This window comes from Salvelinus sp. IW2-2015, linkage group LG23, assembly GCF_002910315.2.
Source record: "Salvelinus sp. IW2-2015 linkage group LG23, ASM291031v2, whole genome shotgun sequence".
In the NCBI taxonomy this organism is placed as follows: domain Eukaryota; kingdom Metazoa; phylum Chordata; class Actinopteri; order Salmoniformes; family Salmonidae; genus Salvelinus; species Salvelinus sp. IW2-2015.
This window is the reverse complement of record NC_036863.1, coordinates 46,210,802-46,281,643: the sequence shown is the minus strand read 5'-3', so window position 1 is coordinate 46,281,643 and position 70,842 is coordinate 46,210,802. Positions and strand designations below refer to the sequence as shown.

The following is a 70,842-nucleotide window of genomic DNA, read 5'->3' as shown; positions in this document are numbered from 1 at the left end:
GAGAGAGAGAGAGAGAGAGAGAGAGAGAGAGAGAGAGAGAGAGAGAGAGAGAGAGAGAGAGAGACTACAGTATTATATAGCGGACAGAGTCGAGTGCATTTTGGAGCATCAGAGAATATGGCCAGCAGGCCATGTGGTCTGATTCCTCTCTGGTTTGGCCTCATGCTATGTGTTGTGGGGGGTTAACCTCTAGCTGATTTGGGGGGGAAGAGGGGCTCCTTCCATCAGATATACGGGTCTTATTCAGCTGACTGTGTGCGTGCGTGCGTGCATGTATATCTGTGGAGTGTATTCGTTTGAATTTGTGTACCTTTGTCTGTGTCCATGTGTATGAGTTCAGGTCAGGGCTGTGGATGTATATCTAGGCCCTATGTGTGCTCCAGAGTTTTCAGATCCAGTGGTATGAGTGTTAATTAGAGCGCTAGTTCAGCCCAGAGCTGTTATCAGTGGAGAGGACTGACAGCTTAGGTATGTTTGTCCTAGGTTGATGGCCCCATGGGGCCACAGTCTGACTACACTAATCTCATGTGTAGCCCTGCTCCATGGAGCTGCGATGGCCGCCAGCTGCCCCTGGGGGAATACAGCCTGGCTCTCTCTGCTCTCTGCTGTCCCTGCTAAGGCTGAGCTGACAGGAAAAGCCAGCCACCATCACCCATTGGCCCATCTCCCTCTGACACATCATGCCATAAAGGCCATCCCTGATGAGGTTATCGGGCGGTTTCTCCAGCGCACACACACACACACACACACACACACACACACACACACACACACACACACACACACACACCCTTCATCTCCACTCTTCCCCTCCCTCCCTCATCATATTTATCTCCAGAGATGTCCCCTAATCTGTCAATCAAACTGAACCATAGTGGTCTGTTACGTAACAGCCTCCAGTGCAGAGACCACGAGATACAACATTAATACCACTCACAACTGATGCTAATCATTAGCCATTTATTAAACCCACTCTGGGCGTTTTGGATGTATTTATTTTCGGGAAGCTTTTAAAACCAAAATTACATTTGGAATGTATATAAGTGGAAATAGTCAGTTTGGCTGTGTAGAGCTCGAAAGCCCAATTTATAGTCCACAGTCACAGAGCCGTGATAGTCTGCCGGACCGTTTTGACATATGTAGCTGGTATATATGTCTGCTGATAGTAGTTTTCCCTGAGTAATTGTGTGTGCTGTCCGCTGCCATAGAAAGCATGACTGTGAGGTGTTTCCCAATTATCATCGTCAAAGGATTACTTCTAGGATGACTTCAAATTAGACAGCATGTTAATGTTCCTCGTTAGTTCATTTATTAATTAACAAAGTCTTGTCATTAGAGGGATTCTCTCTTTCAAATCCAACATAATCCCTTTACGGCCTCTGACAGGAAACCAAAAAGCCTAAATGTCTCAGGGTGCTGTGAGCGACGCCAATTATGCACATGTTGGTATTACAGAAATGCATCTTTTATTTTTCATTTGGTCCCAGAGGAAGAGGATTTGTTATTTTTTTTTTACATTTCATTCAGTTTTGATCTCATAAACCTAGACTGGGGGACAGAATGCAAGAATAAGTGTTGATGTTGTTGTTTGTGCTGCTGCTGCGATGACTGCCTCATTTAAACCAAGGAGCACTCATGGTATAGCAACCACACACAAAAAAACAATATGAGGATAATTATCCACTACTAAATGACACGCCCTTAAAGGGATACTTTGTCTACTTCTCCAGAGTCAGATGAACTCGTGGATACCATCGTTATGTCTCTGCGTTCAGTTTGAAGGAAGTCGCTAACTAGTGTAGACTTCCAGTAGTTGCGCTAACACTAGTTAGCGTTGCGCTAACACTAGTTAGGAAGTCTAACTTCCTTCATACTGCGTGCAGAGACATACAAATGGTTTCCACAAGTTCAGAAGTTTCCCTTTTAAGAAGAGGAATAAATAGCTCTGCTGTATAGTGATTCATTTCAAAACAACACTGCATACTGTAACAGTCCAACAGATAACAATGACGTAACCATAGTCATAATTCATTCAAAACAACACTGCATGTGGCTACTGTTACAGTCCAATGCATAAGAATGGGACTGTCATTTTAGTCATAGTTCATTCAAAATTAAACTAATAACGTTGCAGACCAGTAGGTGAGGAAACAATCATTTAGGGCAGCAGAGTAAACACATATTATTCACAACAGCACCAAGATTCATGAATAGCGCCACCATTACTTGGAAGTGAGTGAGCGGATGCCTCCCCTGTGTCACAGCACTTTAGTGGATATACTGTTTATACCTTGTACTGGGGGTATTTTGAAATACCAACAGTATGATTTTCAATACTGTTAAAAAGAAGGAAAAAATATTTTGTCATTTTGGGGGGGTTGGGGGCTCCCTCGCCTCACGGAGGCTGCGGGGGTGCATTCGACCCCACTGCTTATAACTAACTAGAAGTTAAGTATAACTATGAGATATCTAAGATGTGTTCTAAATTATATCCAGCTCAGGGCTCCAGCTATGCATTTGGTTTGCTAACATGCTGACCACACCGCTCGCGTCGTGTGCGCAAAATAAATCTACATATACATGTTATTCAATCATTGCACCCACACTGCTCGTGTGCGTAAACGAGCGTCTGTGTAGCCAGGTGCTAAAATAGAACTTGGTTCTATTTGTGAGGCTTGACGCGTGGCAAGTCCCGCCTCTCACATCTACTCATTGGTTTTTAGGAGCGTATACAGTTGAAGTCGGAAGTTTACATACACTTAGGTTGGAGTCATTAAAACTTTAAAAGTCGGTTAGGACATCTACTTTGTGCATGACACAAGTCATTTTTCCAACAATTGTTTACAGACAGATTATTTCACTTATAATTCACTGTATCACAATTCCAATGGGTCAGAAGTTTACATACACTAAGTTGACTGTGCCTTTAAACAGCTTGGAAAATGCCAAACAATGATGTCATGGCTTTAGAAGCTTCTGATAGGCTAATTGACATCATTTGAGTCAATTGGGGGTGTACCTGTGGATGTATTTCAAGGCCTACCTTCAAACTCAGAACCAAATTGACATTATGGGAAAATCAAAGGAAATCAGCCAAGACCTCAGAAAAAGAATTGTAGACCTCTACAATTCTGTTTCATCCTTGGGAGCAATTTCAAAATGCCTGAAGGTACCATGTTCATCTCTACAAACAATAGTACACAAGTATAAACACCATGGGACCACGCAGCCGTCATACCGCTCAGGAAGGAGACGCGTTCTGTCTCCGAGAGATTAACTTACTTTGGTGCGAAAAGTGCAAATCAATCCCAGAACAACAGCAAAAGGACCTTGTGAAGATAACCCGAAAGGCCGCTCAGCAATGAAGAAGCCACTGCTCCAAAACCGCCATAAAAAAAGCCAGACTACGGTTTGCAACTGCACATGGGGACAAAGATCGTACTCTTTGGAGAAATGTCCTCTGGTCTGATGAAACAAAAATATAACTATTTGGCCATAATGAGCATAGTTATGTTTGGAGGAAAAAGGGGGAGGCTTGCAAGCCGAGAACACCATCCCAACCGTGAAGCACAGGGGTAGCAGTATCATGTTGTAGTGGTGCTTTGCTGCAGGAGGAACTGGTGCACTTCACAAAATAGATAGCATCATGAGGAAGGAAAATTATGTGGATATATTGAAGCAACATCTCAAGACATCAGTCAGGAAGTTAAAGCTTGGTCGCAAATGGGTCTTCCAAAGTTGTGGCAAAATGGCTTAAGGACAACAAAGTCAAGGTATTGGAGTGGCCATCACAAAGAAAATTTGTGGGCAGAACTGAAAAAGCATGTGCGAGCAAGGAGGCCTACAAACCTGACTCAGTTGCACCAGCTCTGTCAGGAGGAGTGAGACAATTCACCCAACTTATTGTGGGAAGCTTGTGGAAGGCTACCCGAAACGTTTGACCCAAGTTAAATTTAACAATTTAAAGGCAATGCTACCAAATACGAATTGAGTGTATGTAAACTTCTGACCCACTGGGAATGTGATGAAAGAAATAAAAGCAGAAATAGATCATTCTCTCTATTATTATTCTGACATTTCACATTCTTAAAAGAATGTGGTGGTCCTAACTGACCTAAGACAGGGAATTGTTTCTAGGATTACATGTCAGGAACTGTGAAAAACTGAGTTTAAATGTATTTGGCTAAGGTGTATGTAATCTTCTGACTTCAACTGTACTCACGTGGGTGATTGAAAGATGAACAGAGGTCCAGTTGGTAGTGGTAATGCACCTTAAAGTTGGTTGCCAACCACCATATAAAGTCCAAAGAAGAAGAAGATGAAGAAGCCTGAAGGAGGAGAGATTACTAGAAACAAACTTGGTTTATCCTTTTATCTGTGGATTAGTTGTCAGAGTAGAGAACCTTGTGCATTTCAGGTAAAATAACAACCCAATGTTTATACCCCATGACAAATTAGCTAGCAACAGCAAGCTCGCTAGCTAAATTGCCATAAATGTTTCATGCTTTTCGAGCTGTCCCCAAATTAATACAGTTAGTTCAGAGTATGTTTTGATATTTCAACCTGCGTGTCCTGATCGTGTCTGGTGTGGGTGGACAAAATCAACATGCACGCGTGCGGTCTGGTCAGCATGTAAGTGGCTAGATGTCAAGATCAAGCTTCTTGCTTATAAATATATATTTTCTTTTGAAATAGCACCCCTTGTGTGCACATTCGGTAATACAGTATACACTGGGATGGTACAGAAACGGCAGTGGTGTAAAGTACTTAAGTAAAAATACTTGAAAGTACTACTTCAGTAGTTTTTTGGGGTACCTGTACTTTACTATCTATATTTTTGACTACTTTTACTTTTACTTCAGTACATTCCTAAAGAAAATAATGTACTTTTTACTCCATACATTTCCCTTGACACCCAAAGTACTCGTTACATTTTGAATGCTTAGCAGGACAGGAAAATGATCCAATTCACGCACTTATCAACAGAACATCCCTGGTCATCCCTACTGCCTCTGATCTGGCGGACTCACTAAACACACATGCTTTGTTTGTAAATGATGTTGGAGTGGGCCTCTGGCTATCTGTAAAGTAAATAAATAAGAAATTGGTGCCGTCTGGTTTGAATTTGAAATCATTTATACTTTTACTTTTGAGTATATTTTAGTAATTACATTTAGTTTTGATACTTAAGTATATTTTAAACCAAATACTTTTAGAATTGTACTCAAGTGGAATTTTACTGGGTGACTGAGAAACGGTATGATAATCTGGATACCACTCAACCCTAACATATTTCATCGCTGACATGATGTTTTGTGCTGTGTATGCTCCAGAGTGTGTGTGTATTGTGTGCGTTCCAAAGCTTGTGAGTATGTGCGTGTGTGTGTGCTTGACCCCGTGCTGTGGCTTGTCATCCACCTGGATCAGAGTGTGACAGCAGTATGAGACACAGGTCACCCTAGGGGTAAGGGTTTTACCCCGCTATCCCTTGCTCACTGTCTTTTATTAATCCCTGCACAGAGCTGTCACTACAGAGGGCAACCCCCCGACACACACACACACACACACATATGCAGGAACATACACACACATGCAGGATCGCACGCACACACGCACAAACACACACACACGTGACACACACACTTTAATGGCTCCTCGGGACATCAGTTATAGATGCAGAGAGAGAGAGAGACATAGAGAAACTTCTGTTACATTAGATAAGGGTCATAAAAACAGTAATAACAAGATACAACTCAGCCACACAGGATAACCCTGCGTATGCCAGTCTGTTCACATTCCCATCATGTAGGCCTAATTCCCTACAACCCACTGGGAATTACGTAACAGGACAAGAAGTCCTGTTGTTTTTTCTGGGAATGACAGTCAATGTTAAAACTGGGTAACACTTTACTGTAGGTGTCCTTATGCATGCATTCAGTAAGCCATTATTGCATCTATACACCACATGACATTTGTCATAAGTAGTTTGAAATAGTTATGAGTCACTGTATGGGATGTTATTAAACCGTTTATAATGGGTGTTCAAAATGGCTTTTCATCCTATTGTCACATGCTCTCATGTCAACTGTTAATGACACAATGGCTATTATTTTAGTCTACTTGGAGAATATTGTCTTCTTCTTGAACTGCACCGTTGGTTAAGGGCTTGTAAGTAAGCATTTCACGGTAAAGTCGACACTTATTGTATTCGGCGCATGTGACATAATATTTGATTTGATATTACACAGACTGTATGACAACTTATGTCATATGTTATTACATGCTGCATAAGAGTCTTACATACCAGGTGTTATAACATGGTCTTATGTTATTTACCAACCTCTGTGTCACATTATTACATTGAATGGAATGATGGGCGTCATAACCATGTCATATGCACTTATAGAGTGTGCACAGACACCTTTAGTAGAGTGACAATCATTTGATGAATTATAAAATGGTTATGAATGTGCTTATACCACAGGATTAGCTGAGAGTATCACAAAACTTTGCCATTCACAGTATCTCCAAGAAACATGGGCAAATGGGAGCACAGATGTACTTAGGATTTGTATTGATTTAAGGACACACAATACCAACAACTTGCTAAGAAAACACATAATAAAAAATAAAAAACGAAACAGACAACAAAATCAATATTGATGGGGCACAACAAGATTTGTGACAGCTGTGAAAAAGGAAAGATATGCAGTAACAATGACAGACAGCTATGTTATGAAATCAGGTAAAAATAGCTAGTTGATGTTGCAAATGCAACATTTCATTGGCCCACTGATGAATCTGCTTTGCGCTAGCTAGCTAACTTCAGTAGCAACAGGTAGAATTAAAAAAACATACTCAGTAGCGTATTAAAGGTCCAATCCGCTTTTATTTCAATATAAAATCATTTCTGGGTAATAATTATGTACCTTTTTAATATAAGGGTCAAAAAGAGCAATTTCTCAAGCAAGAATTTTGCTAGGACTGTCTGGGAGTGGTCTGAGTGGGGAGGGAAAAACTGAAAACTACAGTAGTTATTATTGGCAGGACAGAGAGATTTGGAACTCTCTTTCTTTTCTGGTATATTAACAAATGTACCACCTGGTGATGTCACCAGGTAGACCAAAACTCCATCCCACCAAAATAGGGTTGAAATTTCACGGAGGGCTTTTCAAACAGCTCTTACACTAAAAGGGCATTATTTACTAAAAGTATTATCCAACCTCATAGTGTGGAAATATATATAAAACACAGGAAAATCACGTTTGTGACTGCACTGGGCCTTAGTTCTGATCGATAAGTGGTTTTTGAGGTCAGTTCTGTTTCAGTTCAATTATTAAAAAATACTGTTTGCGATTTCGGTATTTCGATGTTGACATTGGTCAATTAGTTGTTTTAAAAATAGGAAAATAACCAAAATGTCAGTTAATTGCTCAGTACTACTGGGCCTATAACATCCTCTTTCACTTGCACTTTAAATGCAATTACCTTTTCATCTTAAAGCTGCAATATGTAACTTTTTGGGGCAACCTGACCAGATTCACATAGAGATATGAATAATAGATCTGTCATCTCATTGAACGCAAGGCTAAGAAGTGGTAAAGGGGGATACCTAGTCAGGAACAGTGGGTTAACTGCCTTGCTCAGGGGCAGAACAGCAGATTTTTAACTTGTCAGCTCAGGGATTCGATCCAGCAACCTTCTGGTTACTGGGCCAACGCTCTTACCCGCCAGGCTACCTGCCGTCCCTGTTCTATGTGCGCAACTTCTATGCTTCCCGTTCTTAAATTTTGTTTTTGCATCTTTTACTTTCGGTTTTGTACACCAGCTTCAGAAAGCTGAAAATAAAATATTTTTCACATCGGTTTGGATGGTAGAATGATTCTCTACACTATACTTACTTGTTTTGTCACATAAACTGAAATTAGGCAAACTATTCGAATTTTAGCAACCAGGAAATGGCGGAGCGATTTGTGCATAGTCCACCTTTTAATACATGTTATTTAACTCAAACTAACTAATGTTATTATTATCCATGTTATTTGCTTTAGCTAGCTAGGTTTTCTACATGATGATCTGACATCTCTTCTCTTCTACCATCTTATATTAATCAGAACCCTTCTTCCATTTCAGCGATATGATTCACTGGCACAAGAACTCTCAATAAAGTTTCATTTGATCTCAAAACTGTTAAAGACATTTCAGCTATATGATTTGCTGAAGCAAATAGACAGTTTGCCGATCCAATGAAAAGTTATTGCGCGCTCTTGTGTCAGCGAATCATATCGCTGCAATCAGAAGAAGAAAGGTGGGACTTACCAACATAACAACAACACAGAAGCGAAAGGTTCACGTCATTGCAAACCAATAGCACATGGATAATGTTATTTAGATTGAGTTAAACAATGTGATGTGATATGCTGCAAAGTAAGCTTTATAATTCAGAATTCCTCCTTTAGGTAGCAAACTAGCTAGCTATGCATCGATGGGGGCGCTGCTTGTGCTGTCATGCCACTATGGTGTGAATGGCTAGCTAATTACTCTCAAGTATACCGTCAAACAAAACACATTGTTTGGACTGTGTAGAGCAGGGCTCTCCAACCCAGTTCCTAGTTACCTAACTAACTAGCTAGCTAATTAGATAACTACCTACCCATTTTTTTGTATAATATAGCTGCTGTCTTTGTTACTGTAGCATGCACATCTTACTTTTTTCACAGCTGTCACAAATCCTGTTGTGCCCCAGCAACGTTGATTTAGTAGTGTAAACTTATTTTTTGCTTCCATTTCGTTTCAACATGTTTGTATTTTTTTGGCAACTTGTTGGTATTATAATGTGTAATTTTTCTAATAAAACAAATCGTACATCTGTGCTCCAATTTCCCCATGTTTCTTGGTGATCATTTGAATGGTAAGGTTTTGTGATACTTTCAACTCATCCCGTGGTATAACTGTTTTATAACATCTGAAATTAATGTCACTTTACTTCAGGTGTCTGTGCACTTTAAAAGGGCATATGACATGGTTGTAGAGCCCATCATTCCATTCATTGTAATAATGTGACACAGGTTAGTGAGTCACCATGTCATAACATCTGCTATGTACTCTTATGTAGCATGTAATAACATGTGACATAAGTTGTAATGCAGACTGTATGATAGTACTTGTAATTAGCCGTTGACATTAGAGCATATGAACAGACATTTTTAACACACATTATAACCGGTTTTATAACATCTAATGCCAAACTACTTATGACAGCTGATGACAGCTGTTATGTGTTTTATAGATGTTATAAAGGCTTTATGAATCCAATGCATGCATAATGGCACCTACAGTAAAGTCTTTCCGAAAACTCAAGTAGGGAGAGAGAGAAGAATAAGTGCTAATAGAATGTGGGTGTATAACGTAGGGCACGATGCTATAGTCCTCTTTTATCAAGCGTGAAAAGAACGTCCTTCCCTCCTTTTACCCCCTCACGCTTGCTGACATTTCTGGTATTTTCTTCTCCCTTGCTGTGTACTGTACTTAGATGCATTATTTGACAGAAATAACAGCATTACCCTTCTGATAAAAGCTTTCTTTTCTTGATATTTATATATTGAGTTGTGGTTCTTGTTGCTAGGCTGATTCCAGTGTTGGGGCAGAAAAGCCTCCAGTCAGTCAGTGTAAAGATATCGCAGTCGGTGACATTTCACAGGTGCTGGTCTTGACATCATTGACAGGATGTGCGAGCAGATTTGACTGGCTGAATACAGGAGCGCTCCGCAGAAAGTGTAACCAAATTTGACATTTCTGATAAAACACGGTCTCTCCCCAATCCATTGTCACCCCAACCCATTTTTCTCTCACTCTCTTTCTCTCTCCCTGCATTTCTTTCTCTTTCCATTTCTATCCATAATTGTCTCTTTATCCACATCTCTCTCTCTCCTCCTTCTACACCCATCCCCCTCTCCCTCCTCTCTCTTTCCCCCTCTCCTCTTTCTCCAATCTTTCTCTCCATGCTGCATCAGACACTAATCCCATCATCTGGGATCCCCTCTGAGCGTATTCTCCCATCACCAGTGTTAATAACCGTACTGCACCCACACATCCCCTCTTAGTGGACCCACTATGTGTAGATAGGGAGGATAAAGCAAGTATAAAATGTGTGAGTGAAAAATAAAGACGGAGAGTGTGAGAAATAGAGAGAGAGCGAGTGAGACAGAGGAGGATATAAACAGAACGAGAGTCATAGGAATTATATGAAAGTCTCTCAGGGGAGATAGTCTGTGTTGGATGACTCTTATTTCTATCACGGAGCATCACTAAAGGATGTGACTACAGGAACATTTTTAACAACGTGTCAGATGGCTATTTATATCAACGTTTGAATCCAGGTTGTTCAGAGGGAAAGGCAGGGTGTCATTCTGTCTTCCTGTCTCCGCCTACTATAAAACAGCTAACCGAGGGCAAAGGTTAGCTCCCACATTTTAGTGACCCTGAAAAATAGAGCAGGTGTCTTTCTAATTTAATCTAATTTTGGCACAGTGTCGGTACCTTTTTAAAGGAACTCAGGGTTGTTCCAGAGCCTCTGAAGCCCATATCGCCACCCTATATACCTTGTTGATGTTCTCTTTGTTTGGTAAGCGTGATTTTAACAGCAACACGGACAGATTTATGAACATGCTACACTGCTGAGTAAGCATTCAGGGGGGAAAGGGAAGTGTGGAAGAGAGGAACAAATCTATTCGACGACAACATGGAGGAAGCTGTGTTCTTCTGTGATGTGGCTCGGAGTGAATCTGAGTGGTTTTCCTCTGTGTATAAAATGTTTTATTTTTCTTTTAAAAAATTTTTTTGTAGCATAACATGACACAGCGCATAACAACATAAAAAATAAGATATGTTGTATTGTCAGAAACAGTACACTGGATAGGTGCAGTGAAAGGTGTTTCACAGGGTCATCCATACTATTAGCGTACCCCCGAGTAAATGATGGTTAAGGCACATTGAAGCCCAAAACGTCATGCTATCTCCAGGTCCGTGTTCCGTTATGAAGCAACATCTCTGTATAGATAGATCTGTATATCTTTCCTTAACCCCGTACTGCTCTCTTCGCTCTGCAGTATTACTGGCTGTTCGTCCTGTCCCGAGGCCTGGTGGGGATAGGTGAATCCAGCTACTCCTCCATCTCTCCTACAATCATCGGAGACCTCTTCACCAATAATAGCCGAACCATGATGCTCTCTGTCTTCTACCTGGCTATCCCCCTGGGAAGGTAAGTGGTCCCTTAGAACAACCCCCCCACCCCCCACCCCCAAACATAAGATTATGGTCACAATATGGTGATAATAACATCTCTATGGCCTCACCTGTCACAGGAAATGGAGGTGAATGTTGATAGTGATGATGATAGTGATGATGGTCTGTCTTTGAAATAAATATTTTCTATTCAATGTAGAATATGTCAGTTGGGCATTGTCTTTTCCCCCTTCTTTGAATTGCAATGCATGCTGAATATCAATCGCTGAGATCTCTGAGACAGACAGTCAGCTCGCAGACATTTAGGGGAGAGGAATCGAGGAGAGGAAGGCATGGCGAATAGAATTCGACGGAAAGTTTATCAGTGAAATCGTCCTTTCTCTCTGAAGGTCAGCAGACATCCCCATCTAGCCAGTCTGCCTCTTTGTGTCTGTCTCTACCCGCCCAGACAGACACAAAACCCACCCAGGCAAACAAGGGAAGAAATAGAAGAGAGCGATTTAAATAAAGAAGAGATTATGAAATAGCTGAGAGACGTTCTCAGAGGGAGTCTTTTTTTTTTTTTTTTTTTAGATAGTAAGGGGTATTAAGCACAAAGCTCTGGCCTTTTCAGTTCATTCAGTTGGAAAAACGGAGAGAAGGAAGAAAACAAACAAAGCAGCAGATTTTTTTTTTTTTTTTTTTAGATAGTAAGGGGTATTAAGCACAAAGCTCTGGCCTTTTCAGTTCATTCAGTTGGAAAAACGGAGAGAAGGAAGAAAACAAACAAAGCAGCAGAGTGCTAAATAATCTCTGGCCTTTTCAGTCCCGGTCGGCGAAAGGAAGGATGGATGGATGTGGTGCAGAGCAGAGCGGCACCCAGAGTTTAGGCTTATTTACTGTGGAGAGTCCCCACAGTGCACTGCTTCAGAACCTCTGCTGGAGATGCGGCTGAATGATGCGGCAGCACACTGTTTTGTTCCCATCTCACACAGAAGCAGCTACAGTCAGACACACAGAGAGACGCTATGTGAATGAGAAACACACTGCAGTCTCACAGAGTCGCACAGAGCCAGGCCATTGCTAGGCTATCTCTGGCTGCAGTCCTTTCAATCATTTTACTTTTGGCCACCTGAAGCATTACCTACATCGCCCTATTAGTGCATTTTAAGATAGATACGAATGTAGCTAACATAATAACACTGCTATATAATGTTCGGTTTGTTCTGCATCAACATTTCATAGGAAAAGTTCCCAGTTGCTGAACTTGCTCTGTCATTGAAGTGCTTGAAAGAGAAACCAGCAAATACCAGCAACACTATCAGCCTTTTATTATGGAAATGCCAATATAACATTACATGCAGTCAACTAATAGTATCGATGGCAGATTGAATGCAGTTGGAGAGACAGACAGGAAAGAACATAAATGTTTCCCCTGAGGAGTTCTGGTATGCTGAGCCTTTTGATATCGCTCGGCAACAGAAACAATAGGAGGTGAAAGAGTCGGGCCTCAGTGAAGAGCCCCCAAACATCCTATAGCACTCTCCCCCTGATTGTTTATCTTTACCAGGGTTGTTGTGACCGTTTCCAGGAAGTGACCTCAGGGTTTACAGGAAATGGGTTCACCCCTCAGTAAAACCCCTCAAGTTAACCATAATAGCCTAATCTATAAACTTGGCCTATGAAGAGTATAGGGATGCGTCCCAAATGGCACCCTATTCCCTATATAGTGCACTACTTTTGACCAGAGCATAGGGTGCCATTAGTGACGAAACCTGGGTGTCCTACCCTACCTCGCCAGAGCTAGAGGGGTGATAGTATTTTTCATGCCTGTATGAGTTTTAGTGGTGGTGTTCAATTTTCCAAACACTCTCTGGGTGGACTCTGATAAAAAATGATCTAGCTAGCAGTCACTCAGTGGAAATAAAATGTACTGCCTGAGCCTGCTCCACTGTTATTTCTGGAGCACTAATCAGTTTAGCACAACAATGTAGACTGTTTCCCCCCCTAGTCCCCGTCCTGTGCCTCTGTGTGCGTGTATGCGCGCACCTATGTTTGCGTGAGTCTGCACTCCCTCCAGACAGAGAGGACCATTGAATCTCTCATAACCTTTTGAAAGCCTAATATGCTGATAAGAACCCCATTGTATGGCCCTGTTGGCTGCTCCAGACCATCCATCAATCTATCCCTCCTAATGGTCTTAATCGTCAACACACAGTCTCCTGTCCGGCCCATGGTCCTGTGGTACACTACAGACAGACAGGCTGGCCCGGCTGGCCCAAGGAGCTCTGGGAACACAGGAAGTAGAAAGTGTGCGTGACATGGAATGTTGGGTCGGGGAGAAACGCCCAAGTCAAGGAGCCTGATACAGTAGAAAGATGGCGCATGCCCAATTCTGGTTTTATGGGACGAGCGGGGTACCAACATGTCCGGACCAGTATAAACTTAGACTTCCTACACTTCCAATAAGACAGCAATAGGTGGACCACTGTTCAAACATATTTGATATTGATATCAGATATTGACAACAAGGGGACATCCTTATTTCATCAGTAACTCTTCATCCTTAGGCCTAAATTTACTTTTTTTTCAAAGCTGGAGAAATGGGGACAAAATGGTCTAACATGGACATCTGAAGGGGTCATCCACTTCAGCTAATCAGGATCCTATTGGCTGTTTTATCAGATAATCTCCCCATCTAAACCTGTCAATCAGAACAGCCCTGTCTGGCCCTCATTGATTATCTTCCCTCTCTATACCCTCTGGGCTTTATTTTATCAAACCTAACGCAATGGTAAATCTAAGCGCTGACAGAAATGCTATAGGTTTTGTTGGTGTAACAGAAATATTTTAGCTATTTTCACAGCCGTTATTATGAGCGCAAAAGCTGGCGGTGGCGTGAAAGGGCTGGGTTTTGATGAATAAGCAAGTTGTAGTTGTGACGAGGGCTTGGCCACTAACTACCCAATCAATGCATATAGCCTACAATATAATAACAGGAGATGGCTAAAATAATGTACAGCATACATAGATAACATGACGATGTCCGCTCACTGTTTTGCTGCTGCCAAACTTGATCTTTTAAGATTTATTTCAAAGCGGTCTCACAAGCCAAGCCCTTTATCTGTTATGTCCGTCGTTAGAATGAGGAGACCAAGGCGCAGCGTTGTAAGCCTACATCTTACTTTATTTAGATGAACACCAAAAAAATAAACGAACGTAACGTTCTGCAGGCTACACAGTAACTGTACAAAAAACAAGATCCCACATACTCAGGTGGAAAACAGGCTGCCTAAGTAGGATCCCCAATCAGAGACAACGATAGACAGCTGCGTCTGATTGGGAACCATACCCGGCCAACAAAGAAATAGAACACATAGATTTGCCCACCCAAGTCACACCCTGACCTAACCAAAGGTCAGGGCGTGACATTATCGATAGTCTTGACTACTTTGCAAATGCATTGGGCTTGACAGAAAAACACTGCAATTGAGAGGAGGGGACGCTGTGCTTGATTTTCTTTATCAAATGAAACGAACATAGGTTATTTTAATGTTTCTAAATTTCTAAATAGGTTTACGGGCACATCTCTCTTGTTTGACATTGGATTGGCTGCGCTTCCGTTTCCATCCGATAACCAACCGTGTTACCACTAAAACCAAATTTCGGGTGGTCATAAATATCCCAACCAGCGCATACAGAAATGTGCACCTCAGATATTTGTCACCCCTCCCACCTCAGCGCAAGCAAGCTCTTATAAAAAACAAGTCAATTACCAATCCTGGTGCTAGGGTTTGACAATAGAAGAGCGCCAGCTTTAACAGGTCGAAATTGCAAACAAGCGTGCTTTTGACAATTGCGCTGGTTTAACGGCAGCTGAAAATTGAGCCCTCTTGTCTTTGTCCTTGAAATACGGCGATGTTATCTGCTACTGAAGGGATTAGTTTGGCGCGTGTGTGCGCGCACGTATCTGCTATTGAAGAGTTTAGCTCGGAGTAGAGGGGGTTTGATGTAATCTAATCTGATCTAGGGTCAATTCCTTCAGAACAACATGTGGTTATGGTTAATGTTCTACTGTGGAACGGATAGAACAGGCAGAACACCTCCTGTCTGATGACATGTGTTGATCAAGTCAATGAAGTACATTCTTCAGGTGGGATCACACATTCTGGTGAGGTGCTGACTAATGAAAGATGCATTCGGTCAGACAACTTCACTTAACTGTCATTGTATTGACGTGTACTGTATGTTAAAGAAGCACGCCCTTCTTTGAAAAACACACCTAGAATAATGACCGATGCAGAAACCAGCCTGGGCTCTGATGAGCATTTATAAATAGAGTGACAGAGGTGTGACTGGGTGAATAATAGCATGTCGTTAGTATTACCTGTCTGTGTGTTGTGTAGTAGTGACAAACGTCAGAGACACAAGGCATCATGAGAAATGGGCTGCTTGTTATCCCGACGGGAATTGTAAACACACAACCGTACGCACTCACACACACACACAGTGACAGATTGATAGACAAGCAGCTACTGGAGCTTCGATCAGTGACGGCATCATATCCCGTCCACATCAAGGACCCAAACCCAATCTAACACGACACACTCATTAAGCCTCTTAACAGAGAATGAACGTGATATACAGAGGCTGAGAGTGAAACAAAAGACAATAGAGCTTTAGGTCACTTAGTGACAGTATCCAGCAGTCTGATTCTGAATCATCAGTTCTGAATGTATTCATATCACAAGAAGAATGTTTCCTTTCCACCCAGTACGTGAGTGTGTCTCACGTGGAAGACAAATGCAGACATCCTGATGACTCAGAGGTGAGGACAGACATCCTAACAGAGGTGTCCTAGAGGGACCATAGACAGTTCAGACATACCAGCAGAGTACAACTCTCTACACAGATGGGTTGCCTCCCGCAAATGTACCAATGTTCTTGGCTTACACGTCTGTATGTAAACAACGTCAGTTTGGCGTAGAGGAAAAGGGATTGGGAGTTGGGATATCCAGCTTCCCTACACCACTGCGTAAACATCCCCCGCACATTTTAAGCCCCTCCTACCCAAACCTGTAATTTGTCGGGGGAGTTGTCTGTCTGGAGAGGACCGTCCCCATTACATTTTTTTTCGACGTTAGCAAGAGTGTCCGTCATTAATCCCAGACGTAGTCACTGCTGTTGCCTAGGTCTAGATTTTTGAGACTACTTCCCCACTGCTGACGTCTCGGAGAGAGAGACGGAGTCAGACAGAGAAAGAGAATCAGACAGAGAGACAGTCATACACACTATGGAAAACAATGTGGTTGCTTCAACGTACAATTGTAAGGCAAAAAGCTGCAATAGAGTTGTGAGTTTGCTCAACAAAAATGTTGTGTTAAAATTGTGTTGTGCAAACTCACAATCCTATTGCAGCTGGTTGCCCTATATTGAATCAACATACAGTACCAGTCAAAAGTTTGGACACACCTACTCATTCAAGGGTTTTTCTTTGTTTACTATTTTCTCCATTGTAGAATAATAGTGAAGACATCAAAACTAGGAAATAACACATATGGAATCATGTAGTAACCCAAAAAGTTTTAAACAAATCAAAATATGTTTTAGATTCTTCAAAGTAGCCACCCTTTGACTTGAAAGCTTTAAATACTCAGGTCATCTGATGCAGCACTCCATCACTCTCCTTCTTGGTCCGATAGCCATTGCACAGCCTGGAGGTGTGTTGGGTCATTGTACTGTTGAAAAACAAATGATAGTCCCGCTAAGCGCACACCTGATGGGATGGCGTATCGCTGCAGAATGCTGTGGTAGCCATGCTGGTTAAGTGTGCCTAGAATTCTAAATAAATCACTGGCAGTTTCACTAGCAAAGCACCCCCAAACCATGCTTCACGGTGGGAACCACACATGTGGAGATCATCTGTTCACCTACTCAGCATCTCACAAAGACACGGCAATTGGATCCAAAAATCTAAAATTTGGACTCATCAGACCAAAAGACAGATTTCCACCAGATGTCCACTAATGTCCCTCGTGTTTCTTGGCCAAAGCAAGTCTCTTCTTCTTATTGGTGTCCTTTTGTAGTGGTTTCTTTGCAGCAATTCGACCATGAAGGCCTGATTCACGTAGTCGGCTCTGAACAGTTGATGTTGAGATGTATCTGTTACTTGAACTCTGTGAAGCATTTATTCTGGCTGCAATTTCTGATGCTGGTAACTCTGATGAACTTATACTCTGCAGCAGAGGTAACTCTGGGTCTTCCTTTCCGGTGTCGGTCCTCATGAAAGCCAGTTTCTTCATAGTGCTTGATGGTTTTTGCTACTGCACTTGAAGAAACGTTCAAAGTTCTTGAAATTTTCAGCATTGACTGACCTTCATGTCTTAAAGTAATGATGGACTGTCGTTTCTCTTTGCTTATTTGAGCTGTTCTTGCCATAATATGGACTTGGTCTTTTACCAAATAGGGCTATCTTCTGTATACCACCCCTACCTTGTCACAACACAACTGATTGGCTCAAATGCATTAAGAAGGAAAGAAATTCAACAAATGAACTCTTAACAAGGCACACTTGTTAATTGAAATGCATTCCAGGTGACTACCTCATGAAGCTGGTTGAGAGAATGCCAAGAGTTTGCGAAGCTGTCATCAAGGCAAAGGGTGGCTACTTTGAAGAATCTCAAATATTAAATATATTTTGATTTGTTTAACACTTTTTTGGTTACTACATGATTCCATATGTAATATTTCATAGTTTCAATGTTTTTTTTATTTATTTATTTAACCTTTATTTAACCAGGTAGGCAAATTGAGAACACGTTCTCATTTACAATTGCGGACCTGGCCAAGATAAAGCAAAGCAGTTCGACACATACAACAACACATAGTTACACATGGAGTAAAACAAACATATAGTCAATAATACAGTGAAAAAAAAAATAAGTCTATATACAATGTGAGCAAGTGAGGTGAGATAAGGGAGGTGAAGGCAAACAAATATATGTATAAATAAATAAAATAAATAAAAATATAAAAGGCCATGGAGGTGAAGTGAATACAAACAGCAAGTAAAATAAAACTAAAAAAAAAACCTGGAATGGTTGGTTTGCAGCGGAAGAAAGTGCAAAGTAGAGACAGAAAATAATGGGGTGCAAAGGAGCAAAATAAAGTAATAAAATAAATACAGTAGGTAAAGAGGTAGTTGTTTGGGCTAAATTGTAGATGGGTTATGTACAGGTGCAGTAATCTATGAGCTGCTCTGACAGCTGGTGCTTAAAGCTAGTGAGGGAGATAGGTGTTTCCAATTTCAGAGATTTTTGTAGTTCGTTCAGTCATTGGCAGCAGAGAACTGGAAGGAGAGGCGTCCAAAGGAAGAATTGGTTTTGGGGTGACTAGAGAGATATACCTGCTGGAGCGCGTGCTACAGATAGTGCTGCTATGGTGACCAGCGAGCAGAGATAAGGGGGGACTTTACCTAGCAGGGTCTTGTAGATGACCTGGAACCAGTGGGTTTGGCGACGAGTATGAAGCGAGGCCAGCCAACGAGAGTGTACAGGTCGCAGTGGTGGGTAGTATATGGGGCTTTGGTGACAAAACGGATGGACTGTGATAGACTGCATCCAATTTATTGAGTAGGGTTTTGGAGGCTATTTTGTAAATGACATCACCGAAGTCGAGGATTGGTAGGATGGTCAGTTTTACAAGGGTATGTTTGGCAGCATGAGTAAAGGATGCTTTGTTGCGGAATAGGAAGCCAATTCTAGATTTGACTTTGGATTGGAGATGTTTGATGTGAGTCTGGAATGTATTCATTATTATTCTACAGTGTAGAAAATAGTACAAATAAAGAAAAACCCTTGAATGAGTAGGTGTGTCCAAACTTTTGACTGGTACTGTACATATATATTTTTTTACAGTGCAGAGAGACATAGGCAGAAGGTCAGACACTTCCCCACTCAGACAGCCTCTCACCAAGTCATGGAGCTGAGGTCATCATCCCAACATGGGGGCTTGTTAATAATTTACCTCCGGCAAGTCAACAGACAGCAGCCAAAACAGATAACAATGCCAGGAAAAGTAGGGAAAAAAGTGTATCAGGAAGAGTACGTTGTATGACATTTCATCATTGGTATTAATCCATTATCTTTGAATGTGTGTGTGTGTGCTCTGTTCCTTCTGAAACTCATTCCTATTTGAATTCTCTCTCTCTCTCTCTCGCTCTCTCTGTGTGTCTGGCCATCCAACATCCAACCTGCTCTGCTATCAAGTGCGAGGGCTATCTATCTGTCTACCTTAGTGGGTCATTCTGGAGTAAATCGTGAATTCCTATGACTCTACTCAGCCTTTTTGTTAGAGAGCGTGATCAGAAATCGATGAAAGAAAAGGTCTATTGAATGCTATAGTGTAGATTGTGGTTTGTTTTATTGGATTGTTCTTATTCTTTTTCCAGGCAGAGATGTCTAACCTATTGTCTCCTCTTTGTTTCCTCCAGCGGGCTAGGCTACATCCTGGGCTCCAGTGCAAAGGAGGCTGCAGGAGACTGGCACTGGGCATTGAGGGTAAGACCACCATCATCACCTCATCCTTGCATACTGACCACACCGCTCGCGTTGCAAAATAAATGTACACATACATGTTATTCAATCATTGCACCGCTCACGTGCGTCAACGAGCGTCTGCGTATACAGGCGCTAAAATAGAACTTGGTTCTATTTGTGATGCTTGACGTGCTGCAAGTCCCGCCTCGCCCATCTCCTCATTGGTTTTTAGGAGCATATACCCACGTGGGTGATTGAAAGATGAACTGAGGTCCACACTCCAGTCCAGTTGGTAGTGGTAATGCACCTTAAAGTTGGTTGCCAACCGCCATATAAAGTCCGAAGAAGAAGAAGAAGCCTGAAGGAGAAGAGATTACTAGAAACAAACTCAGTTTACCCTTTTATCTATGGATTGATTGTCAGAGTAGAGGACCTTGTGCATTTCAGGTAAAATAACAACCCAATGTTTATATCCCAGGACAAATTAGCTTGTAACAGCAAGCTAGCTAGCTGAATTGCCATACATGTTTAGTGCTTTTCGACCTGTCCCCAAATGAATATAGTTGGTTCAGAGTTCGTTTTGATATTTCAACCTGCGTGTCCTGATTGCGTCTGGTGTGGAGGGACAAAATCAACATGCGCGCGATGGCACACGCGGACGCAAGTTCTCCCCCGCCACACACTAGATGGGGGTTTGCAGTATGGGGCAGGGTAAGAGCATCATCATCATGACATTATCCCTCATCATCCTCCTTATTGTCGTCATCATCATCATCGTCATGTCCTCTCCTGATGCACACACTTCTGCAGGGAGCCTATAGTATAGGGCAGGGGTGAGGGGGTTTACTAGTGACATCAGAGAAGGGGGGCTTAAGGAAATGCACATACACTCGTGCACATACTGTATACACACCCACTCACTCACACAAACACATCATGCCTCTGTTTATCTGCCTTGGCCACCTTGGTTACTCCTGATAAGGCATCGCTTGACTTAATGAAACCCTGAATGGATGAGTGAAAGATGACGACCAACGCTGACACTAGAAAATGAGAGGGTTGATTTTTATGGTAGTTCAAGGTTATTGTGTCCCAAATGGCAACCTCGTCCCTATTTAGTGCACTACTTTTGACCAGGTTCCATATGGTTTTGGTCAAAAGTAGTGCACTTAATGGGGAAAAAGGTGCCATTCGGGACAAAACCCCAAAGCTTATAGAAGCTCCTGACCCTGATCTCAGTGGCTGAAAACACGTTAATGTTCCATTACCCTCTGGGTCCCAGGGGTCCTTCCTACCAGTGACATATGAAATCCCACTCTAATGACATAACAGGGTCTCTCTAACCTGGCCACAGTCTCTTTCTTAGTGGGTTCTTTGTAGGGAGGAGGTGCATTGGGGGAGGTTTGGCCTGCCACAAAGAGACACTTGTTTCAGGTATTTGGCCCACCGAATACCCTATGGAACTCCAATAATAGCAAACTGTATACTGTTAAATCAAAAGCTCATTTTAGCAACATGAGGTAATTCATCMGACTAAATTAGTTGGATTTAACTGGAATTATGTACCTTAATGAGCCATGTCATAAAGAGGAAATGATTTTTCCCGCTTGGCATACATATGCATATTATGTATTTAACCAGGGAAGATCTCTTGTCATGGCGCTTCTTTATTGCTACTTCACCACCATTGAAACACTAGGGGCCTCTGTTAAGGTGGCGCTAGTGTCAAACACATGTCCCTTAGCAATTTCGACTTGTAAGAGCCAGCGCTCTGCTTTTCTCCTGTCTTATATCAGCTCGCTTGTGCTGAGGGAGGTGTGGAAGTATTCGAGGTGTGTCCTTAAAACGTGTGCCAATGTGCCAATTTCAAGCAGTGCTACTGGTGATATTTAAGACTCGCCAAATGCTGGTTTTCGCGGTAACGCAATTGGTTATGGTATACGTTTTGCCAGCTGAGGCGCAGTAGCCTAATCAGTAGCCTACAACCAATGTTTTATCGTTTTTATCTCAATATCAAATCATCTCTGGGTAACAATTAAGTACCTTACTGTGATCGTTTTCAATTGTGATGATCAAAAATAGCTTCTTAGCAAAGAGCAATTTCTCAAGCAAGAATTTTAGTAGGACTGTCTGGGCGTGGTCTGAGTGAAAATGGGAAAACGCAAAAATTGCTGTTATTGGCAGAGAGGTTTGGAACTCTCTTTCTTATTGGTCTATTAAGTATTTTACCGCATGGGTATGTCAACATGGAAGGCCAAAACTCCCTCCCACCAAAACAGGCAGAAATTTCAGGCGGTCTTTTCAAACAGCTCTTACACTAAAAGGGTATTATCATCGTTCACAATTTCACATTATTATTCTAACCTTACAGTGTGGAAAAGTATATAAAACACAGGACAATCTATAACATAAATATCATGAGCAGCAAAGCAGTCAACAGACATTCCCATTTTTATATATATATATTGGATGTTATTTTTGGCCACACAGCGTCTATGAAAAGTTTGGACTCATTAGGCCTATGTGCGATGCCCATTGAATGAAAGGTGTCAGTGACCTGTAGGAAGTCTGTTTAGGAACATCAAGTTATTACAATAGCCTGCTTATTATTTTTCCTTTATCATAAAAAAACAAAATGCATCTTCAACTTTCATCTGTTGGACCGAACTGTCAAATCACAGGAATTCCGCATTGCTGTCCTTGGTGCTGAATCCGCTTGTAGCCTAAGCTATTTGCCTGTTCGTTTGTTTACCTTTCACGTGATAAAGGCACTAACCAGGCCATATCAAGGTGATGGTAGGATAATCTTATTATAACGTTTGTGCAATGTCCAATTGGCAAGGACTCGAACATGCAGTTCGTTTTTCGAAATGCGAATGCAATGTGTGTAGATGAATATTGTTGTTGAAGCCAATAAAAAAAGACCTAAATTGGCTACATGTTTGTTATAGCTAGGCATATTGTAGGGTTAGTGTATACTAATAAACTATCTTCAATGTATAGAACAAACAACCATGCCTCATGCTGAAGAGCCCTTAGGCCTACGTGTGCACACATTGCCTTATGCTCATGAAACGAGAAATGCAATTTATGATACTGTGGTTGTGACCCAATCCTATTTAGAAATGTTCTTGTTTGTTTAAAAAAACAGATTGATCGTTTTTTGTTGGATCTTTACCCAGTTACTGTGAACAGTTTGGATGTGCGTAAAACCTTACATAGTCTAAGTTGCCTTGTCTGTATTATATTCCCACGGGGAGCAATTATAGTGCCTGTAACTATATTTAGACATATATTTATCCTATTTAAAACAAGTTGTTGTTTAGTTTTTACTAGAATTTAATTCAAATGATACACTTACATCTTTTTAGGCCTCATCAATAGCCTAATGAATTTAATCTTGCTATGTTTGGCGTGTCCATGTCCAGACTGCAATTTACAGTAGGCCTAGCCCGTATATCAGTGTGAATGCTACAGCCTACAGTGCCATTCAGTAAGTATTCAGACCCCTTGACTTTTTCCACATTTTGTTACGTTACAGCCTTATTCTAAAATTGATTAAAATCATTTTATTCCTCATCAATCTACACACAATACCCCATATGACAAAGCAAAAATAGGTTTTTAGAAATGTTTGTAAATTTATTCAATAAAAAACTGAAATATCACATTTATATAAGTATTCAAACCCTTTACACAGTACTTTGTTGAAACACCTTTGGCAGCGATTACAGCCTCGTCTTCTTGAGTATGACGCTACAAACTTGGCACACCTGTATTTGGGGAGTTTCTCCCGTTCTTCTCTACAGATCCTCTCAAGGTCTATCAGGTTGGATGGGGAGCGTTGTTGCACAGCTATTTTCAGGTCTCTCCAGAGATGTTCTATCGGGTTCAAGTCCGGGCTCTGGCTGGGCCACTCAAGGACATTCAGAGACTTGTCGCAAAGCCACTTCTGTGTTGTCTTGGCTGTGTCCTTAAGTCCGTTGTCCTGTTGGAAGGTGAACCTTCGCCCCAGTCTGAGGTACTGAGAGCTCTAGAGCAGGTTTTCATCATTCATCTCTGTACTTTGCTCCGTTCATCTTTCCCTCGATCCTGACTAGTCTCCCAGTCCCTGTCGCTGAAACAGCATGATGCTGCCACCACCATGCTTCACCATAGGGATGGTGCCAGGTTTCCACCAGACGTGACACTTGGCATTCAGGCCAGATAGTTCAATCTTGGTTTCATCAGACCAGTGAATCTTGTTTCTCATGGTCTGAGTGTCCTTTAGGTGCCTTTTGGCAAACTCCAAGCGGGCTGTCATGTGCCTTTTACTGAGGAGTGGCTTCTGTCCCGCCACTCTACCATAAAGACCTGATTGGTGGAGTGATGCAGAGATGGTTGTCCTTCTGGAAAGTTCTCCCATCTCCACAGAGGAACGCTGGAGCTCTGTCAGAGTGACCATCGGGTTCTTGGTCCCCTCCCTGACCAAGGCCCTTTTCCCTCGATTGCTCAGTTTGGCCGGGCAGCTAGCTCTAGGAGGAGTCTCGGTGGTTCCAAACTTCTTCCATTTAAGAATGATAAAAGCCACTGTGTTCTTGGGGGACCGTCAATTCTGCAGACATTTTTTTGTACCCTTCCCCAGATCTGTGCCTCGACACAATCCTGTCTCGGAGCTCTACGGACAATTCCTTTGACCTCATGTCTTGGTTTTTGCTCTGACATGTACTGACATGGACCTTATATAGACAGGTGTGTGCCTGGTTGTCCAATCAATTGAATTTACCACAGGTGGACTCCAATCAAGTTGTAGAAACATCTCAAGGATGATCAATGGAAACAGCATTCACCTGAGCTCAATTTCGAGTCTCATAGCAAAAGGTATGAATACATATGTTTTTTATATTTCATACATTTGCGAACATTTCTAAAAACCTGTTTTCGCTTTGTCATTATGGGGTATCGTTTGTAGATTGATGAGGGAAAAAAATCAATTTATCCATTTTAGAATAAGGCTGTAACGTAACAAAATGTGGGAAAAGTCAAGGGGTCTGAATACTTTCTGAATGCACTGCACTGTGTGTTTAACAATGTATTTCCATATTGAAGCAATGCAATTAGATCAATGTGGACTGAAAACATATCATATTTAGCTAATATGGGGCAGGCTATTTAGCGAACTAGACTATAATCTGTAGCTGGAGGACCCCTGCTCTCTCCAGGAGTGTTAACTATAAAACAAGTTTGTCTAGTACTGTCTTTTGCTAGCTAGGGCCATCTACTTTCTTGACTTTTCCTACTAGCACTGACTTTGCCGATAACTTCTTGATTGAGGGAGAATAGACTTACTTGCGGTATGTGGTTGTCTCACCTAGCTGTCTTAAGATTCATTCACTAACTATCTCGCGATGGATAAGAGCATCTGCTAAATTACTAAAATGTCAAATGTAAAAATGCTATAATAGGCTAACATTCGAATTGGAGTTGATGACAATGCAGTACATAAAAGACTGTGAATACACAACTTGAAGCAACCACATATTTAGCCATGGAGCACGTGCTGATTGGCCAGTGAGGGGCCTCGACACACCCACAACTTGTTTATTCATCAACACCCAGCCCTTTCGTGCCACCGCCAGCTACTGCGCCCATAATTCTGTTTCTGAATAGCTACAATATTTCTGACACACCCCCAAACCCTATAATACTACCGCCAGCGCTAAGGTTTACTATTGTGTTAGGTTCGTTCGAGCCCTAGAACTCCTATTCCCATAATTGGATTGCATAGTTCAATTGAAACACTTTAGGACTCTTACCATAACATTTTAACAGTCAGATAGCACAGTTAACAGATCCTACAACAGCCCATACCAGTAGTCCTGGAGGAGGCCTCTGCCATGAGTCTGACCAGTTAAAGTCCTTACGTGACAGCTCCTCCTCACATTAACATTTATAGGTCGCCTGACATTGAAAACAATCACCAAGGACCGAATGTTACGTGGAAAAATTTAAGGAGGGCATTTACCATCCCTTCCAGAACACCAACATATAAAATATTGTTTGACATGACAGCTCTATTGCCTTGGGTAAACGGGAAATCCATTTGTCCCGTTGCTTTGAGGGAGTAGGAACATGTCTGGAAAACTAAGTGTCGTGGGGATGGAGGGACATGAGGATTGTTCCAGTCGAAGTTGTCACGCTGACCCTCCAATAAAGAGAGAGAGAGAGAGAGAGAGAAAAAAAATGATTAATCACCTCCAGTCGTCCATTGCTCGGACAGAGAAAAACAACAAACACATGAAAAGCCTTTCTTACCAGAAGCCATATCCTGCTTTGAGGAAAAAACACTTTGCACCGCTTTCCGCTTGTTTTCCACTCCCCGGAGCTGCTCAGGACTGGCTGCCTTCCTGGAGGTGTGGAGGGAGGGATGGATGGAGGGGGACATAGAGAAGGTAGAGAACTAGCAGGGAGGGAGAGATAGATAGCGGCGTTGCTCAATAGTTAACCCACGTACCTTCACATACTGGGCAGGAAAGGGGTGTATAGTTAAGGTATGTACAGTACTATAGTGAGAGAGAGTTTCTGAATAGTTACCGTCTAACCCTCAAGATGGATGGATAGAGAGGATTTAGGAGTAGTGGCGGAGACAGCTAACCCTCATACACTGGGCCTAACCCTCCCAACCCTCACACTCTTGGCAGGAAAAATGGATGAAAGGAGGGAGGAAGATAGTTGCTAGACAGCTAACCCTCCCACACTCGGCAGGAAAGACCTACTAGGACCTGCAACCTGACCCTTGACCTCTTGATTACAGCGAGGTATTCCACTGGCATAGCGTCAGGGTCGGAGGCCATAGTGACTTACAAGGCCCCGCTTTCATCTCAATCAATTATCATATGATAACAAGACAAGAATGTGCACGTGGACTTGTGAAAAACAACCTGTTATTTGAGATTCTGGCTGTCTGTGGTTTTGTACTTTACTGCTTCATGCTATCCGCTGAGGCGCTACAGGACTGGCTGTGGCACTGAGGATGTATCATAGCATTAGATGGAACACTCTCATGTGACAGAGCAGAGGAAACAGTCTTTATTACTGATAACACCTCAGTAGGCAGTGATACAGTCCTCTATACTGAATTATGCGGTAAGGCTGCTGCAGATTGTTATATATTTGGAGAACATGAAAAAATCCTACGAAAACATGCTCATGCACTCGTGCTCGGGCATGCACACAGGCAGGCGCACAAACACACACACACACACAGACATGCACAAACATACACACACACATACTGCATCGGCCGGCTGGTTCCGAATACAGATGTGCCTCTACAACAAGCCGTAAAAAAAAATTGGCGGTGGATTTAATCTGGCAGACAGAATTGGTTTTTCTTCCATGAATACTGCGTGTATTCTCACCTCTTTCATGTGGGCAACCCAGCCTAATGACAAACAACTCCCACAAACACACTCTCTCTCTTTCTCTCTCTCTCTCTCTCTCTGTCTGTGTGTGTGTTTGCTCACTGCAGTGAGCCTTATAAAAGATGATGGAGATAATAGAGGCTTGCCAGAGAGACTAGTAGCTGCAACGGCACATATCACACAAAGAACTGAGCTCTGAGTGGAAAAAGACTCCCTCCCCTAAACACACACAGAACACTATCAGACCTAGAGGGCTTGTACAGGACACCAAGCATATCGCAAGACACAATAGGACCGCTCTGCAGTCACTCACATGCACTTATAAAAGCGCTTGTTATTTTGACATTGCAAAGTAGGTACCAGACATCCCTCCCACATTTCCTTACAGCGCTATCCTGTATCTGTGCCTTTTATATGTGTCTGGTATTCTTACAGGCACAGTAACTTCCTCATAAGCCACTGTGTTGTGTGTCTGTAGGCTTCAGTATGGGATGCCTGTCCTCATATGCCACTGTGCCACTGTGTTGTGTCTATAGGTATCTCCAGTGCTGGGGATGACAGCAGGGACCCTGATCCTGTTCTTCGTGCCTGAGCCAAAGAGAGGCCATGCTGACCAGCTAGGAGGGCGCATCAAACATCGCACCTCCTGGCTCTGTGACATGAAGGCCCTGGCCAAGAAGTAAAACCTCAGTTAACCTCCATTCATCTGCTGTACCTTTACTTATCTCTCTGTGTGTGTGTGTGTGTGTGTGTGTGTGTGTGTGTGTGGTGCTGTGTGTGTGTGGTGTGTGTGTGTGTGTGTGTGTGTGTGTGTGTGTGTGTGTGTGTGTGTGTTGTGTTGTGTGTGTGTGTGTGTGTGTGTGTGTGTGTGTGTGTGTGTGTTGTGTGTGTGTGTGTGTGTGTGTGAGAGAAATACTGCTAGATCAGATAAAAAAAATATTTGTTTAGGCTTTCCTTTTGTCCTTCAGCATCTGAGATTGCATACTGCAGGTAAATAAATAACTATCTAAAATGGTGTTGTTTGTGTTCCTCCCTTCTAGCCGTAGCTATGTCTTCTCCTCTCTGGCGTCTGCTGCCGTGTCGTTTGCCACGGGGGCATTTGGCATGTGGATCCCTCTCTACCTGTTCAGGGCTCAGGTGGTACAGAAGACTGCAGAGGCCTGCACTAAAGACATCTGCAGCAGCAAGGACAGGTCAGAGTTTACTCTTGAGTTCTCCGTTTTATTCACCTGATCTGATTCATTTATAGCCTCTTGCTGTCCAATAACAATTTGTTACAGTGATCTGAAATGTATTTGCTTCTCTCCCACCTCTCCCCCTGGTCTCTGTGCAGTCTGATCTTTGGTGCGATCACGTGTGTTACGGGGCTGTTGGGGGTGGTGATCGGGGCGGCCACCACCCGCCTGTGTCGTCAGAAGACGGAGCGGGCGGACCCCCTGGTGTGTGCCGTCAGCATGCTGGGCTCAGCCATCTTCGTCTGCCTCATCTTCGTTGTGGCCAAGAAGAGCATCATAGGAGCTTATGTGAGTGGTCTAGTTACAAATCTGTCTTTACTCACAAACATGTATCACGCCATTACTGTCTTCGCTTCAAATATGCATCATACCATTACTGCCTGGACCTGTATTCATAAAGCGTTTCAGAGTAGGAGTTCTGATCTACGGAGTTTTTTCTAGCCACTGTGCTTCTACACTTACTGTTTGGGGTTTTAGGCTGGTTTTCTGTATAAGCACTTTGTGACATCTACTGATGTTAAAAAAAGACCTTACTTAATACATTCGACTTGATCAGTTTCACCTTTTCCGATGATCATGAATACGGTTATATGGACAGGGGAGACCTGAGGGTTATACTACAAAGCAGGATCGACCAGCTAACTTGCCGAAATATTCTGGGGGAAAACGTCTTATATTGTAGAAAGGTAAGCTTGAAATGGGCATGGTCTAATTGATTGAACAACCAAAAACACATCTTCTAAGTTTAGCTTTCTTAATAAACCAGGAAAATCAATAGTTATTGCTGGTTGTCGATCAAAGTTAGCTGGCTATCTCATTGATCCTGCTTTGTAGTATACCCCTCTGAGCCCAGATCAGCACTCCTACTCCGAGACTCTTTGTGAATACACGGCCAGACATTCCAGTGGCACACAGGGTCACATTCTCTGTCTGGAAGACTGTGCAAACCAACCTGTTTATGGGAATAGGGATATTTTCCATGTCCGTCATTATTATTGCTCAGGTTGTTGAAAGTCAGTTCCTACTCTTTTGTCTCCGATAAGAGCGAAAAATGTGTTCTCCGTGAGTCACACACAAAAAAAAATGCCACAGTGCATTGTTCCTGTCCGGAGCGGCGATTGTTAAAAGCTGCACTCTTTCCTGCTTTACATGGCAATTAAACACGCAAACACCCTGTGCATTCCCACCGCGGCACCGCGGGCCCCTGGCCTGTGGGTCCGTTTCCTTTTGACCTGAGAGACACAGTATAAACCCCTGGCCTTGACAAAGATGGCTAGCCTAGTCCCAGATCTGTGTGTACTGTCTTGCCGACCCCCTATGGCCAGTGTTACGCATATGAGTTGGCAAGACAGCGCAAACTGATCTGGGACTAGACTAAGAGATGGCTTCTTTCTGAGGACAGCCATCCCAGAGTAACCTAGACTAGTCATTATTTACAGACCAGTGTGCCTCTTTGCCTGGCTAGGTGCCTCCTGCCCATTTACAAGGGCCCTGTGTGGGTTCATATGAAGTCAACAATCCCAACAGGAGTTCACTTTTACAGGTCAGGAGCAGGTCTGCCCTACATTTTTATGTGTCAGGCCTCCATAGAGAGGTAGCATATTTCAGGGAGATATGAGGACACCTTGGCAGCAGGGCAGCCAGACAAACAGCAGTAGAGAGGTATGATACAGGCTTGGAGTTCAGGGCAGTATTCATGGCTGATATATCCAGACAACTGTACATATTAAATATCCTCTTGTTTAATGCTGGCTGTTACTGTGACAACTCAAGTTACATTGCTAAGCACTGACAGATGTGGTGTTGAAGATAGTGACACCCCAGTGGTGTGAGGCAGGGCACAGCAGCCATGTCTGTCTCTCTGTCTGTTTGGGGTGTGATTTGGAGTCTAGATCCAGACAACTGTTGCCTCACAGGCAGGCTGGCCGGCTGATCTGAGGAGAGTTCGTTTGAGGTTCTGTTTCTGTTTCCCAGGAGGCTGTGTGTCAGTCACGGTGTCTGAATGGCAGTTTAACAGTCTGCACTACTTCCAGACCCAGAGTGTCAATCTAGACCCGTGTGTGTGTGTGTGTGTGTGTGTGTGTGTGTGTGTGTGTGTGTGTGTGTGTGGTGGTGTGTGTGTGTGTGTGTGTGTGTGTGTGTCAGTTGGACATAGATCCTCCAGTCCTCCATTGCCCACCGCGATACATTGGATTCTATCGCAACCAAATCTCTCTGGATCCATTACTAGAAAGCGTTTGTGTCGCCACACAGCCTTGCCAGCTGCTCAGGGCTTGCTTTGATTACAGATGTCAGGAGACTATGTACACATTCTCCTGAATGTCAAGTCCCTCTATGTTATTCAATATCTGTATTTTAAGTTAGCGTTACAAAGTGAGAGCCAGGGATATGGACTCGATGGTTGTTAATTTGTGAGAGCCCTTGTTGAGTTGATCTGTTGTTGTGAGACCAGAAGAGTGAGAACATTTTGTCCACTTGAGGAATATACACTAGCCTCGCTGACAGACATTTACAGAGACTGGCTGCGTCCCAAGTAGACTCCTACATTCCTAGAAGAAAATAAGTATTATCTAGAACCTAAACGGTTCTTCGGCTGTCCCCATAGGAGAACCCTTTGCAGAACCCTTTTTGGTTCCAGGTAGAACCCTTTTTGGTTCCAGATAGAGCCCTTTTCGGTTCCATGTAGAACCCTCTGTGGAAAGGGTTCTACATGGAACCGAAAAGGGCTCTCCTATGGGGACAGGCGGGGAATCCTTTTGGAACCCTTTTTTGTAAGAGTGTACTCACTAAATACGGCACTACTTTTGACCAGGGCCCATAAGGCTCTGGCCAAAAGTAGTGCACTATAAAGTGAATAGGGTGCCATTCGTGATGCAACCACTTTCTCCATACCGTTCTGCACTGGTTCCCTGCTCAGAGGTCGAACACCTAGGCTCGCATCCCAAATGGCACACTATTCCCAATATAGTGAATAGGGTGCAATTGTATACTTAACCCCAGTTCAATGGCAGAGAATGAAGCAGTCCATTCCTGTATAATGTGAGCAGAGCGTAATAGCATGTTTTCAGACAGACCACAGCAACTGGAGCATTTTAATTCCCTGTGTTTTTCCGATATCTGCAAGCGAAGAGACACCTTTCGACTTTCGCTTTTTCCCACTCTCGTTGGCTGTGGCCTAGTCCGTGCAGTGTGAAACTCAGATCAGACAGTCCTAATGGTTGGTATTTAATATCCCTCTTTCTTTCTTTCTTTCTCTCTCTCTTTTTCAGGTCTGTATCTTCATAGGGGAAACGCTGCTCTTTCTGAACTGGGCCATCACGGCGGACATTTTAATGGTACGTACTGAGAAAAAAACGACACTTATCCTCTGTTGCCTACCACTGGAATCTTCTAATACTACACTACTGTAATAAATGGTGGTTATCTCTTCTGGTGCCATCTGAGTTTCTTATTTTGAGTTATGAAATGCGTGACTGTAACAGGGACGGGGGAGCTTGTATATATCGGATGGGGCTCCGTCGTCATAATTATGCCCTTGACCATGCATGATGCGTACACCACTCGTGGAAAGACAAAATGCATGGGAGAGCTCTTTTTCGGACAGGCCAAATACTACTTAATTGAGCTTGCCTGGTGCAATGGAGCCAATACAATCGTCGCAGAACGTCAAATCCACCCATTTGGAACTCCAGGCAGGCTAAATGTTAACACCACACTTATCCGAAAAGGTATCAAATAGCATTTGAACCCAAGTCCCAAGGCAACGATCGAGGAGGGTAGCTTCGAACTTGTTTGCACGTGTGAGCCAAATGAAATGGGACTTCCTGTGAAGTGAAAGGACCAGCCAGACTCATGAATCTGCCAGTTAGAATAGACACACTGGTGAGTTAGCTTGCAGAGGGGAGATGAGAGGAGAGGAGAGTCAGCTGCAGAGCAGAGGCCCATACAGCACTTACTGGACTACTGTGTTAGACACACACGCACACACACACACAGTTCTAATCTAACTGGAGATGACAAGCCTGGAGGTCTTTGGCAGTGAGGTGGACTGAACTTGCATAATTGAGGTCTCCTGAAGTTGTTGTTGTTTTACTATGGATGGACGTATGGATAGCAGTGGAGGCTGTTGAGGGGGGGACGGCTCATAATAATGTCTGGAAACCATGTGTTTGATGTATTTGAGACCATTCCACCTGTACCGCTCCAGACCTTACCACAAGCCCGTCCTCCCCAATTAATGTGCCTACCAACCTCCTGTGATGGATAGATCCGTCCTTCTACATCCCTAGTCACCACTTCTGCCCTCGTTTCAACTCGCTCTCCATCTCTCTCTGTCACGTGATGATGTGTTATATCGTATGTGATTGAATTTGGACCTTGACGATATATATATTTTTTCCTACGTGACAGTGAAGCTAAATAAATGTCTGCTCGAGAAGCCAGTCAAGTCTCATCTGATCTTATCTCTCTGCAGTATGTTGTCATCCCCACTCGGAGGGCCACAGCGGTTGCCTTCCAGGGCTTCACTTCCCATCTCCTGGGGGATGCTGGAAGCCCATACCTCATAGGCCTGGTAAACTACCTCTACTCTACCTCTCTTTTGTGTGTGTGTGTGTGTGTGTGTGTGTGTGTGTGTGTGTGTGTGTGTGTGTGTGTGTGTGTGTGTGTGTGTGTGTGTGTGTGTGTGTGTGTGTGTGTGTGGTGTGTGTGTGTGTGTGTGTGTTGTGTGTGTGTGTGTGTACTTGTGTGTATGCATGCTTTTGCGTGTGTGTACATTTATATGCAAGTACTGTGTGTGAGAGTTACTTGGTCCTGTAGGGTGAATGAATAGGTCGTTACATACAATACTGCATATGTACACATTCACTCTATTCACTCATCACTTGATGCTTTTTAGTAGCCTTTGTCTAACTATGCCATTGCAAGGTTAAACGAGGTTGGTACCACAACAGCTTTTAACAAACCTCCCGTTGGGACGAGTAGTGAACAGAGGTGTGACTTCACTTTGCCAGTCGTTCGCTAATTTCTGCCAACCCACTTCCCAGTAAGCCCAGTTCCCACGGGGACACCATTATGACTAGCAGTCCGAACCAGAGAACATGGCTCTTACTGGCACTCACATTCTCAAGGACACACACTGCTCTCTTAAGTGTTCCCTCTGGTCTCCTAAATGCCCAGCCTTACACTGCATCCTTGCATAGACAATAGCTTCGGCCCCGCTCCTATACCATCCTATCAGTGGCCATGATGACACTAGTTCCGGGCGTGTTTTCTGAACGTTTCACCAAGATGAAAGAGATATGCCAAGCGTCCATGACATTACTATACCGTTCCAGGTCCATTACAGAAGGGGGGGGGGAAACACATTTCACCTCTAGCTGCCTACTGGCATTCCAGTCATTCCGGAGAGAAAGCATCGAAGGAGCACTTTCCAAGTTAAACAGTAACCCAATGGAAGTGCCCCTCTACTCGGCATGGTATGCTGTACTGTGGTCGACCTGGGAGAGAGCCCTGGAGCTGGGAGGTTATACCCACTCAATGACCACATGCCTAAATACGTGTGGCAGGGGGTAAAGGGTGAGGTGGACTGCCCAGAGTAGCCTATCTCGGTCTGAATAAGTTCCTTATCTCCTCCAATACGGAATAACTTACACCATATACTATTAGCCATAGATGTGCTTCTAAAGCTTCATTTGACCTTATGCCATGAAGTGAGGTGGTTTCACCGGAGTTCAGTTATCTCCCGTACTGAATCTCTCACACAATATTCAAATGGTTATAGTGCTACTCTAAGCTGTACCTCTAAACCTGCAGTAGTTGTTCATGTTTAATGCACGCTTTGGCTTTAGCAAATGGTTCAGAGAAAAGAAAGCGCTCTTAAAGCTTGTTCTACTTAGTGGTAGTGGTAGATATTTACATTGTTGTTCTACCGTCCTCCCTCAGGCTCAGTGTACAGTAAGAGCCAACAGCGAAAGTAACATTGGTCTTGATTAGAGAATTAAACTCAGGCCTGGGGATTCACTGGGGACAGGCGGAACAGTGACAGACGGGGCTGTGGAACAGCAGATACAGCCGTTATTTAAGYYGGGGGGGGGGGGGGGGGGAGTATATACACTACCGTTCAAAAGTTTGGGGTCACTTAGAAATGTCCTTGTTTTTGAAAGAAAAGCCTTTTTTTTTGTCCGTCAAAACAACATCAAATTGATCAGAAGTACAGTGTAGACATTGTTAATGTTGTAAATGACTATTGTAGCTGGAAACTGCAGATGTTTTATGGAATATCTCCATTGGCGTACAAAGGCCCACTCAGCAACCATCACTCCTGTGTTCCAATGGCACGTTGTGTTAGCTAATCCAAGTTTAGCATTTTAAAAGGCTAGTTGATCATTAGAAAACCCTTTTGCAATTATGTTCTGATTAAAGAAGCAATTAAACTGGCCTTCTTTAGACTAGTTGAGTATCTGAAGCATCAGCATTTGTGGGTTTGATTACAGGCTCAAAATGGCCAGAAACAAAGTACTTTCTTCTGAAACTCGTCAGTCTATTCTAGTTTTTAGAAATGAAGGCTATTCCATGCGAGAAATTGCCAAGAAACTGAAGACCTCGTACAACGCTGTGTACTACTACCTTCACAGAACAGCGCAAACTGGCTAACCAGAATAGAAAAGGGAGTGGGAGACCCCGGTGCACAACTGAGCAAGAGGACAAGTACATTAGAGTGTCTAGTTTGAGAAACAGATGCCTCACAAGTCCTCAACTGGCTTAAATAGTATCCGCAAAACACCAGTCTCAACGTCAACAGTGAAGAGGCGACTCCYGGATGCTGGCCTTCTAGGCAGAGTTGCAAAGAAAAAGCCATATCTCAGACTGGCCAATGAAAATAAAAGATTAAGATGGGCAAAAGAACACAGACACTGGGCAGAGGAACTCTGCCTAGAAGGCCAGCATCCCGGAGTCGCCTCTTTCGCTGTTGATGTTGAGACTGGTGTTTAGCCTTCATTTTAACCTAACTCCTAACCTTAACCCTAACCCCTAGCCTAGCTGATGTTAACGTTAGCCACAACAAATTGGAATTTGTAACATGTCATATGTTTTGAAAATTCTAACATGTTGTACATTTTGTAAATTCGTAACATATCATACAAATTATAATTCGTAACATATCCTACGAAATGGATGATGGACATCCAAAATGTAATACATGCCGTGCGAAATGTAACCTCATCATACTAGTTCACACAGAGCGTCTCGGATTTATGTAAAGAATAATACGAAGTGCTCTGAGACCAGGTTGCTGTGATTCATCCCTCCCTGAATGTCGCCGACCTCCAGACCGAGGAGACCAGGCCCAGAATGTCCTGAATGCGTCACCATGCAGCGACACCTCTATCTCTGACTGGCCCGGAGGTTTAGCAGGCCGGTGTGATGGGCTCATCATGACGCACTCTACCAACCCACAACCCTCCACACCCGCCACCCCCCACTACAAGAATGAACAGAGTCTGCAGATCTGAAATCACGGGAAAACCATGTCAGCCGTTCATCGCTTAGCAACTACAGAATAAAGCAGCCTTGAGCCACCCACTTGGTGCAGAATTAGGTTTTTACAAGTACTTGTGCTGCCCAAGACCCAAATATTAGACCTGCATTAGAGATGTGCCCTCAGAGGATCGTGAACCGAAGCAGCCACAGTGCATTGCCTTTGTATATTGATGGAGGTTGTGTGTTAAAATGAACTGGGCTCCCACTGTATCCTGCAGTACTGGTCCTTCTTATTGAGTGACAAGCCATTCATCCACAGTATATAGTCCCCCTTGTACCAGCACGTAGGCCAGAGTGGCTGACAAATACAAACCATAGCTTCACGGAGGAATATAATGAACTAGTGTAAAGACACATGTAAGTGTGTAAAAGTGTGTGTGTGGTGTGGTGTGTGTGTGTTGTGTGTGTGTGTGTGTGTGTGTGTGTGTGTGTGTGTGTGTGTGTGTGTGTGTGTGTGTGTGGTGTGTGTGTGGTGTGTGTGTGTGTGTGTGTGTGTGTGTGTGTGTGTGTGTGTGTGTGAGTGGATGTGTGAGTGGATGGTGTGTGTATGTGGTGTGTGTGAGTGGATGTGTGTTGTGTGAGTTGTATGTGTGTGTGTGTGTGAGTGAGTGAGTGAGTGAGTGAGAGGATGTGTGAGTGAGTGGCAAATGGCCAGAGGCAGAGTGGGTGGCGATGTAATGTCAGGAACAATCTCCCTGCAATCTTGCAAGAAATGCCTTGCAATGGATAATTTGACATGCACTATGTATTTCTAGCCCACACATACATTTGTGCAGTCATACACTCTCACATGAACACTCTTATAACACCCACCTACACTCTTTCTCGCCCTCCCTCCCTCTCTCACACACTCCTGTCAGCAGGGAGAGGGAGAGGGAGAGGGAGAGGGAGAGGGAGAGAGAGACTCTCTGCAGCAGGAGCAGGAGGAGGAGGAGCCTGTCAGTCGTCACAGGGAATACCTCAGCACTGTCAGCAGCACTAATCTAGTCTCTGTAATAACCACCAGCCTCAGGCCTGTCTGTCTTTACCTTTTTCCATTCAATCTAACTATTTATCCTCTCAGGGGAAATTAAGAAAGGCAAGTCAGGGAACCTGGGCTGTCAGGGCAGGAGTGAGTGTTCTGTTTTCCCCATCTGCCATTCTCCACAGCACTTTGAGGAACACTGGCCATCCTGCACGCACAGTGTGTGTGTGTCAGCACTTTAGTTAGACTATCTCCCCGCTGTTATTTTCTTTAGCACATTGCGTGACGGACCAGGGCAACACTTAGCTCTGGAGAACTCTACTCTAACCTTGAAATTACTGAATACGCTGCTTGGAATATCTACTCTTATAGACATTGGTGTGTGTGTGTGTGTGTACAGAAATATGTTGCATGTGTGTTTTGTAACATTGCCTCCTTTTTGTGTTTGAAATATTCATTGGTTAAGTGTGTTATTTTACATTATTGATTTGCCTAATGGATCGGGGACGATATGTATGGATTAGCCCTGTAGCCTGTAGCAGTCAGAGGAGCTCATGTAACTCACTACTACTGTAGCCTTGAGCGTCTGTTGCAGGATCTGAGCGTGCTGTCCAGAGATTCGCTTTTTTCTGCTTTGATAAATTTACATAAGAGTCAAATTAATCTCTTGCTAAATGAGTCACACACACTGTAATTATGCAACGCACTATAATGGTAACAAGCACTAGGATTGATGCAGAAACGTTATATGCCGGTTTCTTGGACACAGATAAGCCCTTGACTAAAAAGTACATTAAATGGGGATTCTTCATTGAGAATGCTTTGTAAGTACAGGAATAGGGCTTCTCTGGATCTGGGAAACCGGCCCGAATAGTAATATTAGTGATCACTATTGGTGACTTGGAAAGACACAACAGTGTGCATAATGTCTATAGCATATTCGTATTTCTTGACTGTTGTTTTTCTCTCTCTGTGTGTGTGTGTGTGTGTGTGTGTGTGTGTGTGTGTGTGTGTGTGTGTGTGTGTGTGTGTGTGTGTGTGTGTGTGTGTGTGTGTCCGTCCAGATATCGGACGCCCTCCAGAAGAGCTACACTAGGTCGGTGCTATGGCAGTTCCTCAGTTTGGGTTATGCCCTCATGCTCTGTCCCTTCGTCATCGTCCTGGGTGGCATGTTCTTCTTGGCAACCGCCCTCTTCTTCCTCGACGACAGGGACAAAGCAGAGAAACAGTGAGTCTCTTTTCGCCCTGCTTCTGTATAACCTAGAGTACATTGACAATTTTAAGCATTTCGTAGACACTCTTATCCAGAGCGACTTACAATCAGTGCTTCCTACAATAGGCAAAAGCTACCTCATATCACGATCATTGCAAGTTAGTAAATCCATAACCATAAGTTTTTAGGAAAAGTTACATCTGATCATTTTGAAGCGTTCTCTGTAAAGCTCACTTTCATCAAGGTTTTACATGTCCATTCATGTACCATCCATAATTCTTCTTAGTTGCTTTATTCCTCCAACATGTCAAGTCTGCTTTTTGGGGTATACACTCCCCACAAAGGGGTACAATAGACACACACACACATCAAAAGTTTCACTTATATTTTGTTTGTCCATTCTGTAAGACAATCAAGTTGTGATTCCACGTGGAAATGTAAAGTCCGTAACGCTTGAATCGCCCAGAGAGGTAAACAGAGACGAAGCGATCAGGGTCAGGGTCAGGGGAGAGAGATTGTTCCAGGCTTTATCCTTGACAAAAAGGGCTCGAGTAAGCTGGGAGCAGCAGACAACGACTAGACTCTCTCATTGAAGCAATGGAAGTTCAAGGTCAACCGCGGTACTGCAGGCATTGTTAGCAGAAAACGATCCCCCATTATAGTGAATGGAAAAATGACGATCTTCGTGGTCAATCTTCATCTAAAAAAAAATATAACAATTTAAAGTCAATCATGGTACCAAGAACTGCTTCTAATACACCAGATGTACAGTACCAGTCAAAAGTGTGGACACACCTACTCATTCAAGGGTTTTTCTTTATTTTTACTGTTTTCTTCATTGTAGTATAATAGTCTTGCCAATGAGGTATGACAAAAGAAAAACGGAAAAAGATGTAGAACTGCATGACATTTTTATTTCAAAAATATATATTTTCTTCGAACCTGCAAATACGATGAGAGATTCATTCAATGCTTTTACTATAAAGGAGATCTTTCCATCCCTACTCTCGTCCACGGTGGTCCAAGGACAACCCACAACCTTCTGGCCTGCAGCCCTGTGTGCTATCAAAATTCCTGCGTTGCCATGTAATGCTTACAGGACGAAGAACAGTTTCTAAAACAGCATGTCTAAGGCTCTGGTCTGTCCAGAAAATGTGTGTAAACGGTAGACATGTTCTCTGCTATTCACTTTGTTTTAATTATTATTTTGGGTATACGGAGGGTCTCTTTTTCAAGCCTTCAGGGAGGGTTTAGATCAAATATATTTTGCTGAAGGGAAATCGGACCATTTCAGATCGGTCCAATTTTCTCCATGTAACCCTTATTATAAATAACGTTCACTCCCACATGAGGATAATTTAGTGGATAATGGCAGCCCGCAGTAACCCGGTCAGCCTTCAACTTGAGTTACTCAGTGAGAAGGGGCAGCACTGAGCTAGCCTGCAATTTCACTCCCTGGAATAGCTCAAACTGCGCGTGTAATGTCTCCATGAGACGCCATCTCAACCGACTTCATTTGGCTTCAATTCGCTATTGAGTCTTCACATAGGAACGAATGGTGTCACGTGACCAATGGCTTTGTCCATTCATATATGCAGTCATTTGCTGGGAGGGAGAGGATGCAACTCTTTACCTTAAACCTGAAGGCCATGCCAGGCCTGTCAAACAAGACGCAGAGCCAGAGAAAGCGGGAATACCTAGTCAGTTGCACAACTGAATGTATTCAACTGAAATGTGTCTTCCCCATTTAATCCGACCCCTCTGAATCAGAGAGATGTGGGGGGGGGCTGCCTTAATTAACATCATCGACATCCAGGGAGCAGTTATTAGGGTCAGAACAGCAGATTTTCCCACTTTGCTGGCTCTGGGATTTGAACCAGTAACCTTTCGGTTACTGGCACAACACTCTTGACTGCTACGCCGCTGAGGTCTCCCCCTGAGAGTCCCCTGGCCAATAGAAACACTGTCGCTATAGTGCCCTCCACTCCACCCTGTCAGCTAAAAGAGCAAAGTGCTCTGTCCATCCGAAGCAGAGCTGACCCAAGCTGTTCCATCACATTATAACACTTAGCTTACTTTGCCTTTCATTAGCTACCACCCATCGTGTATGTAACGCCCAAGCATTCAAATTCTCCAACTCTCTTTTCAAACCAAAAACACACCAAGCACACACATACCTTGAGGGCATAGCACTGTGGCATCTCATACCCATAAAAGGTCAAGACCAACAGTCATCCACTCTTTTCCGGGTGCTGCTCTAAAATAGAACTGACTTCTATTTTAGCGCTTGGCAACGCAGACGCTCGTTGGCGCGCAAGCAGTGACCACTTGCGTCACGTGCGCAAGCGTTGAAAAATTAATTTACACAAACATGTTATTCAATCATTGCACCCACACTGCTTGCGCGCGCCAATGAGCGTCTGCCCTGCCAAGCGCTAAAATAGAAGTCAGTTCTATTTGTGACGCTGAACGCGGTGCAAGTCCTGCCTCTCCCATCTCCTCATTGGTTTATGGCATATACCCATGTGACATCTCCTCATTGGTTAAACCCACGTGGGTGATTGAAAGTTGAACTGAGGTCAGTCAGTGAGTCGGTTGTGGTTATACACCTTATGATGAAAGTTAGATGCCAATCGTCATTTAAAGTCCAAAGAAGAAAAAGCCTGGAAGGAGGAGAGATGACTAGAAACGATTCGGTTGACACTTTTATGTGTGGATTAATTGTCGGAGTAGAGGATCTTGTGCATTTCAGGTAAAATAAAACTCAGCGTTTATATCCCAGGACAAATTAGGTAGCAACAGCAAGCTAGCTAAATAGGACAAATTAGCTAGCAACTGCAAGGTAGCTAGCTAAATTGCCTTAAATGTTTAATGCTTTTCGACCTGTCCACAAATTAATATAATTGGTTCAGAGTTTGTTTTGATATTTCAACCTGCGTGTCGTAATAGCGTTTGGTGTAGGGGGATAAAATCAATTTGCGCACGATGGAGGACGCACGCCCTCATCCGGTTTGGGCATGGTGTAGTAAGGAGGAAAATGACTTTTCTAGGAACATGGTTCAATATGGTACCAGTTAAATTAGACAACGTCCATCCAGGGCTGGGGTCAATTCCATTTCAATTCAGTCAATTCAGGAGGTAAACTGAAATTACATTTCCAATTCTCTCCTCAATGCTTGTCTATGAATTGACCCCAACCCTGCTGTATACTGTAGGCCACCATTACAGAAGGACTACTTGTGTCCAGGGACATACTTGGATGGTATGCAGCTCTACCTACAGTGAATGTACTGTCCCACCACCATCACCGTGTACCACCGTGCTTCAGAACTCTCGTCATGTTACAGGTTACAAATAGCCTCCCTGTTCTGCAGAAGCCTCTCTCTATATAATCTTTAGATTATAAATAGAGTTCATTCATGAATCGTATACAGTATATGTATAGCGTGCTTTAATAGAGTAGGGCTATTGATTTACCAGTGCAGAGGGGTTCTGACTGCTAAACTCAGCAGCACTCTTATGGAACACTCTTCGAATAGCAGTACACAGATAACAACAACAGGATCCTCAAAAACAACAACGACTTTGGTTATTCCTAGGGCTGTCCCCAGACAAAATGTATCTTGGTCAACCAAGTGTAGTCTGTCCTGTCAAAAAGTGTATTTTTCCATATATAGACACATCCTAGGTCTTTTAATCAAATCAACTATATTCACTGAGCTTGTCTGATGCTTTAAGCACATGGTTTGATTAAATAATTAAGACACACAAATGACTAGAGGGAGTCCGACCAGTAATTGATTTGATTGTGCCGGGCCGGGCTCAGACTTGCTGTGCTGTGTTTACAAAGAAAAAGACAGCGAGTGACCGACTAGCACCCGTTGTCGCTCACTCCTCCCTGCTGTAGCGACCACCACAGAACATCAAAGTGTTCATCGCGCTGTCCGTGTTGCGGGAGCTAAAACATAATTACAGACGTTTCTGACTGAAAAGTTCTGTCACTGAAATCCCTAATTTGTTAAGGAAAAACATTCCCTATTCCCTCAACCCTTGTTCTCATTACGTGACACATGTATGCATCGCATGCTCATGACCAATAGGGCCTGACCTATAGGATATCAAAATCCCATCAATGAATTTGTTATAACAAACTCTGAACACCGTAACAGCAAAATGGATGCAGAGGACGTGATGAAATAAACTTGAAACGGGGGAATGGTTGCTCATGAGGTAAAGGTGTGTGGAATAAATTGGAATAGTTGGAATAGTTGTGGAAAAATCTGGAGATCAAGAAAAATAAGGTTAGGAGCAAGCGCTGCGTGCATATTATGTGTGCTAAACAGGTGCTGTATAGATTACAATGTAATTTTTCTTACCGTTTGGAACAATTTAAACACTAAATAAATGATAAGCGTTCCAGAGAGTCTGTTGTAATGTATTTTTTTCTTAAACCTTTATTACAGCAAAGACTAAAAATAGTCACATTCGTTTGTGTTCCTAAATGGAACGGCTTATTTATTGTTTAAGCTAATTATTCAAGGCTCACTTCATTTTATTTTAAAACTAAAATACTTGATTGCATTTCAAATCATGAATGACTTGTGTGATGACATGAACAAATAAATGGTTGATTGATATACAGCAGGCTATATAAGTATTGAAATATTGGCCTAAGGAAGTTACGGTTTTTAGACTAAACAGGATGCGCTCTTAGGCCTACAGCTCAGTAGTGGTTATACAAGGCTTCAATACTAAGCCTACTAATGATAATGACATTACTTAGTATTATAATGATGATCATAATAATAATAGTAATAATAACAATAAGAAGGAGATCAAGAAAATTGAGCCGTTATTAGTATTATTATAAATATTATTTTTCAATAGAAGCAGGATCTGTCTTATTTCTGTAAACATATATGGATGATTTATGAAACCAGGCACATTTAACAGCTTAACAGCTATTTATTGATTATAGACCTAATTAAATTGGGCTTTCCTATCTCCTCACTTTTCTTATATAATAAGGCAAGGGCTGTTTTCTCGTCTCCTAACTCTGCTGCTGCCTCCGCTGCGTTGTGCTCAACACCAATATGCTGGTTAACACATCTTAAGGATCGCACCCTTTTTTTCAATTTTCCCCTAAAATGACATACCCAAATCTAACTGCCTGTAGCTCAGGACCTAAAGCAAGGATATGCATATTCTTGATACCATTTGAAAGGAAACACTTTGAAGTTTGTGGAAATGTGAATTGAATATAGGAGAATATTACACATTAGATCCGGTAAAAGATAATAAAGTAAAAAAAAAAAATCATCATCTTTGAAATGCAAGAGAAAGGCCATACTGTACTATCCCAGGTTAGGCGCAATTTAGATTTTGGCCACTAGATGGCAGCAGTGTATGTGTAAAGTTTTAGACTGATTCAATGAACCACTGCACTTCTGTTCAAATGTGTATCAAGACTGCCCAAATGTGTCTAATTGGTTTATTGATACATTTTGTTGAAGTTCATAACTGTGCACTCTCCTCAAACAATAACATGGTATTCTTTCACTGTAATAGCTACTGTAAATTGGAAAGTATAATTAGATTAACAAGAATTTAAGCTTTCTGCGCGTATCAGATATGTCTATGTCCTGGGAAATGTTGTTGTTACTTACAACCTCATGCTGATCACATTAGCCTACATTAGCTCAACCATCCTGTGGGGGACACCGATCTCGCTGAGGTTAACTTTGCTTTTTGGCACATAGCAACATGGTCTAGGAAAAGGCGCCAATTCAACAGTGCAATCACACAGTGATTTATTTCAGAACCGCGGACAGCGGCCACAATCCAACGCAGGAGAAGCGCATTTATTATAAAATAATATTAGTTTCATTAGTGTTGCACCATTGTTCTTATGTAATACAACCATATACAATTTCAGTAGCACATGTCGTAGAGTGATGGACTGTGCCATCCCCACGGCCTCCACAATGGATTAGTCCACGCAGGTGCGAATCAGACAGGTTCCTTGTACACCGTGATATATTTTTTTATTTTTGTGCTACTGCTCAACTAAAGAAATCTCGGTTGACCAACAGCCTATCGACCAAACAATCGACCAGTCGACTAAATGGGGTCAGCCCTAGCTTTTCCACATTCACAAACAAGCTATATATATAACAGTCCGTTCACGCTCAAATGCCCCATGATTTACACATTTTCTCCTGACTTGACAATTGCAGCCCTTTTTCTTGTACGAGTCTGTCCTTAAATATTCTGGGATATTTTTAAAAGCCAAGAAGCAGAAGGAGTGTACTCACTGGAGCAAGACTCTGTCTATTCCTAGACTTATTATTTCTAGGTTGTTAGCTTTTTTTGGCTGAGGGGAGCCCATTAATAGCTCAGCTAAGGCACACAGATGCCCCCACACATTCACATACACACATTATTCACTAACTTAGACTTACACACACACGCAGACACACACACGCAGGTGCACAAATACACACACATGGCGTGAGAGCTCATCTATGTCCTCTGCCCTGGTTGGCCCTGGCGTAGCTTGGCACATCGGTGACTCCTCGCGAGTACAGTACGGGCCCGGCTTAACTCACTTCTGGGACGACCGCCTGACGAGGCAAGAGACCAGATTTGTCATGAAGTGTGCTTTGAAGAGAGGAGAAAGGGTGCAGACTCCAAAAGACATCAGGGAGACAGGGGGCATGTGAGGAAAGAAAGTGTGAGGAAGAAGGCGTGAGAGACAGAAAAAAAAATGAAATAAAAGGGCCAGCAAAAGAGAGTGAAGCATAGTGTGGCAAGGGTAGTTATATTAGTCCTCCGTTTTATCCTCATACACACACACACACACACACACTGACATGTTTTTTGGCCTACCTCTGGATGTTTCACTGAGCTGTATGTGTGGAGTCTGTGGATCGTTCCTGACGGTCTTCTCTGTTCTCTTCTCAGATTGGCAGCAATGACGCGACCACCCTCCTCAGTAAAGGTATGACAAGTTACTTTTATATCACTCTGAGTTTGTGTATCTACCACTTAAGAGGTTAGATGTCAATTAAGTTTATCATCCGTAATTATTGGGACAGTGAAACGTTTGTTCTTATATTGGCTCTATACTCCAAACGTTTTGATTTTAAATCAAGCGATGACTATGAGGTTAAAGTGCAGACTGTCAGCTTTAAATTGAGTGAATTCTCATCCATATCGGGGGAACCGTTTAGAAAGTACAGCACTTTTTGTACATAGTCCCCCCCCCCCATTTTAGGGCACCAAAAGTATTCGGACAAATTCACTCATATGTGTATTAAAGTACTAAAAAGTTAAGTATTTGGTCCCATATTCATATCACGCAATGACTACATCAAGCTTGCGACTCTACAAATTTGTTGGATGCATTTTCTGTTAGTTTTGGTTGTGTTTCAGGTTATTTTGTGCCTAACAGAAATGAATGGTAAATAATGTAATTGTAAATAATTGTCATTTTGGAGTCACTTTTATTGTAAGTAAGAATATAACATGTTTGTAAACACTTCTACATTCGTGTGGATGCTACCATGATTACAGATAATCCTGAATGTATCAGGAATAATGATGATTGAGAAGGTTACAGACGCACAAATACTGTATAGCCTAGGCCTACCGTTGATATGATGCTATGCAGTAGGACTGACAAATGTGTATATATGTTTGTATGCACTGCAGGTAGACCTATGTGAATAATGCAAAGCATTGTGGCAAATGCCTCACAAGTAGACCATTAGAAACCTTTTATGTATAGGTTACTTGGCTAATGCATGGTCAGTATAAGAAAGGCACCAGACGCATTGCTGTAGAACCAGCTTTTGTTATAGTAGGGTAATGGTAACCTACTAAGGGGAATTTTTTTTAAATCAAACTAAACAACAAAAAAAACAATTTTTACAGGAAAATAACTAACATTTTTCTAAATATGAGTATCAGTGGATTATATCTACATTTAGGGGGTTTTACGGATCCAAAATAATAACAGGAGCTGGCAAAAATAATTGGGAGATGTCCGCTCACTGATTTTATGCTGCTCCTAAACTTGATATTATTGGTGATTAAGATTTGTTTCAAAGCGGTCTCACGAGCCAAACCCTTTATTGATAGTCTTGACTACTTGGCAAATGCATTGGGCAGGACAAAAAAAAACTGTCTTCACTGAGAGGGGGTGGGGTATGCTTGTTTTTTAGTCAAATGAAACGAAATGGGAAAAATACATGTTTTTTTTTTTATGTTTCTAAACACAAGGTTTACCGGCACAAAAAGCACATCTCTCTTGATCCATGTGTGTATGGGCACTGTGCCTTACGGGTGGATTAACCCTAACGTAACATGCGTAAAAGAAACACCTGAAACTAGATCCCCTACACACTGGTCTTAATGAGAAGGGGAAAAAACTGGTGGGGGTGGTTCTCTTCTACACTGTTCAACCAATCGAGTAAATGTGGAGGAGGAGTTAAGATAGATTGTTGCCTTGTTAATGTCCAGAAGTGGAAGTCTTGTTAAGTGTGGCTCTCTTTTAATTTCCCCTGAAAACCAGAACATCCAGTTGTTGGGGACTTGGCAGAAGCTACAGGTGGATAGGATGCACTTCCGTTGTCAAAATCCATGTCATAACCAACCGGGTTACTGCTTAAGACCAGCTTTCGGTTGGTCTTAAATATCCCCACCAGCGCATACTGAAATTGACACTTTGGTGCACGTTTTTTAGGACACACCTTAAATATTGCCACCCCTCGTATAAGACAGGTAAATTACCAATTCTGGCACTAGGGTTTGAAAATAGAGTGCCAGCTTTAAACAGGTCGAAATTGCAAACGAGTGTGTGTTTTACAATTGCGCTGGCTTAACGCCAGATGTGTTTGACTGTTTAAAAATTGAAGTAACTTTCAATCTCCGGTAAGAAAATAGTTTTTCCTTCTAACTAACTACAAGTTGTAGTGCCCATAAGACACTGGCTCAATGGTCTACAATCACCCTTTAAGTGGGAGACTTTGATTCAATGGTCTTTGAAAGAACTGGGAATATTGGAGACTTTAATTATACTTAGAAAGCACTTTCCCCTAGTTTCCATAGACCTTTTAAATGGCGATAACATTCATGTTGAAAGTGATAAACATAATGATGTCGTCGTATTGATCTTTGATGTACCTCTTGGTTCCTAGGTCTTTTGTGTATATTACGGGATGTCGTCGAGGAGTCTTCAGGGCATTATTGGCCTTGGTACCCTCCCTCCTTGCTCTCTTTATCACACACACACACACACCTCCCTCCTTCCTCCTCTTATCACACTCAGACACACACACCGCTCAGCCTCTCACATGAATTATCAAATCGCCCGTCCCGTCCCACCAAAAAATAAACACACACACACACACAGGGGAAATGTTCTGCATTGCCAACTCTCCACAGCAGGACAATGGGGAGGTTTGGGAGTAACAGACTAAAAATAACAAGATTAAACCCTGACCCACTGATTGGCAAAGATTTGTGTTTCATGTTATTGTGACTTGGCTTTTCAAGGTTATCGTGTTTATACATGGGGTCAAGAATGTATCTATCCCTTTGTGTTCCTGTCTCGGCTAATTAACCTCTTTGCTTTCTTGATACTAGCTCCAGTCAAATGTATACAGTTGAAGTCGGAAGTTTACATACAAACTTAGGTTGGAGTCATTAAAACTCGTTTTTTAACCACTCCACAAATTTCTTGTTAACAAACTATAGTTTTTGCAAGTTGGTTAGGACATCTACTTTGTGCATGACACAAGTAATTTTTCCAACAATTGTTTACAGACAGATTATTTCACTTATAATTCACTGTATCACAATTCCAGTGGGTAAGAAGTTTACATACACTAAGTTGACTGTGCCTTTAACTCAATTGGTTAGTCAATTGGAGGTGTACCTGTGGATGTTTTTCAAGGCCTACCTTCAAACTCAGTGCCTCTTTGCTTGACATCATGGGAAAATCAAAAGACATCAGCCAAGACCTCAGAAAAAAATTGTGGACCTCCACAAGTCTGGTTCATTCTTGGGAGCAATTTCCAAATGCCTGAAGGTACCACGTTCATCTGTACAAACAATAGTATGCAAGTACAAACACCATGGGACCACGCAGCCATCATATCGCTCAGGAAGGAGACGTGTTCTGTCTCCTAGAGATGAACGTACTTTCTTGCGAAAAGTGCAAATCAATCCCAGAACAACAGCAAAGGACCTTGTGAAGATGCTGGAGGAAACAGGTACAAAAGTATCTATATCCACAGTAAAACAAGTTCTATATCGACATAACTTGAAAGGCCGTTTGGCAAGGGAGAAGCCACTGTTCCAAAACCGCCATAAAAAAGCCAGACTACGGTTTGCAACTGCACATGGAGACAAAGATCGTACTTTTTGAAGAAATGTCCTCTGGTCTGATGAAACAAAAATATAATTGTTTGGCCATAATGAACATCGTTATGTTTGGAGGAAAAAGGGGGACGCTTGCAAGCTGAAGAATACCATCCCAACCATGAAGCACGGGGGTGGCAGCATCACGTTGTGGGGGTGCTTTGCTGCAGGAGGGTCTGGTGCACTTCACAAAATAGATGGCATCATGAGGTAGGAAAATTATGTGGATATATTGAAGCAACATCTCAAGACATCAGTCAGGAAGATAAAGCTTGGTTGCAAATGGGTCTTCCAAATGGACAATGACCCCAAGCATACTTACAAAGTTGTGGCAAAATGGCTTAAGGACAACAAAGTCAAGGTATTGGAGTGGCCATCACAAAGCCCTGACCTCAATCCTATAGAAAATTTGTGGGCAGAACTGAAAAAGTGTGTGCGAGCAAGGAGGCCTACAAACCTGACTCAGTTACACCAGCTCTGTCAGGAGGAATGGGCCAAAATTCACCCAACTTATTGTGGGAAGCTTGTGGAAGGCTACCCGAAACATTTCACCCAAGTTAAACATTTTAAAGGCAATGCACCAAATACTAATTGAGTGTATGTAAACTTCTGACCCACTGGAAATGTGAAAGCTGAAATAAATAATTCTCTCTACTATTATTCTAACATTTCATATTCTTAAAATAAAGTGGTGATCCTAACTGACTTAAGACAGGGAATTTTTACTCTGATTAAATGTCAGGAATTGTGAAAAAAAATATGCTCATGCTTAATAGCCTATGAGTCATCGAATGCAATATTTCGAACACGTTGTCCATGTCTTTTGTGTACAACATTCATTTTGTCGGCTACACCAGACAAATTGCAGATCAAGGAGGGGGAAGCGGCAGCAGAGTACCGAGCAGCAGCTATGTATGCTGCGAAGTGGGAAACCGCTTTGTAAAAAAAATCCTCCACTTGCGCAGAAATCTAATATCTTTAGCAATGGCAAATCAGGTTTCCAGAACATTCGGAACCACAGCCACTCCGAAGAAAATGTCACTTGTTTCATTAGTCGCTACTGTTGCCGAGTCCATCAAGGCAAACCACCAATCCATTCACACAGTGCTTTTTAACGTACATATTTGCCATACATGATTACATTGTGCATGTTCATTTAATACAGTCATTATTTTTCAACATGCTTTCACCTGGGATTTGAACCCACAACCTCTTGGCTCACAGCATTCCGATCTTCCCGCTACGCAAACATGTCTGTGTCAATGGCTGTTTTCACCTGCACTACTACACTGCTACAATCTTAGCTCTGTTAAAAGTACACTCATAGTGAATAAGGAGTAACATTAAAACAGAGTAATATGCCCCACCAACATCAGACAATTATACAGAAAATTGCTGGAACAAGTAAATCCAATCAATGAGGCGAGTATAGTCAGATTAACTGATAATTGACACAGACATGGTGGTGTAGCAGGAAGATCAGAATGCTGTGAACCAAGAGGTTGTGAGTTCAAATCCCAAGTGAGTACAATAGTATTTAGACATGCATGCTAAATGTAATTGTGTGTCAAATATGTAAGTTGAAAATATTGCATGTTAAAAGTCCTGTCTATGAGGATGTCCCTAAGCCAGCGTTTCCCAAACTCGGTCCTCGGGACCCCAAGGGGTGCATGTTTTGGTTTTTGCCCTAACACTACACATCTTAATTAAGAAAATTAACACTGGAGTGATAGATGTGCAGATGATGATGTGCAAGTAGAAATACTGGTGTACAAAAGAGCAAAAAGTAAATAAAAACAATATGGGGATGAGGTAGGTAGATTGGATGGGCTATTTACAGATGGGCTGTGTACAGCTGCAGCGATCAGTTAGCTGCTCAGATAGCTGATGTTTAAAGTTAGTGAGGGACATATAAGTCTCCAACTTCAGCAATTTTTGCAATTCGTTCCAGTCATTGGCAGCAGAGAACTGGAAGGAAAGGCGGCCAAAGTAGATGTTGGCTTTGGGGATGACCAGTGAGATATACCTGCTGGAGCGCGTGCTATGGGTGGGTGTTGTTAAGGTGACCAGTGAGCTGAGATAAGGCGGAGGTTTACCTAGCAAGGACTTATAGATGACCTGGAGCCAGTGGGTCTGGCGACGAATATGTAGCGAGGGCCAGCCCGACGAGAGCATACAGGTCGCAGTGGTGGGTGGTGTATGGGGCTTTGGTGACAAAACAGATGGCACTGTGATAGACTGCATCCAGTTTGCTGAGTAGAGTGTTGGAGGCTATTTTGTAAATGACAGCGCCGAAGTCGAGGATTGGTAGGATAGTCAGTTTTACGAGGGTATGTTTGGCGGCGTGAATGAAGGAGGCTTTGTTGCGAAATAGGAATCCGATTCTAGATTTAATTTTAGATTGGAGATGTTTAATATGAGTCTTGAAGGAGAGTTTACAGTCTAGCCAGACACGTAGGTATTTGTAATTGTCCACATATTCTAAGTCAGAACCGTCCAGAGTAGTGATGCTAGTCGGGCGGGCGGGTGCGGGCAGCGATCGGTTGAAAAGCATGCATTTAGTTTTACTAGCGTTTAAGAGCAGTTGGAGGCCACAGAAGGACTGCTACAGCATACATACGTGGCATTGAAGCTCGTTTGGAGGTTTGTGAACACAGTATCCAAAGAAGGGCCAGAATGGTGTCGTCTGCGTAGAGTTGGATCAGGGAATCACCAGTAGCAAGAGCGACATTGTTGATATATACAGAGAACAGAGTCGGCCAGAGAATTGAACCCTGTGGTACCCCCATAGAGACAGCCAGAGGTCCGGACAACAGGCCCTCCGATTTGACACACTGAACTCTATCTGAGAAGTAGTTGGTGAACCAGGCGAGGCAGTCATTAGAGAAACCAAGGCTGTTGAGTCTGCCGAAAAGAATACGGTAGTTGACAGAGTCGAAAGCCTTGGCCAGGTCAATGAAGACGGCTGCACAGTACTGTCTTTTATCGATGGCGGTTATGATATCGTTTAATACCTTGAGCGTGGCTGATGTGCACCGTGACCCGCTCGGAAACCGGATTGCACAGCGGAGAAGGTACGGTGGGATTCGAAATGGTCCATGATCTGTTTGTTAACTTGGCTTTCGAAGACTTTAGAAAGGCAGGGCAGGATGGATATAGGTTTGTAACCGTTTCGGTCTAGAGTGTCACCCCCATTGAAGAGGGGAATGACCGCGGCAGCTTTCCAATCTCTAGGGATCTCGGACGATACGAAAGAGAGGTTGAACAGACTGGTAATAGGGGTTGCAACAATGGCGGCAGATCATTTTAGAAAGAGAGGGTCCAGATTGTCTAGCCCAGCTGATTTGTACGGGTCCAGGTTTTGCAGCTCTTTCAGAACATCTGCTATCTGGATTTGGGTGAAGGAGAGGCTTGGGAAAGTAGCTGTGGGGGGTGCAGAGCTGTTGGCCGGGGTTGGGGTAGCCAGGAGGAAAGCTTATTGAAATTCTCGATTAACGTGGATTTATCGGTGGTAACAGTGTTTCCTAGCCTCAGTGCAGTGGGCAGCTGGGAGGAGGTGCTCTTATTCTCCATGGACTTTACAGTGTCCCAAAACATTTTGGAGTTAGAGCTACAGGATGCACATTTCTGTTTGAAAAAGCTTTCCTGACTGACTGCGTGTATTGGTTCCTGACTTCCCTGAAAAGTTGCATATCGCGGCGACTATTTGATGCTAGTGCAGTCCACCACAGGAAGTCTTTGTGCTGGTCGAGGGCAGTCAGGTCTGGAGTGAACCAAGGGCTGTATCTGTTCTTCGTTCTACATTTTTTGAAAGGGGCATGCTTATTTAAGATGGTGAGGAAATTACTTTTAAAGAACGACCAGGCATCCTCTAGCGACGGGATGAGGTCAATATCCTTCCAGGATACCCAGGCCAGGTCGATTAGAAAGGCCTGCTCGCAGAAGTGTTTTAGGGAGCGTTTGACAGTGATGAAGGGTGGCCGTTTGACCGCGGATCCATAGCGGATGCAGGCAATGAGGCAGTGATCACTGAGATCCTGATCTGTCATTGTTTAAGAAGTGGTAGATTTCTTCTGTGTGGGCTATTTTTATGCGTAAGTTTCGTTTTTGCCTCTTTTACTTTCGGTTTTATACACAATCCTCAAACAGCTGAAAATACAATATTATTGGTTATGGAAAAAATATTTCGATTTCTGCATAGTGCATCTTTAACCATACTTTATTCATATTACTTTAATAAAATATTTCAGTTGTGTGTGTGTACATTTGTTTTATTTGATGACTTTATTACTTCATTCCAAGTCATCTCATCTCTATAGAGCTGCGGCCTATCCTGTCTGACAAATCACTATTTTAGTAGTTCTTTAAAGTAAATAAGGCATAATGTTATGAATGCTGGATACCAACTATCAATCACTTAGAATAGATCATGTATTTTCAGGTAGAGATGTATGGCGAAGCAACTGCTTTCTATCCCTCTTGATCGCACGTTATTTTCTCTTCTCTCGTTCTTCGTGCCCACACAGATCGGCCAAGGAACGCAATGAATTGTGGTCATTGAAGTTTATTACCACGTTTTCTGCGCTAAACTATGTAGAATATTGGCTTGTTGGAAACTACAACACCCTACTACATCGGGCTAGAATCGATTTTTCGCTAGAGAAGCTGCACGTTGAGCTCCGAAAAAACCTGAACAAAATGGACTTCAAATAATTGAAGCGACATCGGTCAATTAGTTGTTTAAAAAAAGAAAAATAACAGACATTTTAGTTCATCGCTCAACACTAGAGATCAGATAAGCATGGATCCAATTAATGTCTACACGGGGGTAAAGTAGTGTGGACGACGATAACCACAGAGGGCTGTGGGTTCACATCGACAGCTAGCGCTTGTTAACCCACAGAAGAATACATGTTATAAACTGTCAAAATTTCACTGTTAGATTTGACAGCAGGATGTTTTTTCAGCATTCGCTCTCCCAGTTCCACCTTGTGGTTGACCATTCATTCAGGTGGTCCATTTTTCAATGCAGCTCCAAACATCCCCTCTATTTAAACCTGTTTTTGCAGCTGTAGACAGTGAATCCAGACTATCTTTTTCTCCATTCAACAAAAGCCTTGAGTACTCAACAGGGTTCTACTGGTTGGGTTTAGGGTCCAGAAGGTACAGAGAGAGGCATAACCACAGACCACACATACCGTAGTAGTACACCCACCCCAGTGTGGTCTACCCTCCATCGGGCACCAGACCAGACATGAGGCCAGGGAAGGGGCTCTTCCTTCCAGTTAATGTGGGGGTGGGTAGGTGAATTTGATCCACATTTCTGCCCTCCTAGACTCTTGTTGACACTGTTAAATGTAGCAGCCAAAGAAGCCAGCACATGCACAAGATGTGGGTCTGTGTGCCAAGATACTGCCCTCCTAGTGTGCCTTTTCATAATGTGTCTGTCTATACTCATGACTACCAAGCTGTTTTGTGGGTCGAAGTAGTGCAGCCTATCCATTCGTCCCAGGCAAGCCAACCCTGGTATTGTAGCCAGTCAAGCCTAGCCAAACCATGCTGGGTGTATGCAAACTATGCATATAGCCAGCCAAGTCAAGGCATTCTGTGTCTATGTGCTGCCTCCCAACCTCCTTTTGCCAACCTCCAGCCTCCCTCCTGAGCAACACCCTCTCCAATTGGTTTGATTGCATTTTTTGGGGCAGCACTCAGGCTGATTAGCATGTGTCCCTGCTTAATCTTCTTCCTGGTCACTTCCCCCCGATGTTAACCAAAAGAGCTTTGGAGAAGGTGCTAGTTCTGCAATACTGCTGTAGAATTCCACCACTCCAGACCTGCTTCAGTGGGGCTGTGTCTAACAGAGGAGGTTGGTGAGAACGGTTTCCATGTGTTTGATGCCATTCCATGCCAGCCATTATTATCCTCCCCTCAGCAGCCTCCACTGGTGTCTAAGGCAAACGTATCTTACACCTGCTAGTCTGCCAGTATCAGTTTTCAAAGCATCCTTTCTATCCAGGGGAATGTTATTGCCAACCTCTTTTTGTGTAAGACAATCATTGGAAATAATTACCATAATAAAGCTGCAATACTAAGAGTTTTTGCCTTTGTGGCACACACACACACACACACACAAACACATTGTTCTCTGAAATCCTATAATCTTGCAGCGTTTAAGGTAATTACTCTTGTTGTGGATGGGAGGCTGGTGGTACTATGAGGGAGAAACAGTGGAACAGCAACCAGCCAAACCCCCTGCTCCACTGCTCTAATCCTATTGTAGTTCACAGTAGAGCAATGGAGCATCCACACACACACACACACTTCTCTAATTCAGTGGGGAGGGAGGGAACAACAACAACAAACATTTTGGCTGAGTGAGACAGGTGTTATATCCCCCCCCAATACATCTGTTTCAGTGTAGTAGGTTTAAAGGTGTCGATGTGGCACGAATTGAGGGAGTAAACGCAAACGCGCGTGTGTGTTCATGTTTTAGCGTAGACTGTGGAGAGATCTATCAGCTGGTTAAAGACTGTGGAGAGATCTATCAGCTGGTTATCTGGTCCCAAGTGTGGCCATGTTTTGGTGTGAAGGAGAGGTCCATTATTGCTGGATCATTCCCAGCGGGCAGCGAGTGTATCAGAGCAGAGCCAGGCTGAACCAGAGCCAGGCAGAGCCACCAGACAGTGTTTGTGGTGTTTAGGTTTGTATGGAGTGGAGAGGAGTAGTGTGGAGGTCCATAGCTGCTCCCAGTGGGGTTGGTGTATCGGAGCAGAGCCAGGCCGACCCAGAGCCAGGCAGGCAGAGCAGAGCCACCAGACAGATGGCCGAGCCGAGGAGCACTGGAGCACTAATTACATGGGAACATCCTGTGGGGAGGCCAGAGCCTAACCACACTCTCCATTTCCTCTTCTCTCTCTCTCTCTCTCTTTTCTGTCTCTCTCTTCTCTCTTTCTCCTTCGCTCTCTCTCTCTTTCTTTATGTCTCTCCAGGTCTCCTGAGGAGGGGCCGTCCTTGGGAGGAAGCAGAGGCTCTGCATGCTGCGCTGAACGAGGGAGGATGAAAGAGAGCGAGAGAGAGAGAGAGGGGCAGCTGATCCACGTCTTTATACCCGAGCCATCCACCTTTAACTTCTTCGTCCTCTTCATCACCACCCTCATCATCACTTTTCTTATTCAACATGTTGTGTGAAGGCTGTTACTGTTTATAACTGGAAAGAGGGAGCGCTTTGTTTAACCCTATAGAAGCCTCTGTCACACCACTCCATGGACTGGCCAATCACACAAAGCAGTGTGCTGAAGCCAGCCAATCGGCTCGGCAGCTGATGGCCTCTGACCTTTTCGGGTTGTCTACTAAGAGCGAGTCACAGAACCACCTGGCCCCTCCCCCAGTGCTATACTACTGAATGCTGAACATGGACCTGCCCTATCTGTCTGTCCGTCCATATGTCTGTCTGTCACATGGCCTGTCAATCTGCACCAAGTGCAATATCATGACATTCCACCACACAGAGGTTCTGCACTGACTGCCGTCACTATAACAACCACCACAACCATCAAAACCAGGAAGTCACTTAATAAAGGCCAAAAAAATGTATAAATAGTGAACAAAGTCAGTGACCCCATTTCTCTCTCTCCATCCACCATGACAGTCACGTCTGATGATCCATCCAGCCAGCCTTAAGACTTTGAGCGTATACATTAATGACACACAGTGCAGGCAGGTTTCTTATTTTCTTTTCATCCCCCCCTTCCATGTTATATTTTGTTTCTATGTCTTTTTAGCACTTATATTTAAACAGTGCTGGCCACACCGTACCATACTCAGTAAGTGATCAAAGATTTTGTTTATTCTACTATGTGATGTTGGATATGAAACTGGAGGTTAATTCTTGATTGCCTATGATTGTTTCAGTAGGCTTAAGGTGAGACCTGCCCAGCTCATTGATGAAAGGACACTGGAGTAGTACATCTTTTATAGTTATTCTAATGTAAATGTTTTTATTTCGAAAAAAATATGTAAATGCTCCATTTTAACCTATTGAAGCAGTTTTGAAGGGGTGAACGATATACTTGTTTTTACCCTGCTTTGAAGGGAGCGATGCATTCTATACATCGGGAGAAGGAGCCTAGCATGTATTGGCCCTATCTGTGAACAATGTTCCTTTTTAACAAATTTATCTCAGATGGTTGGATTTGAGGTTCCGGACTGGATACACCACCCACATTGAAAGAGAGTGACAGTGGCACCTTTTAATGGTGGATAAGATTCACTATCCCCAACTAGTCACAATAGCTGTCTTTGTGCACACACAGGGATTATTTTACCCCTTGTGGATATCCCATTCCTGGAGTTGAGGAAAGAAAAGGACCCTTTAAAAGAGGGAGCCTCAGTCGGTTGTAGTCACAAGTTAATTAGCCACAGAAATCAGACCCTTCGAAAGGCATCATATTGCCCAGGTTAAATTGGAGGAGTTGTTACCCTTATTCACCCTCAAATGGGGACTAGGAGTTGTGGCATTGGAAAAAAGCACTGCTTTCATAGGATACAGAAGGAAATACATTTTTATCTCGGATTCACTATGTACACAATGGAGATTATCCTTTACTGCCTATGTCATATACTAGTAGACCATTCTATGCATCAGTTTGGGCATCATATTTGACAAGTTTATGCAATATCATGCAATCTAATCTATCATGCAAACATAATATGTCAAAGAGGAAGACAATAATCATTTGTAGGACGAATTCTGTACTTTACAACGCAACGAAAGCAACTTTTCTCCAGCGCACAACTCTACAGAAGGAATATGTGGCTTCATATTTTCTATTGAAAGGAAGGCACCTTGTAGAACTTGATGCGAAAATGTGTGGAAATGTTGTGGTAGATTGAATTCATTGGATAGGCTTTGAAATGGTTATTGTGTAGTAACGTATGGGTCTGACTCATCTTGGCTTGGTGTGTGTGTGTGGGGGGGGGGGGTCGTGGGATGATGGATGTGTCTCTATTGCCAGTTAATTTGTCTCAGCTTCCCTCGCTAGATCTGTGACCCAAATGGTACCCTATCAAGTGCACTACTTTTGACCAGGGCCCATAGGGCTCTGATCAAAGGTAATGCACTCTATAGGGTATTATTTCAGAAGCAGGCATAAACTGTGAGGAGGAGAGCTCTCTGAATGTGATTCTATCCGACCTGATGTGTTTACTCGGCAACATCATCTTAATCAAGTTTCTTATCTTTCTTTTCTTTCTTTTGTGGACTTTCTTTTTATACAAATTAGTTTTATATATGACTGCAATAGAGATATATAGCTATATTATGCAGTGATTTTAATATATTGTAAATGATGGCTTGGATGCAATGTATTTATTTGTTTGTTAAAGTAGATTGAAGAAGAATCCGTAAAGGGAAGTTGATGTTTTAAGTATACTCTTAAGTATACACTTTATTGTCTCTTTGGGTTAAGAAAGGCTCCTACGTCTGCATTCATCATATTGTATTGCAATGAAACAACACAATACCTTTTTACATCACTGAGAATCCTTGTGTTTACTGTGATCATGAATTGGATATCACACACACACACACACGTGCGCAAACGCACAGACACACACAAACACATACACAGGGAACTGCGTCGTTAACCGTTTTATAACCGAAGTATTGTTCTATGCTCTATTGCTCAATGCTTCATTTTGTATTTTCAAAAGTGTCGCTTCTTTTTCTAGACCAACAAATCAAAGTATTTTGCACGTTAATTTTCATTTGATTGAGAAGGTGATATTCAGGGATTTATTTGTAACCCATAACTGGCATGTTGTTCTAGAATCCACTTCACACATTCTATAGAACTCTGTAGAACACTCTCCCACCGAGCACAGAACACTTTCATGCTGGCATTCTGTCTTAGAACAACAGTAGAGGGGCACATTGTTTTGTTTGGATGGGTTATGAATGGAGGTTCACACAATTCCAAATTTATATCATTTAGATCAAATATCCTTTAGAAGTAAAAACATAATTTGTATGGAGTAATTCTATTTGAATAATCACAGGAGTGATGTATTGAGAATGTGCTCTTTCTTGTCATACAAGAATCATGTAAAAAGAGGCCTATTTCTGATATTGAGCAGAAAACAGAGGTTATTTTTATTTTTAGAATAACTGTGTTAAAAAGAAGTGAAAAAGAAAATACAAGCGATCAACAAAATTATTCTAGAACTTAACTGTGACACTCCCTCAGGGGGTGATATGAAATGTACACCTATATGTAAATGATCAAATAAACGTATTTAATCAAAGTGTATCACAGCGTCATCATTTGCATCCGATTCTCGTGTGTTTCCTGCTTTTTCAACAACAACAAATTATCTTTGAAGATATATTTCATCTTTCAAAATAGCTTTGACTTGCGAAGGCAGATGACTAAACAATAACAGTATCACCAATAAGAATAAGTTGAATCACATGAGCCGACGAGTCATTTCTCTTTTGAAGTAGTCAAATTAGATTACATGGCGCCATTTAGTATGAGCCAACATTCAGAACAGAGCCCAGAACCCTTTAAAGGCTCCCTCACACAGTTGTGTATCTAGAAACACACACCAGACGAGGAAGAGTAGACGGCCAGGACACCTGAAAGGAAGGTAATGCATAGGCCCATTTAGAAAGGACCCCAGGAAGGGGAGTGGGCCAAGGAACCTATTTTGCTATGGGGCGATTTTTTTCCCCTCTCTTTTTAGTGGGAGACAGACTCACAAAGGCTTGATTTTAATCATGGCCAACTAGGTAAGAGAGAGAGAGTATGGCTGAGTTTGGAGCATTGAATCAATGAAGCCTTGTATTGTTCCGTGAGGTGTACCAACCATGTAGCCAGGCAACACAGCTCTATGCTACGACACTGACAGAGATTCTTTGGTTCGTGAGTTTAGGTAAGCCTGTGGTCACTATACCGTGTGGTTCAGTCAGAGACACACTAGCTGAGGTACAACGCAGAAAGTGAACGTGAACCTGGTGTACACAGAGGGACTTTTTTCCCCCAGATCTACGTACATATACAGTGTCAAAACACAATATTTGCCTGGAAAGGGAGGGAGGGAGTGAGTAAAAGGCCAAACCGTTCAGTGTTGTATCATTTGCAGACATATTTCATTAGAAATATGTCAAAATGTTGACGTTCAACCATAGTATTTACATGTCCTTGACCGAAGGGTAGTTAAGGGTGACATATAGCTACAATGGGTTTCCTGTCTACATGAGGGTGTAGACAGGAAACAGAGAGACACACACAGCACTCCAGTCAGCTCTCCTGGAAATTCCATGTGTTCTTTTCCACTGAAACCTACAGAATAGAATCCTTTGACTGAGTCATTTTAGGTACTGTGCAGTGCACCTTGTCCACATCTGACTCTAACAAATACAAGTGTACTACCACACATACAATATATAGCTTACTCCACCAATATGGAATGGATGTGGTCAAAGGCCTGAGCAAATACTCACAGTAAAAAAAAAGATCCGAAATTCCAATTAGTTGATTTACCAAGCTAAAAATGAACTTGTCTTATGTCTTTGTGCCAACATAAATTTAGGTCACTCATAACAAATTTAAAAAGGTCTATTCATTTTATTACATAACATTATGTATTATTACGTCTGTAGAATTACATATACTGACTTAAGGCAAAATCATTAGTGGCTTGCTTCCGTAAGCAAATAGGCTAATAGTATGGATTATCCCTGAGGGTTGGGAAGAATAACAGAACATTTTCCAGAGGTGGAAACATACCTAAATATCATACTTGAGTAAAAGTAAAGATACTTTAATAGAAAATAACTCAAGTAAAAGTGAAAGTCACCCAGTAAAATACTACTTGAGTAAAAGTCTTAAAGTATTTGGTTTTAAATATACTTTAAATATAGTATTAAAAGTAAATGTAGTTGCTAAAATATACTTAGTGTTAAAAGTAAAACTATAAATAATTTACAATTCCTTATATTAAGCAAACCAGACAGCATAATTTGTGTTTTTATTTTTACGGATAGCCAGGGACAGACTCCAACACTCAGGCACAATTTATAAATGAACCGTATGTATTTAGTGAATCTGCCAGATCAGAGGCAGTAGAGATGACCAGGGATGTGTGTGAATTTGACCATTTTCCAGTCCTGCTAAGCATTCCAAATTGAATGACTACTTTTGGGTGTCAGGGAAAATGTATGGAGTAAAAAATACATTATATTCTTTAGGAATGTAGTGAAGTAAAAGTAAAAGTTGTCAAAAATATAAATAGTAAAGTACAGATACCCCCCCAAAAACGACTTAAGTAGTATATAAAAAAATGTTTCCTTAAGTACTTTACACAACTGACATTTTCCAATGAGAGTGTTAACCAGACACAATAACAGAACTGACCGGAGACAAAGACTTGAGGACAGGTTGAGTGACAGCTCTCTAGTCCTGTAATCCAACACACAGTCCCTCCCTCTCATCCACAGACCATAGTTTGAGAGAACAGGCTTGAATGTAAGAGCTAGCTCGGGTCCAGGGGCCGTCCAGCCTGCTTTTACACAGAAGACGTGAGGGACAGATACTGCATCACAGATTACACTAATTACGCATCATTATCTCATGATTGATACAAAACCCCTTGAGAAGAGAAGAGGAGAGAAGAAAAGAGCAGACCAAGGTCGTAAAGAAATATGAAAAGGAGTATTGCTGACCATCCACTCCCCTCCTCCTATACAGTAGAGACAGGGTAATACTGTATGGTGGTGTAGTATCTGCCCTCTGCCATCATCACACCTCCACTGTGAATGTCTCACCTCTCTGTGCTGTGTTGGCACACTCCCTGCTGCTGCTCGTCTCCTCTGAACCTGCTGAGGCTCCACACTCCAGAAATAAACCCAGATAAGGAGCACAGGGATATACCTCTTCCTGGGAACCTAGATAGATCCTATAGTAAAGAACAAACACACCTCTGCTAAACCGTATAGCGCCCTATAGAACAAACCTACGCATATTCATTTAGAAGAGAGTCTAAACGAGATTTAACATAGATCTTTCTCAGGCCTTTACTGTGATTTGGTTTTCTATTCCATAGGGTGTTGGAAGAGTGTGAGTTAGTGTTATCTGAACCATTCATTTCATTGTTGTTTTATTGAGTGATGCATTGAATGCTGTGAAAGATTTAACATCATGCTGTTTTAAGACATAATCCTGAGAGCTCTCAGACATGAAGTCCAATTCGATACAGTTCTCAAGCAACAGCTTAATAGCTCACAATAAGAGACTGGAATCAGGTGAAAAGCTTGAAACCCTGTTGTAGCCTCACATTACATAGTAGGAGGCCCTTCTAGGTTTCAGTTGAATTATGCCTTGAAAAACGAATGAGAATATAACACTGGTGTTTTTTTTCATGAGGAAAGTCCAATACCCCTGATAGTAGGTTTTTTGTGGAAGGACCCACGTACAGTATACGGTATGAGTTATCAGAAAGGGAAATGAACTGAATAAATTCTCCACTATTACAAAGGACACAGTTAGTACTTCCCCCTCTCCCTCTTCACAGGCAGCATCAAACATAGGGGCAGGTCTAAAAATAGAAACAAACAAAGCAGAATGAAATACAAAAACAGAACTATAAGCACTACATATCACCGGAGGTTCATTGAGGAAAGAGATGACGAGAGGTTGGGGAAGGATTGTGATGGGGTTCCAGCCATTCCCATTCCAAAAAAGTCACAATCAAGAAGACAGATGAGTAATTTCTCATCACGGAACCCCTGTGGCAATGTCAGGCCAGTTCACAAAACTTGGAAAAACCAAATGACAAAACAAAAATAAAACAAACCCTTTTTATTCTACGCTATACATTTACAGTACAAATCAAATCCTCATACCGTTTTATTTATTTATTTTCCACACATTTTTTTTTCCCACATTTTTTTTTTCTCCCACATAATATCTGTGTAAAGCTACTGTATACCAAGCCATGACATAACGCCTGTCTTGACAAATGTTATTCTTTCGAGGAGATAAATTAGTTCACAATATCATGATTTAAGATGGCTAGTTGGATAGAGAAGAGACACTTCTATACTGAAGGCTATTCATATGTAACCAAGTTGACTGTTGTTTGTGTTTTCCAAGTTATATAATATAGCTCGAACCACCCAGGTTATAATATATAAATGCATGTTGTGAGTAGAAAATATATGATTATTTGTGCTCTGAGATATACTGAGATGTACTGCAGAAAATGAGTAGATCCACCACACACCAGACAAAGGATGCAGGCTATGTATCCATACATACGCACAGTAGTTGAGCAATTCAGTGGGTCATGACCTTCCTATCCAGCCTGGTGTGGATGAGCATTAAAACCCTGAAGAACCAACCAACTATCATACAGTATGTGGCATAGAGGTGCTGCCTGTGACTGTCAGTCTACACTGCATGAACGAGCGGCTGACTCTGCTCTTATCTGGTCCCTTCCATCTGTGGTCACTGCTGCATTCTTAATGTATGCAGGACATGTGTGGGAAGACAGAAAAATATGTCCTCCTCCTCCCCTTCACAGTCTGCGTCTCTTTGTCTGCCCAATGAATGAATCAGTTTTATCAATGTTCCTTTCGGTTGTAGGCTGCTTTGAGTTCAGTGTTGTGTGGAAAGAGATGGATAGATACTGTATGTGAATGAACGTCGCTGAGCTTGAACATCGAGTTTGAATGAACTCTTGACTCGGTCAGAAGTGAATTATATTGGTTGGCTCTGAAGATTAGCTCTGAAGATTCTATTTTTTTTTATCACAAGTACCTCAGGTGAAGTATAAGATGAATCCAGGGATGGAAGTAACGAATTTACAAAAACTCTTGTTACTGTAATTTAGAAGCTTTTCCAAGAACTTGTACTTTTTCGAGTCAACATTACTGTTATCGAGCAATAATGACAAAACTGGGATTGAAATCTTAGATGGAAAGCTAGTGAGGACTCAACATGTATTGCACTGACACAAATGACAGGTGATTGGTTGAAAGAAATTGATAATAAAAAGATTTCCGTGCAGCCTTTGATATTATTGACCATAACCTGTTGTTGAACAAAACGTATGTGTTATGGCTTTTCAACCTCTGCCATATCGTGGATTCAGAGCCATCTATCTAATAGAACACAGTTATTTATGTCATGGAAGTTTCTCTAATGTTAAACATGTACAAGTGTGGTGTACCCCAGCATGGCAGCTCTCTTGGTCCTCTACTCTTTTCTCTCTTTACAAATGACCTGCCACTGGCATCTGGTCATGAATGGTGTGGCTATTGAGCAAGTTGAGGAGAGTAAATGACTTGGTGTCACCTGTCATGGTCAAAACATATTGATTCAATGGTTCTAAAGGTGGGGAGAGGTCTGTCTATGATAAAGAGACACCACACTATGCAAAACAAGTCCTGCAGGCTCTAGTTTGATCTTATCTTGATTATTGTCCAGTCATATGGCCAAGAACTGCAAAGAAGGACAAAGCTAAGCTGCAGTTAGCCCAGAACAGAGCAGCACATTTGATATATGATATGAATCACTTTTTTTTTATTGTTGTTTCAAATTATACGAGCATTCTTAATAAGAACGCTGAATAAGTGTGGGTAGATGATCAACATAGCCCTTTTCCTGACACCTGCTTTCCTCATCATCTCGTAACTGCTCTGGTCCCCATCATTCATGTGGTGTTTCCCATCTAGACCCAATGTAAGTCACTCTGACAAGGCTTCTCAGAGTGTGTGTGCGTGCGTGTGTGTTAGTGGGGGAGAAATAATCCTATGGCGGCTCAATAGAGAGATATGCCTGTCTGACTGTAAGACATCACTTTAACAGCTAAAGAAATAGCTTCTTTCCGACGCTACAAACGCCTTGAGTAATTACTAACTTCCCCCTTCTATAAAATACAACACAGCTCTTGTCTGCCTGTTCGACAGTCGTAGACTCATAATTAAGCTGAATGTAAGAGTTTACTCACCTGGCATATATCATCCTCCTCTGCTTCCAGTGTGTATGAAGCTCCCAGGCAGAGTCAGGGAATACAGTATGTCTGCACTTGACACCAGGGCTGGATTTTAGATAAGTATTTTCATGCTTATGGTTATAAACCCCTATGTTTTTATTTTTGGGGTAATGTAACAAGAGCAATTACAGTTAAGTGTCTTGATCAAGGGTACATTGACAGATTTATCCCGTAGTCGTTTCAGGGATTTGAACCAGCGACCTTACAGTTACTGGCCCAACGCTCTTAATCACCAACGCTCTTAATCACTCAATAACCTGCAGGTTATTGACCTTTTTTTCCAAATTTGATACAAGAAGTTTGAAAATCTCTCTACGCCCGGAAAACACGCACGCACACACGCACGCACGCACACACACAGACAAACAGAGCATTCACAGCACTGCTCCCACTGGGCCCACTCCTCCCTGTTTACATTTGGCATTAGCCCTTGTTTTTCTCAGCTCTACACCGAGGGCTGAGCCGGGTTCAACTTGTAGATGGCTCGAGAGGCTCGAGGTTGCACGCGCCACATTTAGGGTCCTTTCAACCCCTCACCCCTCCCTCCATTTCGCTCTCACTCTCTTGACCCAGAAATACAAGCACAGGGACAGTGATACAAATACAGACACATACCTGGTAACCAGTAAACGAAATCAGACAAATACACTTACAGACTGACGGCAGTCTATAATTGCTTGTGCCATCATAGAGCGTAGAGAATATGTCATTTTAAGATGCAAACTTGAAACATTTGGCTCACATAGTGTACAAGGTCACCAAATCAGATAGATACACGTATCTGATTTATGTCCATGAGTAGTATACACAGTAAAATACGCACAGATACGCATATCAAATGTATGTACTGTATATAGTACTCATAACAGTCAGATGTTATTCCGCTGGTAGCAATCAGTGCATTCAAGTTAGCTAGGCAAGACAACCACAAATCACAGGCTTAAGTACATTTTTCCTCAATAAAGTATATAGATATCAGAGAAGTCGGTGCTAGGAAAAAGAGACAAGAGCAAGTGTTATTTATACCTTTATTTAACTAGGCAAGTCAGTTAAGAACAAATTCGTATTTTCAATGACAGCCTAGGAACAGTGGGTTAACTGCCTTGTTCGGGGCCGACTGACAGATTATTATCTTGTCTTTAGAGGGAGGGAGGGAGGGAGGGAGGGGTGTGTGTGTGTGTGTGTGTGTGTGTGTGGTGTGTGTGTGTGTGTGTGTGTGTGTGTGTGTGTGTGTGTGTGTTGTGTGTGTTTGTGTGTGTGTGTGTGTGTGTGTGTGGTTGTGTGTGTGTGTGTGTGTGTGTGTTGTGCGTGCGTGCGTGCGTGCGTGCGTGCGTGCGTGCGTGCGTGCGTGCGTGCGTGCGTGCGTATTTTGCTGGGCTGGTGTGGTAGAGCTGAGAATGTAATCACCTTGAGAGGAATAACATAACCATAACACTGGGCTCATCTCACTGTAGGGATTCTCTGTTCTGTTCTCCCGCTAGCTAGCTAACTAGCTAAACAATACAAGGGCATACTCAGGTTTCAAGCTGAGATACTGTACGTTTTGTAGTGTAATGCCTTGAGGTGGTGGGGAAATATGAGTGTTGAGATTCCAGCCTAGGTAGATTCCAGTTGGGTATCTACTGTCAACTCCTTTTGATGACAAAACACTTCTCTACCAGAAACCTTCATCATTCTCTTGTGAATTTGGTCAAATCCAGGGTGAACAAGTTAGCAACCTCTATCCTTCCTTCCTGTTGGAAATGTCTCAATCCATTCAATCAATGAATAAATCATACATTTTACGACATCACAATTGATCCCGGGGAAAGCACATTAAACTAATGGAACTCATACCGTAACTCATGATAAAGACTAGTCCAGTGCCCATTTAGCTGAGGGGTATCAGAGTGCTGTGAGAGACCAATGACCTGTGACCTGTGTATCAATACTGAGAAGGGCTCCACTGACCCCTGGTTCCTGACTGTCCTAGCCTCCCTTGGCCTCCCTTGCTTACCAGGCCCAAAATAAACCATTAAAAAGCACTGAGGCCTGTTCGCTCTGTTTGACAGACATGGCGTGTGTGGGTCTGCTCCGCTGGAATCTGGGGTGTGGGAGAGAGAACCTATAGGGGATCTGGGTGGGAGAGGAGCTACAGGCTACACACAGGGGTCAAATTAAGGAGGGATGTTAACTAAAAATACATTATTAATACCCTTCCCTGCCGGCACAAATACCATTCCCTTGCCAACTTTTGACAATTTGTTCCCTGGCTACAGGCAGAGAGCTGAGTTCTTCGTCAGTGGGCTGTTGACCTCTGCCAGAATAGAAATGGGGGAGGCATAGAATCATGTCAAAAACGATCAAACTATCAAATGTCCCCACAACATGAGAGGGGTGGAAAGAGACCGTGGCAATGGGGACATCAAAAATCAGCACAACAGGCAGAATGTTATAATGAATTTCAGTGTTTTTGAGCACTTGTAGCCCATGGGTTGACAGTGGATAAGAGTACATACACAACCTTTCAACCCATATGGATATACAGTATAATAATTGTTATAAAGTACTATGTTCTATTCAATCCACTGGTGTGCGTGGCCAAAGAGCTCTATGACATGAAAATAGAGCTCTTTGGCCACGCACACCAGTGGTGGTTTGCCGTTGAAAGAAGAATGCAAAGTACCCAATATTTAATGTAAAATATGGTGGTGGATCTTTGATGTTATGAAGCTATTTTGGTTCCACTGGTCCTGGGGCCCTTGTTAAGGTCAACAGCATCATGAACTTTACCCAGTACCAGGACATTTTAGCCAAAAACCTGGTTGCCTCTTGCCAGGAGGCTGAAACTTGGCTGCAAGTGGATCTTCTTGCAAGTACCCCAAGCACACAAATCCACAAAATAATGGTTAATTTATCACGTTTGTTTTAAAGGCTCAGCGATGTATCTTTTTTGTATTTTTTGTATTACTTGTTAAACACATTTTTTTTCTCTGAACAATAGCATTAGTGTGGTGGAACATGTTATGTTTCTGTGTTCTATACGTGGGCTTATCTATTAACTAATTTCTGTGTTCATGCTAGTAACTGATTGAACGAATTCTCACTATCAGTATCTGCAATTTGGTAGTATGCCCAGAACCTTGTTTTGAGAAAGGATATCTCAGTTTCAAGTTCTCAGCTTAGAGAGAAGAAGCCTCGTGAGGTATTGGTCTGTCACATGCATGACCCAGTATTGGTCGGTCACATGAAGGAAGCAAACGTTAATGATTCATTAATTATGAATGATGAATAAGATAAATCATGCAAATATAACTTGTCTGTATATAAGAGAACTTACGGGACTGCCCCGGGTAGAGATCCTGATCGACATGTGTACTTGGTGCATTGAGTTGGTTGGAACCTCTCCAGCACACTGATAATAAAGAATGATTCACTTAAGATTGACTTTGAGTGTCCCTGTGTAGAATTTCCATGACATTAGTATAAAATATATATTCAGCACCAGTCAAAAGTTTGGACACACCAACTCATTCAAGGGTTTTTCTTTATTTTGACAATTTTCTACATTGTAGAATAATAGTGAAGACATCAAAACTATGAAATAACACATAGGGAATCATGTAGATTCTTCAAAGTAGCCACCCTTTGACTTGATGACAGCTTTGCACACTCTTGGCATTCTCTCAACCAGCTTCACCTGGAATGCTTTTCCAACAGTCTTGAAGGAGTTTCCCACATATTCTGAGCACTTCAGCTTTGCCAAGAGCGTGCAAAGCTGTCATTTAAAAATATATATATTATATTTCACCTTTATTTAACCAGGTAGGCCAGTTGAGAAAAAGTTAGCATTTACAACTGCGACCTGGCAAGATAAAGCAAAGCAGTGCGATAAAAAACAACAACACAGAGTTACACATGGGATAAACAAAAGTACAGTCAAAACAATAGAAAAATGTTATACAGTGGGTGCAAATGAGGTAAGGAGGTAATACATTAAATAGGCCATATTAGCAAAGTAATTACAATTTATCAAATTAACACTGGAGTGATAGATGTGCAGATGATGAATACTGGTGTGCAAAGAGCACACAAAAAAGTAAATAAAAACAATATGGGGATGAGGTAGGTAGTTGGATGGGCTATTTACAGATGGGCTGTGTACAGCTGCAGCGATCGGTGAGATGCTCAGATAGCTGATGCTTAAAGTTAATGAGGAGATAAAAGTCTCCAACTTCAACGATTTTTGTAATTCGTTCCAGTCATTGCAGCAGAGAACTGGAAGGAAAGGCGGTGTTGGCTTTGGGATGACCAGTGAGAACAGTGGGGCAAAAAAGTATTTAGTCAGCCACCAATTGTGCAAGTTCCCCACTTAAAAAGATGAGAGAGGCCTGTAATTTTCATCATAGGTACACTTCAACTATGACAGACAAAATGAGGGAAAAAATCCAGAAAATTACATTGTAGGATTTTTAATGAATTATTTGCAAATTATGGTGGAAAATAAGTATTTGGTCACCTACAAACAAGCAAGATTTCTGGCTCTCACAGACCTGTAACTTCTTCTTTAAGAGACTCCTCTGTCCCTCCACTCGTTACCTGTATTAATGGCACCTGTTTGAACTTGTTATCAGTATAAAAGACACCTGTCCACAACCTCAAACAGTCACACTCCAAACTCCACTATGGCCAAGACCAAAAGCTGTCAAAGGACACCAGAAACAAAATAGTAACCTGCACCAGGCTGGGAAGACTGAATCTGCAATAGGTAAGCAGCTTGGTTTGAGGAAATCAACTGTGGGAGCAATTATTAGGAAATGGAAGACATACAAGACCACTGATAATCTCCCTCGATCTGGGGCTCCGCGCAAGATCTCACCCCGTGGGTCAAATGATCACAAGAACAGTGAGCAAAAATCCCAGAACCACATGCGGGGACCTAGTGAATGACCTGCAGAGAGCTGGGACCAAAGTAACAAAGTCTACCATCAGTAACACACTACGCCGCCAGGGACTCAAATCCTGCAGTGCCAGAGGTGTCCCCCCTGCTTAAGCCAGTACATGTCCAGGCCCGTCTGAAGTTTGCTAGAGAGCATTTGGATGATCCAGAAGAAGATTGTGAGAATGTCATATGGTCAGATGAAACCAAAATATAACTTTTTGGTAAAAACTCAACTCGTCGTGTTTGGAGGACAAAGAATGCTGAGTTGCATCCAAAGAACACCATGCCTACTGTGAAGCATGGGGTGGAAACATCATGCTTTGGGGCTGTTTTTCTGCAAAGGGACCAGGACGACTGATCCGTGTAAAGGAAGAATGAATGGGGCCATGTATCGTTGAGATTTTGAGTGAAAACCTCCTTCCATCAGCAAGGGCATTGAAGATGAAACGTGGCTGGGTCTTCAGCATGACAATGATCCCCAACATACCGCCCGGCAATGAAGGAGTGGCTTCGTAAGAAGCATTTCAAGGTCCTGGAGTGGCCTAGCCAGTCTCCAGATCTCAACCCCATAGAAAATCTTTGGAGGGAGTTGAAAGTCCGTGTTGCCCAGCAAACAGCCCCAAAACATCACTGCTCTAGAGGAGATCTGCATGGAGGAATGGGCCAAAATACCAGCAACAGTGTGTGAAAACCTTGTGAAGACTTACAGAAAACGTTTGACCTCAAAGGGTATATAACAAGGTATTGAGATAAACTTTTGTTATTGACCAAATACTTATTTTCCACCATAATTTGCAAAAAATTCATTAAAAATCCTACAATGTGATTTTCTGGATTTTTTCCCTCATTTGTCTGTCATAGTTGAAGTGGTACCTATATGAAAATTACAGGCCTCTCTCATCTTTTTAAGTGGGAGAACTTGCAATTGGTGGCTGACTAAATACTTTTTTGCCCCACTGTATACCTGCTGGAGCGCGTGCTACGGGTGGGTGTTGTTATGGTGACCAGTGAGCTGAGATAAGGCGGAGCTTTACCTAGCAAAGACTTATAGATGACCTGGAGCCAGTGAGGGCCAGCCGTCATCAAGGCAAAGAGTGGCTACTTTGAAGAATCTCAAATATAAAATATATTTGTTTAACACTTTTATGGTTACTACACGATTCCATATGTGTTATTTAATAGTTGTGATGTATTCACTATTATTCTACAATGTAGAAAATAATAAAAATAAAGAAAAACCCTGCAATGAGTAGGTGTGTCCAAACTTTTGATGGTTCTGTATATTTTTTTAAATGTCAACATCGAAAATAGCTCAGTATATGT

The 70,842-nt window shown here is 42.5% G+C and overlaps 1 protein-coding gene across 1 annotated transcript; it reads left to right on the top strand.

Moving 5' to 3' along the window:
• Positions 1-11,084: 11,084 nt before the first annotated feature.
• On the top strand, positions 11,085-58,847 carry LOC111950332 (SPNS lysolipid transporter 2, sphingosine-1-phosphate; the record flags this gene model as incomplete). Its single annotated transcript, XM_023967828.2, has 10 exons — positions 11,085-11,260; positions 19,715-19,781; positions 27,700-27,842; positions 28,204-28,356; positions 28,497-28,686; positions 31,668-31,733; positions 32,873-32,971; positions 37,969-38,132; positions 45,081-45,117; positions 55,532-58,847. Coding segments are annotated over 10 exons (1,104 nt in total), but the record flags the coding sequence as incomplete, so codon positions are not given.
• Positions 58,848-70,842: the final 11,995 nt, after the last annotated feature.